Source organism: Dipodomys merriami, unplaced genomic scaffold (genome assembly GCF_024711535.1).
Source record: "Dipodomys merriami isolate MVZ:Mamm:240054 unplaced genomic scaffold, mDipMer1.0.p SCAF_84, whole genome shotgun sequence".
In the NCBI taxonomy this organism is placed as follows: domain Eukaryota; kingdom Metazoa; phylum Chordata; class Mammalia; order Rodentia; family Heteromyidae; genus Dipodomys; species Dipodomys merriami.
Genome location: NW_027206446.1, coordinates 49,571 through 117,254, shown reverse-complemented (window position 1 = coordinate 117,254; position 67,684 = coordinate 49,571). Strand labels below are relative to the sequence as shown.

At 53.9% G+C, this 67,684-nt stretch overlaps 5 protein-coding genes across 8 annotated transcripts in view; 4 read left to right on the top strand and 1 right to left on the bottom strand.

Annotated features, from left to right (window-relative positions):
• Positions 1-944, top strand: part of Rerg (RAS like estrogen regulated growth inhibitor) — a 19,231-nt gene extending 18,287 nt beyond the window's left edge. Inside the window, exon 4 of the mRNA XM_070011859.1 lies at positions 1-944. This exon is cut by the window's left edge and continues 1,222 nt beyond it. The gene's annotated coding sequence lies outside the window, so the exon portion shown is untranslated.
• Positions 945-11,489: 10,545 nt separating this feature from the next.
• On the bottom strand, positions 11,490-17,820 carry Pde6h (phosphodiesterase 6H). The gene is made up of 4 exons (XM_070011849.1): positions 16,716-17,820; positions 14,551-14,698; positions 14,264-14,304; positions 11,490-11,832 (listed from the first exon to the last, which is right to left on the bottom strand). Exons 2-4 carry the CDS (start codon positions 14,682-14,684, stop codon positions 11,756-11,758), a joined length of 252 nt encoding a protein of 83 aa, XP_069867950.1. The 5' UTR covers positions 14,685-14,698; positions 16,716-17,820; the 3' UTR covers positions 11,490-11,755.
• Positions 17,821-17,929: 109 nt separating this feature from the next.
• Positions 17,930-31,449, top strand: Arhgdib (Rho GDP dissociation inhibitor beta). Of its 3 annotated transcripts, XM_070011847.1 has the most exons (7): positions 17,971-18,036; positions 18,434-18,527; positions 24,801-24,984; positions 25,648-25,731; positions 27,080-27,156; positions 30,544-30,607; positions 30,992-31,449. In XM_070011847.1, the coding sequence occupies exons 2-7, from the start codon at positions 18,486-18,488 to the stop codon at positions 31,189-31,191; spliced, it is 651 nt and encodes a 216-aa protein (XP_069867948.1). In that variant the 5' UTR covers positions 17,971-18,036; positions 18,434-18,485; the 3' UTR covers positions 31,192-31,449. The 3 variants fall into 3 exon arrangements, with proteins under 3 accessions (XP_069867947.1, XP_069867948.1, XP_069867949.1); XM_070011846.1 differs by lacking the exon at positions 18,434-18,527 and having other exon boundaries at positions 17,930-18,036; XM_070011848.1 differs by lacking the exon at positions 17,971-18,036 and having other exon boundaries at positions 18,440-18,531.
• Positions 31,450-32,802: 1,353 nt separating this feature from the next.
• On the top strand, positions 32,803-44,142 carry Erp27 (endoplasmic reticulum protein 27). Of its 2 annotated transcripts, XM_070011576.1 has the most exons (7): positions 32,803-33,163; positions 34,226-34,326; positions 36,650-36,787; positions 41,364-41,480; positions 42,185-42,310; positions 43,088-43,285; positions 43,923-44,142. In XM_070011576.1, exons 1-7 carry the CDS (start codon positions 33,064-33,066, stop codon positions 43,968-43,970), a joined length of 828 nt encoding a protein of 275 aa, XP_069867677.1. In that variant the 5' UTR covers positions 32,803-33,063; the 3' UTR covers positions 43,971-44,142. The 2 variants fall into 2 exon arrangements, with proteins under 2 accessions (XP_069867677.1, XP_069867676.1); XM_070011575.1 differs by lacking the exons at positions 32,803-33,163; positions 34,226-34,326; positions 43,088-43,285; positions 43,923-44,142 and adding an exon at positions 36,015-36,071 and having other exon boundaries at positions 41,364-42,299.
• A 13,482-nt stretch (positions 44,143-57,624) lies between these two features.
• On the top strand, positions 57,625-61,890 carry Mgp (matrix Gla protein). Its single transcript, XM_070011563.1, has 4 exons — positions 57,625-57,790; positions 59,096-59,128; positions 60,094-60,169; positions 61,488-61,890. The coding sequence occupies exons 1-4, from the start codon at positions 57,730-57,732 to the stop codon at positions 61,627-61,629; spliced, it is 312 nt and encodes a 103-aa protein (XP_069867664.1). The 5' UTR covers positions 57,625-57,729; the 3' UTR covers positions 61,630-61,890.
• The last annotated feature ends 5,794 nt before the right edge of the window (positions 61,891-67,684 follow it).

The following is a 67,684-nucleotide window of genomic DNA, read 5'->3' as shown; positions in this document are numbered from 1 at the left end:
GGCCAAAAAATTTTTTTTAATGGCAAAGAGAGCAGAAAAAAAAAAAGGAAAAAACCCCAAAGCACCAGGAATGGAAGCGGAAATCTCGTTCCTTTTTTTTTTTTTTTTTTTTTAATGAGGATTTCTGGATAGCTTAAATCACCAAGTTTTTCTTTTACCTTTTATCTTGTCCTTAAATGAAAATCTGTTCTCCCGAAGGCTCCCCCCTCCCCCACCCCCCAAAAAACACACACTGGGAAAGAGAATCGGAGCTCCCGTGGGATTCTAATAATGCTTGCACCCCTAATTCTTCTTCCTAAATGATCTGCAGACAGCTTTGCATCACAACTCACCTCCTGCTAGGGTCCAATGGGTGTGTGTGTGTGTGTGTGTGTGTGTGTGAATTGCTGTCCTATGTGAGCAGAAAGATTAGAGGTCAAGTGACAGGAAAAGGAAGAGAACGGGGCGGCTGACCCTGTGTTCACGAGGGCCGCTGATCTATGGGACTTTCTTCCAGCCTCAGGAAGGAGTTCGTTCGCTTGGAGAAGTTCAGAGGAGATGGAAGGATTAGGGCTCAGTAGATCTGAGATTGAGGGATTAGGGCTCAGTAGATCTAAATAAATGAATGCAATATGGATTCTGAGACGGAGAAAATACAGGCCACAACTCACACCGCTCAAGGATTCTTTTCTCCTCCTTTGTACCACCCCATAGATCAAGATTTAGGCACTTTATCTCAGAATCCATAAATGTGTGTGTGTGTGTGTGTGTGTGTGTGTGTGTGTGTGTGTGTGTGTGTGTACTGTGGTACCTTTGGCATAGGTATGTATTTATATGTACACATATATACGGATCAAATTGGTATTTGCTGGAGGCATCTTTAATTCACCACTGTACCTGGATAACTTGGTGTAATGGATTTTTATTTTCTGTGACTATCATAATAAAAAAAGCTTAATTTTCAACCATGGCCCTACTCAGGTATTCCTTCTGGCGGGCTAGGAAACGTTGATCGGTCTGGGATTTCCTTGTGGGAATGATTTAGTTGCAACATTGATTGACAAATATTTTTGTTTATTTTTATTTATTTTTGTCGGTCATGGGACTTGAACTCTGGGCCTGGGTGCTGTCCCTCAGCTCTTCAGCTCCAGGCTGGCGCTCTACCCCTTGAGCCACAGCACCACTTCCGGTTTTCTGGTGGTTCATTGGAGATCAGAGTCTTATGGACTTTCCTGCTCGGGCTGGCTTTGAACCGTGATCCTCAGATCTCAGCCTCCTGAGTCGCTGGGATGACAGGCGGGAGCCACGGCACCCATCCAAACAAGTCTCTTCTGGCTTGTTCCACTTAATGGACGTATGTAGATCTATCTGGAGGGAGAAAATAGGAGGATTACAGTCCAGCGGCCAAGCCGGAGTTCCCAGCTCGGTCCCCAGCACCGTGTGATCTCCATCCGGGTCACGGGCTGCGGTGGAAGCTGGGGTTCCAGTCCTGATGGCAGCGTTGACTGAGCCGAAGCCACGGGCTTCCACGTAGCTGTCTTTCCATCCCTGAGAGCCGGGACGTCGGCTGCGAGGACAGCCGGGGCTGGCCGCAAATGTGGCGGGAGGCATGGTGCCCAGCTTTGGGGTGGCGGGATCCCCCCCCCCCCCCCCCCGTCCCATCCGTCACGTCCCGTCTGGATTCAGAAAGGAGCAGCTGGGCTGGCGGCCCCTCCCCCTCCCCCCACACACTCCCCCTCTCGCTCTGTCTCTCTGCCTCTGTCTGTCTGTCTCCTTCTCTCTCTGTCTCTCTCTCCTCTTCTCCTTTGTCTTCTCTCTTCCACTCCCCCCTCTCCTCTCCTCTCCTCTCTCTCCTTTCCTCTCTTCTACTCTCTCTCCCTCTTTCTCTCTCTCCTCTGTCTCTGTCTTGTCTCTCTTTCTGTCTGTCTCTGTCTCTCTGTCTGTCTGTCTCTGTCTGTCTGTCTCTATCTCTGTCTCTTTCTCTGTCTCTCTTTCTCTGTCTCTCTATCTGTTTCTGTCTCTGTCTCTGTCTGTCTCTCTCTCTGGCTCTGTCTCTGTCTGTCTCTATCTCTGTCTCGTTCTCTGTCTCTCTGTCTCTGTCTATCTGTCTCTCTATCTCTGTCTTTCTGTCTGTCTGTCTTTCTGTCTCTATCTCTGTCTCTCTGTCTCTATCTGTCTCTCTATCTCTGTCTTTCTGTCTCTCTGTCTGTCTTTCTGTCTCTATCTCTGTCTCTCTGTCTTTCTGTCTCCATCTCTGTCTTTCTGTCTCTCTGTTTGTCTTTCTGTCTCTATCTCTGTCTCTCTGTCTTTTTGTCTCTCTGTCTGTCTTTCTGTCTCTATCTCTGTCTCTTTCTGTCTCCATCTCTGTCTGTCTTTCTGTCTCTCTGTCTTTCTGTCTCTATCTCTGTCTCTCTGTCGTTCTGTCTCTATCTCTGTCTCTCTGTCTTTCTGTCTGTCTGTCTCTCTGTCTTGGTCTCTCTCTCTGTCTCTGTCTCTCTGTCTCTGTCCCTCTCTGTCTTTCTGTCTGTCTGTCTGTCTCTGTCTCTCTGTCTGTCTGTCTCTCTCTCTCTCTTTCTGTCTCTATCTGTCTGTCTCTCTCTCTGTCTCTCTGTCTTTCTGTCTCTCTCTCTGTCTGTCTCTCTGTCTCTATCTCTGTCTCTCTGTCGTTCTGTCTCTATCTCTGTCTCTCTGTCTTTCTGTCTGTCTGTCTCTCTCTGTCTTGGTCTCTCTCTGTCTCTGTCCCTCTCTGTCTTTCTGTCTCTCTGTCTGTCTGTCTCTGTCTCTCTGTCTGTGTCTCTGTCTCAGTCTTTCTGTCTCTCTGTCTGTCTGTCTGTCTCTCTGTCTCTATCTCTGTCTCTTTCTCTCTCATTGCTATGTCATCACAAGCCAGTGTTGTTGTTGAAGTCGTCCCATTTACAGTGATCAGGAATGAAACAACACTAATAACAGCTCTACGTTTGATTATAAGTGACAGAGAAAACGCCGGAACCCTAGCCGTGTGTGAGGAGCAGGGCGGGGCTGCCCCGGCACTGCCCGTCACGCTTCCAACGCCACCGCAGTGAGCCGGCGCCGGCGCTCACGCCTGCCATCCCAGCCACTCAGGAGGCTGAGAGCTGAGGATCGTGGTTCAAAGCCAGCCCGGGCAGGAAAGTCCATGAGACTCTGATCACCAGAAAACCAGAAGTGGAGCAGTGGTTCAAGAGGTAGAGCACCAGCCTTGAGCAAAACAAAGCTTGGGTTCGTGTGTGTGTGTGAGTTGTGTGTGTGAGTGTGAGTGAGAGTGTGTGAGTGTGTGTGAGTATGTGAGTGTTGAGTGTGAGAGTGTGAGTGTGTGTATGTGTGTGTTGTGAGTGTGTGTGTGTGTGTGTGTGGTGTGAGTGTGTGAGTGTGTGTGTGTGTGTTGTGAGTGTGTGAGTGTGAGTGAGTGTGTGAGTGTGTGAGTGTGTTGTGAGTGTGAGTGTGTGTGTTGTGAGTGTGTGTGTGAGTGTTGAGAGTGTGTGAGTGTGTGTGTGAGTGTGTGAGTGTGTGTGAGTGGTGTGAGTGTGTGTGTGTGTGTGTGTGAGAGTGTGTGTGAGAGTGTGTGTGAGAGTGTGTGTGTGAGTGTGTGTGTTGTGTGAGTGTGCGTGAGTGTGTGTGTGTTGTGAGTGTTGTGAGTGTGTGTGTGTGTGTTGTGTGTGTGAGTGTTGTGTGTGTGAGTGTGTGTGTGTGAGTGCGTGTGTGTGTGTGTGAGTGTGTGTGTGTGTGTGTGTTTTCCATCTGGCCAGGTATGGAACAGCCAGACTCCACAGGGCAAACACATGGAATTACTTTGTCCTAGCGCTGAGCGAATCCATTCTAAATCTTTCCTTTGAACTGGAGCCGAGCCGCGCCGTCCTCTTTCTCCTCTGGAGCTGCCCAGGGCCTGGGGGTTTCAGACACAGCGTTTTCATTTGTTCCTTTGTTTGGTTGCCAATCTCAGGCCTCAATAGACAAAAAAAATAAAATACAAAGCAAAACAAGCTTTGAGAAAGATGATTCTCCGCCTCTGTCCCACACAGCTGGGCGCGGAAAAGCAAAGAGCAATCGTGATCATTCCAGATTACCTGATAGCTACATGAATTTTTTTTCTGAGCTTGTATGAGGCCGAAAATGCTCATTCTAGGCCTGGAGCGGCTGGAGCTGCCCTGTGGCCTTGAGCTCACAGCCCTCTTTGCTTTTTGCCTGGACGCCAGGGTGAGAAGCGAACAAAAACCCTTCATGCTAGAACAAAAACCCTTCATCCGCGTCGGCTCGGAGCTGCTCAGCCTGCAACAACCCCATCTCACAGAGGGGTGAGAACCAAAGTTCAGGCTGTAGTCCCTGACCCTGGGTTGCTCTGGGGCTGGGCTTTCTAATTCACACCCTGACTTAGCCGTGAGGCCCGGCTGAACAAAAGCGAACATGGGCCGCAGTCTCACCGCAAACCTGCTGACAACCTATGCTCTCCAGCACGGTTTCGGTTTATTTGTTTGTTTGTGTGCTTTTTGGTGCTGGTCCTGGGGTTTGAACTCGGGGCCCGGGCGCTGTTACTGAGCTTTTCGGCTTCAAGCCCTGGCGCTCTACCACTTGAACCATTTCTGGTTCCATTTTTGGCTTTTTTTTTTTGAAGGGGGTGAGGGAACTTAATGGAAGACTTCCTTGCCAGGGCTGGCCTCCAACCACGATCCTCAGATCTCAGCCTCCTGAGTAGCCGGGATGACAGGCGTGAGCCACCGGCGCCCAGTTGCATGTGTGGTTTTTCATCCGGTCTGAGACCTAGACACAGTTTATCAAGACTCTGGGGCTGGGTACAGTGGCACATGCCTGTAATCTCTGCTCACTGGGAAGTACAGGTAGGAGAACCGGATTTGGATTCAGATAGAGCAAAGCAAAGCACACACGCACCTTTTGCAGGAACGAGAACTTTTGAAAAACAAGCTTTGCGTGCTGGTGTTCATCTGAAGTAAAATAAAACACAAAAACAAGAACAGAAAACCCTTCCTGCGGGCAAGCGTAACTACAGGTGGATTCGTTTCAGCCCAGGGTTTGTGCAGACGGCTCTTCGCACGAAGCTTTCGGTGAACGTTTTCTAGACAGAAAGACAAAGTCCTGGCTTGGAGTCCATTTCCTTTTCCTGGATGGGAGGTTGAATTCTCGCCCGTTCTACAGGAAAAGAAGAAAGAAAACCAAAGACCAGCGGGGTCTCCTCAAGAGAGTCTCGGATAGAGAGTCAAGAGGTTATGGATGGGGCCCGTGGCTCACGCCTGTCACCCCAGCCACGCAGGAGGCTGAGATCTAGAGGATCGTGGTTCAAAGCCAGCCCGGGTAAGGAAAGTCCGTGAGACTCTGATCTCCAAGGAACCACCAGAAAACCCGAAGTGGTGCTGTGGCTCAAGTGGTAGAGCGCCAGCCTTGAGTGAAAGAGCTCAGGGACAGCGCCCAGGCCCCGAGTTCAAGACCCACAACCCCCGCTCCCCCCCCCCACAAACACACAAATATCCAGATGTCTAGGCAAAGAAGAAAAACATCTGTGAGCCAAGTATTTCCCATGAGAAAGTGTCCGGTGCAGTTGGGAAAATGTGTCCTGAAATCATCTTCTGGCCAAAGGCCGCATACTTTGTCCTGTGTTCTGGCAGCCTGGGAGAGGCCGCAGGGAGGGGGAGAGGCTGAGGGAGAGGGCATCCACGGTGCTTTTATTTCTTCTCCAATCTTCTGCCTCCTTCCCACCCCGGCCTCCATTGTGATGGAGCCGACTGGAAATCGCTACCAACCGTCTACAGGACAGCAAGCTCAGAATGGCTTCGTGGCCACGCGTGAGTTCTTAGCTGCTCGGTGCACGCGTGGACCCGACCCTGTGGTGTGGATGAAGCTGGGGGGGGGGGAAGGCAGGGAGGCTGGGCAGGTGGCTTGGTGGTAAAGTGCTCACCTTGCATGCAGGAAGCCCTGGGTTCGATTCCTCAGCACCACTCACACACACAGAAAAAGCCGGAAGTGGCGCTGCGGCTCAAGTGGTAGAGCGCCAGCCTTGAGCCAAAAAGAAGCTCAGGGACGGGACCTGAGTTCAAACTCCGGGACTGACAAAGAAATACATAAATGATTTAAGCAGAAGGTTTCAGATCTGCTTTTCCTATAGACACAAACTTAACCACAGCCATTGCATTTAAAGCATGGTAGGGAGGCCGTGTGTCCGTAGATGGATGGACAGACAGACACACGCCCTGACAAGAATTTCACCTCCATGCTAGTGATTTAGCCAGGGCTCTGAGTTGGACCCTAGATTCCTAGCTAGCTTCATGGAGAGAAGCTTCTAGAAAAAGCCCTTCACATGGCGGAGGGCTGGCTCTCCCCAACGCTGGCCACTTGTGCCTGTCTGGTCAGAACCCGAGACTCGAACCCCTGGCCCTGTGTGGTCTCTCCGCTTCTCAGCTCGTGGCTGGTGCTTTACCACCTGAGCCACACCTCCAGCTGCATGGCCTCCAGGGTTTAAATGCGTTTAAATAATAATAACGGTCTGGTTGGCTGAGCTGGCCCATTGTGCGCATGTGCGAGGATGGTATTGGCGGAAGGAAAGGCCATGCACGTGAGCCGGTCCTTCAGCACGCCCGGGCACAACGCTGCACTAACCGCGCCACACACGCACCATAACGACCACGGAGTTGCTGTGTTTAGGCCATTTCTGGAATGACTTTATGTGAATAATGTTATTTAGAGTTAATATTTTCCCTTCTTCCTTTGTTCTCTGTCCCCCTTTTATCTTTCCTTCCTGTCTTCCCTCCTTCCTCTCTCTCCCTCCTTCCCTTCTTCCCTGTTGCTCTTCTCTCTTAACCTTCCTTCCTCCCTTCTATCTGCCTTCCTTCCCTCCTTCCCCCTCCCTTCCTTCTCTTCTGTCTTCCTTCCTTCCTGTTTTCCTTCCTGTCTTCTTTCCTTCCTCCTTCCTTCTCTCCCTTCTTTCCTGTCTTCCTTCCTCCCTCCCTCCCTTCGTATGTTCCTTCCTTCCTCCCTCCCGTCTTGCTTTCCTTCTTTCCTGCCTAAGTTAAGGTCTGTTGAGCAATTGCAGGTGATAAATACTTTCTCTGAAGAATGCTGTGGACACGTAATAACATATTTCCAGAGGGATGAAAAATGTCCTCTCATATTCCGGTTCCTACTCAACACTGAAATACATACGTGTAACATGTATAAATACATGAATTATAATATAAATATATAACTAAATATGTAGATAGGTAGATAGATAGGTAGATGGATAGATAGATAGATGATAGATAGATAGATAGATAGGTAGGTAGATAGATAGATAGATAGATAGATAGATAGATAGATAGATAGATAGATAAATGGATAGGTAGGTAAGTAGGTAGATGGATAGGTAGAGAGATAGAAAGATAGATAGATGATAGGTAGATAGATATGTAGATAGATAGATAGATGGAGAGGCAGATAGGTAAATGGAAGGGTAGGTAGATAGATAGAGAGAGAGAGAGGTAGGTAGATGGATGGATAGATAGATAGATAGATAGATAGATAGATAGAGAGGCAGATAGGTAAATGGATGGGTAGGTAGATAGACAGATAGAGAGAGAGAGGTAGGTAGATGGATAGACAGACAGACAGACAGACAGACAGACAGAGGTAGATAGGTAGATAGACAAGTAGATAGGTAGAGAGGTAGGTAGGTAGATAGAGACAGACAGATGGACAGAGACAGACAGACAGATAGATAGATAGCATAGATAGAAAGATAGATAGCATAGGTAGAAAGATAGATAGACTGATAGACTGATTGGCAGACAGACAAATCCCTTCTGGAGACTGGTAACAAGGCCCCTTCCCCGCTGGGAGGCGCTGGCGAGGTGCGGGGCTGGGCTCTAGCGCAGCTCCGAGTCGGGCACCAGGCTCACCGACACCTGCTGGGCGGGGGAAACTTTGTAAACCCTGAGCCCCTCCCCAGCCTCCCCCAGCAGCCCGCAAGAGACAGAACATCCACCCAAGTCCAGAATCAAACGCGATGCCGGCGGGGGCCGCAGCTTTCTGAGTCAGAGGAAAGGCCGGGGGGACGGACACGGGGCAGGGCCGGGCAGCGGCTGAGAGAAGCCCTAACGCATGAACAGCTGTGTGCATGGACTGTCAAGTCTAGGTGCCTTTTCACGTGTGTGTGTGTGTGTGTGTGTGTGTGTGTGTGTGTGTGTGTGATGGGTCTTGAACTCAGGGCCTGGGCGCTGTCCCTCAGCTCTTTCACTCAAGGCTGGTGCTGTACCACGTGAGCCACAGCACCATTTCCGGTTTTCTGGTGGTTTATTGGAGATCAGAGTCTCACGGACTTTCCTGCCCAGGCTGGCTTTGAACCACGATCCTCAGATCTCAGCCTCCTGAGCAGCTGGGATGGCAGGCGTGAGCGCCGGTGTCAGGCCTCAGTTTTCCCTTGTCCATTTAAAGAGGACAGCATGATCTCCGGCGTGGTGATGCTCACCTTGACTCCCAGGCCTGGGGAGGCCCAGGCTGGAGGATCACCCCTGCGAGGCTAGCCTGTGCAAAACAAAAAAAGAAAAGCAAGGCGGCCAGGCAGGAGTCAGCCCCGAGGCCATGAGAACCAACACCCACAAGATGGCAGCCTAACCCCGAGGCTTTGAGGGAGTTCTCAGGTCTTGCTGGTGGGAATGATACAGAACTAAGCGGAAAGGGATCTCGGAGAAACTTCAGGACTGTCCCGAGGAATGCTGGGAGAGCAGGTTCTGCTGGCTCTGGCCTCCACGCTCGGCAAAAACCTTCCTGCGGCTGCTCCAGTGCAGTAAACACACTAACAAACTAATGACATCGGGCCTACGTGGCTCCCACCTGTCATCCCAGCCACTCAGGAGGCTGAGATCTGAGGATCGCGGTTCTAAGCCAGCCCCGGCAGGAAAATCCATGAGACTTTTTTGTTGTTGTTGTTACTTGTGGGGCTTGAACTCAGAGTCTAGGTGTGGTCCCTGAGCAATTCAGCTCAAGGTGGGTGCTCTACCACTTGAGCCACAGCTCCACGTCTGGTTTTGTGGTGGTTCATTGGAGATCAGAGTCTCACAGACTTTCCCGCCCAGGCTGGCTTTGAACCGTGATCCTCAGATCTCAGACTCCTGAGTAGCTGGGATGACGGGCGTGAGCCACCAGAGCTTGGCTTCCAGGAAACTTTTAACTGCAATGAACCCCCCACCCCCCAAAAGAAAAGCCAAAAGTGAAGCTGTGGCTCAAGTAGTAGAGTGCCACATTTGAGTGAAAAGGCTAAGGGACAGTGCCCAGGCCCTGAGTTCAAATCCCAGGACTGGGACGTGCACGCACACATGCACGCACACACACACACACACACACACACACAGAGCTTTGTGTTTAGAGAAACCATGGTTAAGCAAAGTGCCCCAGGGTCTCTCCCAGTGGGAGGGGAGTGGAGCCCTCGTTGCCCACAGGTGTGGGGAACTGACCACGGGTATTCCACGGCTGCGGCTACCAGAACAGCAGCAGCCCAATGGTGGTGTGATTACAAGTAGGACTTCCTGCCTGAGGCCCAGGCCCCCTGGGCCTCCTGCTCACCGCACTTCCTCTTCTTGCTTCTTATTTTTCTTTTGTGGGGACTTCCTAATTTTCTTGCCAACGGTGGTGCGGTCAGCCGTGTCTAATAATGAAACATACAGCTTGCAGCAAAGAAGTCTTACAAATAAAACCCCACTCTCCTGCGGGCCAGCGTCCTGATTCTCCTGCGTGTGGAGGAGCAGAGCTGATCACCGCGGCAAGAACCCCGGGTTCACTTTGGCTTTGAATGCAGACAACCTGCGAAGAGGCCAAGGCTGCCCCAGCTTTATCCAGAACTGCAGACTGGTTTATTGGTCAAGGCAAGACTTGACCAATCAGGAGAGAGAACTTGAAGGACTTGACCAATCAAAAAGAGAAAACTTGAAGGACTTGACCAATCAAAGAGAGAGAACTTGAAGGACTTGACCAATCAGGAGAGAGAATTTGAAGCACATCACCAATCAGGAGAGAGAATTTGAAGGACTTGACCAATCAGGAGAGAGAATTTGAAGCACATCACCAATCAGGAGAGAGAATTTAAAGGGCTTGACCAATCAGGAGTAAGAACTTGAAAGGCTCGACCAATCAAGGAGAGAGAACTTAAAGAACTTGACCATTCAGGAGAGAGAATTTGAAGGTCATGACCAATTAGGAGAGAGAACTTGTGACCAACCAGGGGAGAGAACTTGAAGGATGTAACCAATCAGGAGAGAGTATTTAGTAGACGTGACCAATCAGGAGAGAGAACCCAATCTCTTGCTCCTCTCCACCCATTTTCCTTTCTTTTCCTCCTTCCTCTCTCCCTGCACCTCCCTCCACCCTCCTCCCAGAGAATTTGGTCCATTTTTTTAAACCACAGATTGCAAACGTGAGGTGAAGAAAGTCCCACGGTCAGTGGCGTTCGGGTGGATGCAGCGTCTGAATGGCTCAATCGCCAGGAGAGTACTGGCGGGGAAGATTGCTCGGAACCCACAAAATGGCACAACCTCTGGGGTTTGCATGAAGCAAATCCTCAGTGTGTCTCCAGTGCCCGCCCAGCCTCCCTGGGCACCTCTGACTAAATGGGAGCGCATGGAAGCCTTTCCTAGTTGATATCTGTTTGTTTGGTTTTCTGCCAGTCCTGGGACTTGAACCCAGGGCCCGAATGCCATCCCTGAACTTTCGTGCTCAAGGCTGGCGCTCTACCAAGTTGAGCCACAGCTCCACTTCCAGTTTTCTGGTGGTTCATTGGAGATAAGAGTCTCGTGGACTTTCCTGTCCCGGGCTGGCTTTGAACTGCGATCCTCAGATCTCAGCCTCCTGAGTAGCTGGGATGGCAGGCGTGAGCAACGGCGCCCGGCTCAATGGATGATTTTAAAGGGGATTGATCATAGCCACACACACACCAATGGGTACAGTAATATACACAGAAATAATTACAACTCTCTGGTATCTGATGCTCTTGTTCATTGGCTGGTGTTCGACCTCCCGAACCAGGCCTCCAGCCCCAAGCCCTTGATATAAACCCACTCCAAAACAATTTAGACTCAAGAGTGTGTGGTTTACCTACTGGCCCAGCTGTATTATGACTTGACTCTCACTTCTGCGCTCTTTTCTAAGTACCAGGCCCAGCTGTTCATCTGATTCTCAGAATCAGGTCTCTCCTGTAGCACTGGAACTTCCCTTATGGAATGGGAAGGGGAAGAAAGTGTTACCCTAAACGTCTAAGGCCAGCCGGGCGCTGGTGTTCACGCTTGTCATCCCAGCTCCTCAGGAGGCTGAGATCTGAGGATCTCCAGGTAGGAAAGTCCATGAGACTCTTAAAAAAAAATAAGTGGTGCTGTGGCTCACGTGGTAGAGCGCCAGCCTTGAGCACAGAAGTTCAGGGACAGCGCCCAGGCCCTGAATTCAAGCCCCGGGACTGGCACAAAGAAAGAAATATAAAATAGGTCAATCACAGCGAATGCCTTTGCAGGGAGGGATCTGAAGAACTGAGGCACAGACAGATGAAGAGGATACTCCTGTATTATGGCTTCCCGCCGGCTGATGGGGAAGGGAGCGGATCGATGGCCTCCTGGGTGTTTGTTTATTCCCTGAGACAGAGATTCTGACACTAAAGGAATTCTCGCTGGGGAGGGACGGACAGACAAGGGCCCCATCAGACAAAGGACGTGCATTCAGACCGTACAATCCAAACATCTGGCAGATGCCTGGAAAGTGCCAGAAAGTTCTGGAAGGTCTCAGGGTTCCCCAGGGCTTAGATGATCCCGAACTGAGCGAGCTCGTGCAACTCCAAGTGGCTGAAGGCTTCCCAGGGACAGATCACGGTGATGTCTGTGGGGGGGGGGGAGAAAGAGGAAGAGAGAGAGGGAGGGAGAAAGAGAGGGAGGGAGAGAGAGAGAGAGAGAGAGAGAGAGAGAGAGAGAGAGAGAGAGAGAGAGAGAGAGAGAGAGAGAGAGAGAGATATGCTGTGTCAATTGCTTCTGCCTAAAAGATTCCCTGGCTGGGCACCGGTGGCTCCCGCCTGTCATCCCAGCTAATCAGGAGGCTGAGATCTGAGGATCACGGTTCAAAGCCAGCCTGGGCAGGAAAGTCCATGATACTTTGATGTCCATGAACCACCAGAAAACCAGAAGTGGTGCTGTGGCTCAAGTGGTAGAGCACCAGCCTGGAGTGAAAGAGCTCAGGGACAGCGCCCAGCCCTGAGTTCAAGTCCCAGGACTGACTCAATAAATAAATAATAAATGAATAAATAAATAAGTAAAGACTCCCTGATTTAGACTGAGACACCTCTCTCTGCCCCCCACCCCCACCCCAAACCTGGGAGGTGCTGTAGCACATTTGTGTAGCCCAAGACGGACTCCTCCCCCAGAGTCTTCTGCTGATTTTTTTTTTCTTTTGCCCATCCTGGGCCTTGAACTCAGGGCCAGGGCGCTGTCCCTGAGCTCTTTCACTCAAAGCTGGTGCTCGACCACTTGAACCACTGCTCCATGACTGGTTTTCTGGAGATAACAGTCTGTTATTGGAGATCAGAGTCTCAGGGACTTTCCTGCCTGGGCTGGCTTCAAACTTGCGATCCTCAGATCTCAGCCTCCTGAGTAGCTGGGATGCCAGGCGTGAGCCACGGCGCCCGGCTCTGTTACATTTAGGGAAAAGAGATGTCCAGGTATCAGCAGCCATCTCAGATAAAATGTGATTACTCTGTAGCTCCAGAGGGACTAAATAGCTCGTGGAAAATTACAACCATCTGAAGGGAACTGGGACTGAGATCCCAGACCTTTTCCCCCTCTTTGAGTACCCGGATATCACCCGTCTGTCCAGGAGTGCTTGGAAAATTCTATCTGAAATCCTGGGGCCGTGGTAGGTTGGTGGTAGGGGTGGGGGTGCATAGTAGTTGACTATGAAAACCAAACTCGGTAAAGAGACACGGATTGCAGTCAGGGGGGCCACTGGTCAAGTGCACAGGAGAAATCTAAAACGTATGTGTGCACATGCGTGTGTACGTGCACACACACACACACACACACACACACACACACACACACACACACACACCAGCACTCGAATGCCTCTGGCCAGCTGTACCCGATGTTACCAGAGCTTGGAAAAGAACCAAGTTCTCCAACATCCACGGGATGAACTGTGTGCCATTCCCACAACAGACTGTGACCTGCTATTATTATTGTTGCTGTCGCTGTTGTTCATACAACGGAATACTATACAGCATGGGAAAGGTTCAGCCGCTGTGGCTCAGATGGCTCAGTGAAGGGAAGAAAGAAGCCATCATGCAAAAAACCCACCTGTGTGAGTGCGATCTGAATACCACAGCCTTCTAGAAAAGACAAACACGAAGGCGTGGTAAGATCTGTGGTGGTCAGGCTCAGGGTGTGTGTGTAGGGGCAGGTGTGGGGGGGGGTTGCTCAGGAAGCAGATGCGTTCTGAGCGCTGCAGGGGGAAGGGGAGGGGAGAAGGGGTGGTTTGTAGGAAGTCTCTAGAACCTTCTGTTGAATTTTTTTGTCCTGCCAACCTAAGGCTTTCTGAAGAAATAGTTTTAACTTGGACCACGCAACCATCGCAGGTGTTTTGTGATGAATAAAAATGACCTAGCCGGTGGGGGAGGGGGAGGAGGGGTGTTTAGTGTGGGGGTTGGGGTCCGGGGTTGTCCGAGGAGAAAATGGCTGCTAGACTTTCTGGAAGGTCTCCCTCCTGCCACTTGAGTCTCTCTGGGTCTTAACAGCTCTTAATTCAAAAGGGAAGATGGTCTAGAAACTTCTGAGAATCTTCACTGGGCAGGTGTCAGGGGCTCATGCCTTCATCCAAGCTACTCAAGAGGCTGAGATCGGAGGATCTCGGTTCAAAGCCAGCCAGGGCAGGAAAGTCCTTGAGACTCTGATCTCCAAGGAACCAGCAGCAAACTGCAAGTGGAGCTGTGGTTCAAGTGGTAGAGCGCCAGCCTTGAGTGGAAGAGCTCAGGGATGGCGCCCAGGCCCTGAGTTCAAGACCCAGGACTGACCCCCCCAAAAAAAGCCAAGCTGTTAAACAACATGAGTCATGAAACTGTGGGTCTACCCTCATTTCTTTTTTGGAGGGGGGTAGTTAGCATCTGAGCACTCACTTAGAGGGGTAAATTCAGCACCCAGCCCTTTTCTGGAATTCTCTCTCCTTTCCGCCGGCCCTGGCAGCCTGAGTGTCTACCCGGATGGAACCCCAGGGGTTCATGTAGATGGGGGTGGGTTGGGGGTGTGTGTGTGTGGGGGGGTCTTACCTGTTCCCAGGCCCTCCATTCCTGGAATGTCATCTCCAAATCTATGGATTTAAAAGGAAAAACATGTCCCTCAGGTAAGAGTTAGCATGTTCCTAGAAAGTATACCCTTCCCACCCCCCAAATCCAGACACCAGTCAGCCCAGGCCTGCCATCCCCACCGCTCGGGAGGCTGGCGCCTGGAGGACCAGAGACAGAGGCCAGGCCAAGCCGGGAAGGCCGGGGGCCCAAGGTGACCGGAAGGCGTGAAGTCTGACCACCAACGGGGAGGGCGAGGTGGAGGCCCTTACCCTTTGACGCCTTTCTTCGGGGGCTTGCTCTTGAACTGGCGGGTCTGCCTCTGCTTGAATTTGGGGGGCCCCCTGCGAGGGGTGGTGGGCCCCGGGGTGGGCGCCGGAGGGGCCAGAGACGCCTTGTCGCTCATGCTGACGCCGGCCCCTGGGAAGGAAGGAATGAGACTCGTGAGGTCCTGCTAGCTTCCCAGGCCTTGGCTCTAATCCCGGGGTGAATCGGCACTTTAGGGGGTGCAGGGGTAAGCCTTTAATCTCAGCCGATTACTCAAAACCTCCCCCCCAGCGCAGAAGCAGGAGGAGGACAGGTAAGGTGAGGATATGATGGGGACAGGCTTGGGGCTTTCTGATGGTTTGATGTTCTTAGGGACCCCGGGCCCACCACGTGCGATCTGATCTCCATTCCGTCCTTTTGCTTCCCCCGCCCCCCGACTCCTCCCTCTTTTGATGCACACATACGCGTGTGCAATCACACACACACACACACACACACACGGGTGTGTGGCAAGAGTGTACCAGCACGTGCCCGGGCATGTGTTTGACTCCCTCCTTCTCTTTCCCTGAGCTAAGAGCGCAAGATGTTAAGTTCCAGGCTGTGTTCATGGGGGTGTGTGCATCAATCTGTATATTACCTGACATGATTCTGTTTTTTATTCTTTTATGTCAGTCCTGGGGCTTGAACTCGGGGCCTGGGCGCTGTCCCTGAGCTCTTGTGCTCAAGGCTGGCGCTCTACCACTTGAGCCACAGGGCCACTTCTGGTTCTTTTTTGGGGTTCACTGGAGATGAGGCTCATGGAGCCGGGTGCCGGTGGCTCACGCCTGTTACCCCAGCTACTCAGGAGGCTGAGATCTGAGGATCGCGGTTCAAAGCCAGCCTGGGCAGGAAAGTCCGTGAGACTCTGATCTCTAAGGAACCACCAGAAAACCAGAAGTGGCGCTGTGGCTCAAGTGGTAGAGCGCCAGCCTTGAGTGAAAGAGCTCAGGGACGGCACCCAGGCCCTGAGTTCAAGCCCCAGGACTGGCACCACCACCAATAACAGAAAACAAGAGTCTCATGGATTTTCCTGCTTGGGCTGGCTTTGAACCCTGATCCTCAGATCTCAGTCTCCCCAGTAGCTGGAATGACAGGCATGAGCCACCGGCACCGGGCGGGGCAGGTTTATCCTAGAGAAACAGAGTGATTTGTTCAAGACCGCTGGTGAAGGTCAGGGTTGCGGTATGAGACGCGGGACCCGATATGGGAGAGCAGAATCCAGATGCGGGGCCCTCCTCCACCTTTCCCCATGCTACCACCAAGCAGATCCACCTTTCCAGCTGCTTCAGGGCCCTGAGATTATTACAGGGTGTCCCCCCCCCAAAGCACCGCTTGTCAGAGGATGGTGCTCTGCAGAGATTACCCTCAGAGCCCGGCAAAGACTCTTAGCCTGCAGCCCCAAGCAGATTACAGGAAGGAGCAGCCCCACGGCTCAAGAGCGGCTTAGATGCTCCCTCGGGGTCTTTGACAAAATTAGAGCCATTTCCCAAGCAACCAATATAGCGGGCCCAGCCGGCCAGGGATTTTGTCTCTGGCAGTGTTTTTATGACCGAATGACCCCCAGTTTCTTAAGAAATGTATTCTGAGCCGGGCGCTGGTGGCTCACACCTATCATCCCAGCTACTCAGGAGGCTGAGATCTGAGGATTGCGGTTCAAAGCCAGCCCGGGGCAGGAAAGTCTGTGAGACTCTGATCTCCAATGAACCACCAGAAAACTGGAAGTGGCGCTGTGGCTCCAGTGGTGGAGCGCCAGCCTTGAGCTGAAGAGACAGTGCCCAGGCCCTGAGTTCAAGCCCCATGACTGACAAAATTGAGAGAGAGAGAGAGAGAGAGAGAGAGAGAGAGAGAGAGAGAGAGAGAGAGAGAGAGAGATTCTGGATTTCAGCCTTCTGGGTAGCTAAGATAACAAGCATCGACCACAGATGCTCAGCTATCTGGGGGTTTGGGGGATGAAGGGAGCTAGCTTCAAATCTGTGTCCCCTGTCTGTCTCCTGGGGCTGGGATTACAGGTGTGCACCGCCCTGCCCGGCTGTTTTCCTTTTGGTGTTTTCTGTCTGGGGTCTTTGGTATTTCTCCCTTGGATCCCCTGTAGCTAGGGATAGGATAGTTTCCATGGAAGTCACCAGAATACCTGCAGGCCAAGCAGAACATCGCCTCGGTCCTGAGCCCAGGGCCACATGCCATGGCTATCTCTGGCTGAGCGCTGCCCGTGGGATGCGTGCGGTTCACCAGGCCCCAGAGCCGTCAAAGCTCGTGTCCTCTGGGGGTCTTTGCTCCCAGAGAGACCTCTCCAGACGTCTCCTCCAGCGTGGGCCGCGGTCAACGCGAGCGCCCGGGAAGCCAAGGCCCACGGCTGGGTTAGAAGACCGTGAATTCATCAAGTTGTCTGACTCGGTTGGCTGCCCAGGGCCCCTGGGTTGGATGCCAAGGCAGGGGTTTTTAGCTGAAAGAAAAATAGTCACACACACACACACACACACACACACACACACACACACACACACACACACACACACCCCACGAAAAAATGGGGGGGAACCCCACAGCGATATTGTTAGGAGAGGAACACAAAGCCTCTCCACCTCAGATGGTATAAAATAATGAACGCTGCTCCGAATGGACTCCCATCCATGGAAATAGAGGGCTTTTTTCTTCTATGTTGTCTATGTTTTCTTTCCTCTTTGTCTCCTGGGTGGGTTTCTCTGTCTCTGGGAGGGTGAGGGGGCCACAGAAATGGGGGGACAGAGGGGGAAACCAAGGCAGCCATGGTCCTCATTGGACACCGGGTGGAGAATGAACGCTACCACTCGTGGGTGGGGACGGGAGGGAAACACTGGGGGAGAGAGGAGGGAAGGGGGGACAAGGTCCACAGAGACATGCACTCACGACCCGACTGATGCCACTGTCCCCCCTCTGCCTGCCGCCTTTATCATCACCCTAAAAAATTTAAAAAACAATAGTGACAGTGGGTGGATGAAGTCACTTCTTGAAACAATCACCCATTCCACTCCAACCACGTATCCTCAGGGCATGGGTTCGAACTCAGCCCCGAGCCGGCCGGTGAGACCCCCTAGACACAGAAGTGACCGGTGGAGTTGGACCTGGATGTGTCCAGAGCTCCCTGGCAAGCTGGTGATTTTAGACACAGCGCCTGGTCCCATACGGCAGTCACCGGGCGCGAGGTCCCTTCCCTCGGCCACCTGGACACGCAAACCCTGTGTCCACGGCCACCGGGCCCCCAGCAGGCAGGACCGCAGCCAGGGAGTATGGACGCCCAGATAGGCCTCCAGCGAGCAGGAACTGGATTGCAGATCACCCTGCAAGCTTCCTCTTCCACAGGCTTGAAGACATTTTTTTTTTTACCCCTCACTTCCTTCCTGTTCCAACGGCCAGATCTGAGACGTCGGAGCCCACAGACAGGGTGCAGACCGAGGAGCAGCAGCACAGCAAATGTGAGTTGAAATCGTGGGGGACCCGGTGGGACAGGGGGGGCCGGGGAAGGGAGACTTATACTGTCGGTAAAAAAAGAAGGAAAATTGACCCTAGGCTATGACCACCGCCCTCCGGGCTGGAGGAGCAATTCCTGGGTCAGCCAGACCTTAGGATCCAGGGTTAAAGAAAGTGCTAGAATGCTTGTGCGGGGAAGGGGAAGTTGGGGCATAGAATGGTCGCGTTGATCTGGGTGTTGGGGGAGATAGCTGGGGTTGGGGTGTGGGGGGGAGAAGTGTGACTCGGTCCCCTGTGTGTGTGTGTGTCAGAGAGAGAGAGAGAGAGAGAGAGAGAGGGAGGGAGGGAGGGAGGGAGGGAGAGGAGGCCTGCTGACGTTGGGCCTGGTGGGTTTTCCTGCAGGGTTGGAGCTCCCATTTGGTCAAACTGAGGCACAGGGAGACTCGAGACCTCCATGGTTGCAGAAGGCTTCTGCTGTGGCAATGGGTGCTGGCAGGCAGGTGTGGTTTCCTGTTTTGAAGCAGACTGCTGGGGGGGGGGGTCAGAGAGAGAGAGAGAGAGAGAGAGAGAGAGAGAGAGAGAGAGAGAGAGAGATTAAATGGTTCAGAGCTGTCAAAACACTAAACCATGTCCCAGCATGGCCTTGCCCACGGCGGGACAGACGGACAGGGCAGATGCCCTGTTACATTTGGGCGTGGGTGACACCGTTTCTATCAGCATCGAGTTCCCACGGCAGGGTGGCAAAAGGAAAACATGATAGCTGCTCAGTTTTGCCACAGTAATAGTAATAATACTATCAATAACAACAATGGCAACAACAACAATAATAATAATAACCGTCTGCCTCGGAGAAAGCTAAGGGCAAATGGAGAGAGCCAAGGCCCTCTGTGGAGAAGACAGGTTCTGGAAGACTCTTGGGCGGGTGCAGCGAGGTCGTCACCGCGGCCAGGTGTGAAGCCACCTGGACCAGGGCTGGAGGAGAACCCCGCGCGCTCCTCCTCTGAGTTACTGCTGCTGAGGTGGTGGTTGTTTTGGGGGTGCGGGCCTTGAACTCGGGGCCTGGGCGCTGTCCCTGAGCGCTTCAGCTCCAGGCGGGCGCTCCACCACCTGAGCCGCAGCGCCACGTCTGGTTTTCCTGTGGTTCCTGGGAGATCTCAGAGTCTCAGGGACTTTCCTGCCGGGGCTGGCCTTGAACCGCGATCCTCAGATCTCAGCCTCCCGAGTCTCTGGGATGACAGGCGGGAGCCTCCTGGAGAGCTCGGGGCGCAGCCGGCTCCGCAGGGACGACCGGTCCACAGCCTTTGCAGTGCGCATGCGGGTCCGCGCGCTCCATGCACAGTGCGCATGCAGGTCAGCGAGCTCCGTGCACAGTGCGCATGCGGGTCCGCGAGGCCGGGCGCACAGTGCGCATGCGGGTCAGCGAGCTCCGTGCACAGTGCGCATGCGCACACGTGGGTCAGCGAGCTCCGTGCACAGTGCGCATGCGGGTCAGCGTGCTCCATGCACAGTGCGCATGCGGGTCAGCGCGCTCCGTGCACAGTGCGCATGCGGGTCAGCGCGCTCCGTGCACAGTGCGCATGCGGGTCAGCGAGCTCCGTGCACAGTGCGCATGCGGGTCAGCGAGGCCGGGCGCACAGTGCGCACGTGGGTCCGTGAGCTCCGTGCACAGTGCGCATGCGGGTCCGCGAGGCCCGGCGCACAGTGCGCATGCGGGTCAGCGCGCTCTGTGCACAGTGCGCATGCGGGTCCGCGAGGACCGGCGCACAGTGCGCATGCGGGTCCGCGAGGCCCGGCGCACAGTGCGCATGCGGGTCCGCGAGGCCCGGCGCACAGTGCGCATGCGGGTCCGCGAGGCCCGGCGCACAGTGCGCATGCGGGTCCGCGAGGCCCGGCGCACAGTGCGCATGCGGGTCCGCAGCCTTTGCAGTGCGCATGCGGGTCAGCGCGCTCCGTGCACAGTGCGCATGCGGGTCAGCGCGCTCCGTGCACAGTGCGCATGCGGGTCCGCGAGGCCGGGCGCACAGTGCGCATGCGGGTCAGCGCGCTCCGTGCACAGTGCGCATGCGGGTCCGCGAGGCCGGGCGCACAGTGCGCATGCGGGTCCGCGAGCTCCGGGCACAGTGCGCATGCGGGTCCGCGAGGCCGGGCGCACAGTGCGCATGCGGGTCCGCGCCGGTTCCACGCGTGACCCACGGGCAAATACGTGAGTGGAGGCCGCGCCCACGCCGAGCTGCGGGGCCGTGGTGTGGCGGGCTGGGAGGCCGGCCTGCTGGAGGCCAGTGGCCGTCTGTCCGGGTGGCCTTCCGGGTGGCGGGGCCGGGCGCCGGAAGTGCGGTGATAGAGCCGGAAGCGCGGGTGGAGGAGCAGGAAGCGCGATGCTGGAGCCGGGCGGGGCCGCAGGCTCGGGGTCACAGGCTCGTCCTGCCTTGCGTGGAGGACGGAGCCCCCATCACCCTCCAGCGAGCAGGAGGCAGGGAGGAGCCGCCCGGCCCAGAATGTTCCATCCCCCATCCTCAGTTCTGAGAGCACGAGCTCTCAGGCAGGGCCCGCCATGGGGCCCAGAGAGGTCGGCAGCGCCCCAGCCGCAACCCGGCACCGAGCTCCCGCCAAGAGGCAACCGGGCGGGAGTTAGAGTGCCAGGAAGGCTGGGCAGCCCGGAAGCCCCGCCAGGCAGCCCCGCCCCGCCAGGCAGCCCCGCCCCGGCCCCGCCAGATAGCCCCGCCCCCGCCAGACAGCCCCGGCCCCGCCCCCGCCAGACAGCCCGCCCCGGCCCCGCCCCCGCCAGACAGCCCCGGCCCCGCCCCCGCCAGACAGCCCGCCCCGGCCCCGCCCCCGCCAGACAGCCCCGCCCCGCCCCCGCCAGACAGCCCCGCCCCCGCCAGACAGCCCCGCCCCCGCCAGGCAGCCCCGCCCCGCCCCCGCCAGGCAGCCCCGCCCCGGCCCCGCCAGACAGCCCGTCCCGGCCCCGCCCCCGCCAGACAGCCCCGCCCCGGCCCCGCCCCCGCCAGACAGCCCGCCCCGGCCCCGCCCTCACCCCGGCCCCGCCCCTTGCCCAGGCCCCGCCCTCACTCCGGCCCCGCCCCTCGCCCAGGCCCCGCCCTCACTCCGGCCCCGCCCCTCATCCCGGCCCCGCCCTCGCCCCGGCCCCGCCCCTCGCCCAGCTGCCCCGCCCCGGCCCCGCCCTCACCCCGGCCCCGCCCCTCGCCCAGGCCCCGCCCCTTACACAGGCCCCGCCCTCAGCCCGGCCCCCCTCACCCCGGCCCCGCCCCTCGCCCAGGCCCCGCCCTCAACCCGGCCCCGCCCCTCGCCCAGGCCCCGCCCTCACCCGGCCCCGCCCCTCTCCAGGGTCTGCTTGCGCTGAGCAAGGACTCAGCCCGAGTTCGCGTTTCCTGCCTGTGGAAGCCGCGGCCCGGCGCGGTGCCTGCGGGGTCCCTGTTCCCCCAGGGCTGGGGACGGGGAGGGCGGCCGGCCACGGCCAGCGAGCTAATGTGGGCGGCCGGGACAGGATGCAGAGTCCCTGCCTGGCAGGTGCAAAGGCCCTGCGCCCCCTGCGCAGCGCGGGGAGGCCAGGCCAGGCCTGCGGTCGGCAGCCACACCGTGCGACCAGCCACGGAGGAGGCGGAGACCCGGGGGTCAGGGTGCAAAGCCACCCCTCCCCGGGAGCCGCCGCCAGGCCGCAGCCTCCCCGCGGGGCCGGGGCTGGCCTCGCCCCGCCATCCTCCAGGCCGCAGCCTCCCCTCTGCCCGCAGCGCCCGCCCCCTGAGGTCTGTTTTCCAGAAGGTTCGCCCATGTTTCCCCAGAGGGCCCTGTGGAACCTGAGCTGGGCTTGGTCACCCTGTTTTTCCCTCCGGCCCGACGGTTGCCAAGGCAACAAGCCCCCCCCCCCCGTTTCCCCGGGGCTCCAGACATCATCTTTTTTTAAATTCCCCCTGTGGGAGATGACCGTGACACTGAAATTCACAGCCGCAGCCGGGCCAGGCAGCACACGCCGCCATCCCAGCCACCCGGGGAGGCTGAGGCTGGAGGACCGCGGTTCGAGGCCAGCCCGGGCCGGGAAAGTCCGGGAGACTCTGCTCTCCAAGGGGCCACCAGAAAACCAGAAGGGGCGCTGCGGCTCAAGGGGTGGAGCGCCCGCGCAGGAGCGGATAATCCCTGAGGACGGCTGGAGGCTGGGCCCCGGGGCAGAGAAAAGACCCGCGGAGAGATGGCCCCCTGCGCAGATGCGTCCCCAGCTGCTGCCGGCCGGGGCGGGAGCTCCCAGCCAGGTGGACATTCTCTGAACTCCTCATCTGTCTCCTGTGAGGAAGGGAGAGGCGGTGTGTGCGTGCATGCGTGTGTGTGCATGCATGTGTGTGCGTGCGTGCATGCATGTATGTGCGTGCATGCATGTGTGTGCATGTGTGGGTGCGCGTGTGTGCATGTGTGTGCGTGCGTGCATGCGTGTGCATGCGCGTGCATGCGCGTGTGTGCATGGGTGTGCATGCATGGGTGTGCATGTGTTGCATGCATGCCGTGGACCGGGTTCTGTTGGGGCGACGGAGGACACCTAAGGGAGGAACCTGGAATAGGTGGGGAGATGGCAAACAGACAACTCACACACAAGAGGAGTGAATGCTGAGTGCTGAGTGCGATTTAATGCAGAGGATAGCAAACTTTTATAACAGAAGTCTCATGAGAAAGGGCAAAAGGTTACACAATCTTGCTGCATGGCTTCATTCTTGGGTGGTCACCAGCTGGGCACCTGATGGGCATTTGTCTTCGGCTTATCTCTAAGGAATACAATGGGTTTGGGTTTCGATGTTTGTCACCAATTAACCATTACCTATTTTTATAGAGGCCTTAACTTTCCTATAAGATCTTTCCTGTCTCTTCTTTAATAGTAAACTTCAAGGAGACCTGGATCTAGCAATTCTCTAGGTTTAGCAATTCTCTTAGTAAACAGCAGGAAATTCTCTCTCCTAAATAATTATCTCAGCAATTGCCATACATTCTTTCTGTTTTAGCTGAGTCTATAGCTTCTTGTAAATTCCTTACAAACAATTCCTTCTGCTGGAGTGACTTTGTGAAACCCCCAATACTTTTATATTTACTTATAACTTGTCTCCTAGCCTCCATAAGAGGGGTTTCAGGTTAGCACTTAACTCTGGTGAGTTAGTCATATTTTTAAGACACTCATCAGATATTGGAGTCGTCAACATTCTTAAGAAAGAGCTTTGAATAAGGAAACGTTGACAATGAACAAGTACACAAAGAGCAGTAGGAGCAGTAAAAGATTAATAGGCACTCTTATACAGTGAAGAAAGGCAGAGACACATCTTTTCCCAGGGGTTTTTCCAGCCTTTTCCCAGGAGTAGGCCTCTTAGAAGCCCTATTCTCCGAGGTAGACTTCGGTGAAGTCCCAAAACTTGGAGATAGGTTTCTGTAAAGCCCCATTCTCTGAGGTAGACTTCGGTGAAGTCCCAAAACTCAGAGATAGGTCTCGAAGCCCCTATCATGGTCTGATAGATGGTTTCCCATGCTAAGCAGACTCTACTGGGGTCGGCATGGCACATGCATGCGTGTGCGTGTGTGCATGTGTGTGCGTGTGTGCATGCGTGTGCATGCGTGCATGCACGTGTGCATGCATGGGTGTGCACGTGTGCGCGCATGCATGTGTGTGCATGCGTGTGCGTGTATGTGTGTGTGTGTGCATGCATGCGAGTGTTGCCTTCACCGTGGATTTCAGTGATAAACTACACTCCAGGTAGTTTTTCTAGATTTTCCTCCCCCGTTTGAACCCAAGACACGGAAATGTAGGTGATGGTGAAAAATAATGCTGGGGGTGGGAAGCGTGGCTCAGGCGGTAGCGTGCCAGGCGATGCGCAAAAAAAAAGTCAGATATTGAGTTTGGGTCCCAGTCTCAGACAAACTAATAATAGTAATAATAATACCCCAGGGCCATCCACGTAGGGCCTTGGAGTACTCCGAACCCTCGGGAGCCGGGGGGGGGGTGAGGGGCCCCGCAGAAGGGCTCCGTAGGAGGAGCAGGGAAGACGACGGGGAGCAGCCTGGCAGCCGGGCCCTGGCGGCTCAGGCCGGGGTCATCCTGCCTGCTCAGGAGGCTGAGGCTGGAGGATCGGGGTTCGAGGCCCGCCCACCCCCATCATTAGAGTCTTCAGTTAACGACCAAAAGCAACAGCCGGAAGTGGCGCTGTGGCTCAAGTGGTGGAGCACCCGAGCGTTGAAAAGGAAACGAAAGGTGCTCTTGATTTAAAGACTCCCCGCTGTCTGGTGAGAAGAGCTCTGGACAGGGAACCGATGGACCCATCCGCGGGAGCTTCCCCCAGCGCTGGGGAGGGTCCCAGAGGGGTCTAGAACCTGCTAGAACCAGGCATGGAAGAGGTGATTTTGCGGATGGGAACAAACCGAGGCAGGCAGGCAGGGTAGACGCCTCTCCTGCGTCCAGAGTCCACTTTTTTTTTTTTTTTTGGTCGGTCCTGGGGCTTGAACTCAGGGCCTGGGCGCTGTCCCTGAGCTCTTTCACTCCAGGCTGGCGCTCTACCACCTGAGCCACAGCGCCACGTCTGGTTTTCTGGTGGTTCACTGGAGATCAGAGGCTCACGGACTTTCCTGCCCAGGCTGGCCTCGAACCTCGATCCTCAGCGCTCAGCCTCCGAGCAGCTGGGACGGCAGGCGTGAGCGCTGGCGCCCGGCTCAGGACTTCAGGAATCGGGAGGGGGCAGGGGAGGGGGGTGCGGCCATGACGCAGGAGTGACCCCCCCCCCCGCAGACGGCGATGACGGAGAAGGACGCGGGCCCGGCGCCGGAGGACGCGGACGACGAGCTGGACAGCCGGCTGCACTACAAGCCCCCGCCGCAGAAGTCGCTGCGGGAGCTGCAGGAGCTGGACAAGGACGACGAGAGCCTGGCCAAGTACAAGCGGACGCTGCTGGGCGACGCGCCCGTGCTGGCCGGTGAGAGCCCGCCGCGGGGGGCCGGCCGGGGAGGGGCAGGGTCAGCCCCGAGCCCGCCGCGGGGGGCCGGCCAGGGAGGGGCAGGGTCAGCCCCGAGCCCGCCGCCAGGGGCCGGCCGGGGAGGGTCCAGGGAGATACCTCAGGAATAAAGGCGTGAGACGCAGGACAGGTGGAGGCTGGAGGGGGGAGCAGGAAGGGGGACACCTGCACTCACACCTGCACACACCTGCACACATGCACCTGCACACATGCACCTGCACACATGCACCTGCACACACACACCTGCAATGCACCTGTACACACGTGCACTTGCACACATGCACACATGCATACATGGACATGCACCTGTACACAGTGCACTTGCACACATGCGCACACATGCACACATGCACCTGTACACAGGTGTACTTGCACACACGCGCACACATGCACACATGCACCTGTACACAGGTGTACTTGCACACACGCGCACACATGCACACATGCACCTGTACACAGGTGTACTTGAACACATGCGCACGCATGCACACATGGACACGCACATGTACACAGTGCACTTGTACACATGCACACTGCGTGCACACACACACACGCACACACTCGTGCACACACACGCCCCAGGCATGCGTCTCTCTCCGTCCTCACACCCTCTGCGTCCCGCAGACCCCACAGTGCCCAACGTGACGGTGACGCGGCTGAGCCTGGTGTGTGACAGCGCCCCGGGGCCCATCACCATGGACCTCACGGGTGAGTGGGCGCGGGGGGGGGGAGGGGGAGAAAACCGGAAGTGGCGCTGTGGCTCACATGGCAGAGCGCCAGCCCTGAGTGGAAGGGCTCAGGGACAGCACCCAGGCCCCGAGTTCAAATCCCAGCTGGCAAATAACAACAGCAAAAAAACCAAACCAAAAAGCCCTCCCACCCATGATCTAAGCTTACCCATCTCTGGGGGGGTCCCACAGACTCCTCCCCACACATCTGAGCACCCCTCTCCCCCTCCTGTGACCCGGGGCCAAGGCACCCCCAGACCAGCCCGGGCAGGGCGGGGAGGCGCTGGGGAAGGAAAAGCAGGAAAAACAATACGTTGCCAAGTTTGGGGGGAGAGAAGAGGAGACTCGGTGGCAAAGCAGAAGCCAAGCACCGGTCTCGAACCTGAGGCCGGCAGGGAGAACTCTCCGGGGCCCTCCGTGCGGGGGAGGACGTGTGGGCTGCGGGAGACACGCCTTCTGCTCAGCTGAGACCGTCAGAGCGTGTGCACGCACACACACGTGCACACACACGTGCACACACACACACGCACGCGCACTGGAGCGTTCCCGCCATACAGGAGTAAGTACGGCACGAGTATCAGGGCTTGAGGCTCGGCTCACCTGCCCAGAGCCAAGGCCCAGGCTCGAACCCAGGACCACAGATGCCAAAGGAGGATTCACTTAGATGATGCAGAGGAGGGGAGACAAAGCTCAGAGCTGGAAAACCTCACGCGCCCGCCCATCCCTGCCGGATGCCTGGCTCGTATTTCCTTCTGGCCTTTGAGATTCTTGCCCTGTGCGCGCAGATTTCCAACAGACAGGATAGAAGGGTAACACGGATGATTCTGTGATGATGGCGGTGGTGATTACGGTTACCATTGTCTTTAAGTAGTTGTCCAAAGGAGCTGCCATTGGACAAAGTGCATCTTGATCCCCGCCCCTCGTCCTCCCCCCCTCCCCACGCCTACCCTTCCCCCTCCCCCCAACCCGGCCCTCACTCTTCTTGATCTTGTCCAACCCACACTGGAGGGTTGATGAAGGCTATTTTTTTAGTCACTGTTATTGGTGATGAGAAATGTCTTGTCTCTGGCTATGAGGGTCGGGTGTTTTTCACGCCATGGGCACACTCTGGCGTGCGTGTCTCGTGAGTGTGCGGTAGGATCTCAGCGTGGCAGGAATGCTGTGGGGCTGGGAGGTGATGTGTGTGTGTGTGTGTGCGTGCATGTGTGTGCATGTTCTACATGTGTGTGCGTGTACTGACCTCACACACTCTTGAGGGGCTGTCCCCAGGCTGTCCTTCCTCCCCTTCTGGAAGCTTCCAGATGACAGCACCTCGCTCCTCCCCACAGGAGACCTGCAGGAGCTGAAGAAGCAGGTGTTCGTGATGAAGGAGGGCATCGAGTACCGGGTGAAGATCAACTTCAAAGTGAGTGTCTCCCCGCCGGTCCCCCAAGTTTCCCATTTCCCCCCCCCCGTCATAACTGGGGCTCACTTCTCGCTCTCACATTCCTATGTGGTGTGTACTAATAGAAATACGTTATACATTACATATAATTATTATATATAAAAGAAATACCCCGATAAATGATAAACAGGCCTGGGGGCGCGTAGACGAAGTGAGTGAGTGCACTGGTGATATTCTGTGTCGGCCGCTCACTTGGGGTGGGGGTGGGGGTGTGGATCAAGATGCTCTTGTACTTATAAATCTTGTACTTATACATTGTTGTGTTGTGTTGAAACCCCTCTCTACAGCTACTTAAAGGTAATACAAAGAAATAAATAAGAGTTCAGGGTTTAAGGAGGGAGAGGAGCAGGGCCTGGGCCCCACGGGCCGACCCTGGCCCTGAGAGCCCACAAGTGGGAGGCGGGAGCCATGTTTGCCTTGGCAGCTTCCCCCGTCCCCCCCCCCCCCCAGCGCCGCCTTCCAGTCTCTGAGGCCCAGATCGCAGCAGCGCCAGCCTGCACTGGCACACCCACCCTCCCCTGCCGGAGCAGGAAGTGACTCACGACCCACCGACATTCTCTGTATACACATACACACACACAGACGGAAAGCCGGCCCTGCCCATCCTCCCTCCTCCCTCCCGCCCTGAGCGGCCCCTCCCTGGGCTTCCTGTCGCTCTTGTTTATTACTAGAACACCTGGCCTGGCGCAGCAGGCCGGTGTGCACACCCACGCTGCGCACCGTGCGCTGCAAGCCCACCCAGGCCCTCGGCCTGTGTGCTGTGTGGTCCTTCTATAACGTGAATCTCCCCCCATCTATATATATACATGTATATATATATTATCTCTATGTACACTCTCTATGTCTATATCTATATATAAACTCTTTGAGTAGCTGCGGTTTACAAACGCAGTGTATCTTGGCCAGTGTCACCCATCAGAAAGTGAACCTAAGCCGGGTGCCAGTGGCTCCCGCCTGTCATCCCAGCTACTCAGGAGGCTGAGATAGGAGGATCACGGTTCAAAGCCAGCCCGGGCAGGAAAGTCCATGAGACTCTGATCTCCAGTGAACCACCAGAAAACCAGAAGTGGAGCTGTGGCTCAAGTGGTAGAGCACCAGCCTTGAGCAAAGGAGCTCAGGGACAGCGTCCAGGCCCTGAGTTCAAGACCCAAGACTGACAAAAGAAAGAGAGGAAGGAAGGGAGGGAGGGAGGGAGGAAAGGAAGGAAATCTAACCAGGTGAGACCTAGCAGGTAAATTCTGATGTCAATAAGATGCAAAAGGAGTTTCTGCAGACTGCAAAGTTTGGGTCCCTGGGGTCCGAATCACGTCGTAGAAGGGGGTCACCAGTCTGCAGGAGCCTGCAGACCTACAATACAGCTCAGCTCCCCCCGGGCCCCCCTGCTTAGCAGCATCTAGATCCTTCTAGAAAAGCCATGCAAACCTCTCCTGGAGCCTGTCCCTCCACTAAACAAATCTTCCCTGGACCGTGCTCCGGGCTGTGGTCCGTGGAGACGTGGTGCTCCTCACGGCTGCCGTGCCCAGGTCTCCATGAGATAGTCCTGGGCTGGAGTTCAGGCCTCGGGGCAGCCGGGCTGGGGCTCTTACCCCCTGAGCCACATCCCCAGCTCACTCCTATTCTTGGTTTGTTTCTTTCCTGGGGTTTGAACTCAGGGCCTGGGCGCTCTCCCTGAGCTTCTTTTGCCCCAGGCTGGCGCTCTACCACTTGAGCCACGGCGCCACTTCCAGCTTTTTCTGTGTCTGTGGTGCTGAGGACTCGAACCCAGGACTTGACGCGTGCCAGGCGAGCGCTCTATCACCGAGCCGCCTCCCCGGCCCCTGGGCTTCATTTTGGTCCCAGTTCCTGCCGTGAAGCCGAATCTGTGCTGCCTGATTTTTGCTTGCTTTTTTATCCCAAGTGACAGCCTAGAACCTTCCCTGGCCTGCCCCCACCCCCACCCCCCACCAACGGGACAGAAGAACTGAGCAGCAGATGGGTTTCACACTGTGTCGTGGCCATCGGGCACAGTTACCCAAAGCTGTCTCATTGCTCTGCCTCGCCCCGCCCCCCGGCCGTGACTCGACGTCCCCTTTAGTTTGTCTGCATGGTCGGGAGCCGCGTGGGAGAGGGCCGGGGACTCCGGGCCCGTGAGTCACGGCGGAACACGCCGGTGGCCGGGCCGGGCTGTGTTTTGCTCTGTGTTTACCTTCCATGGGATTCTTTGAAAGTCTTGGGCAAAGGAGCGAGACATTTTCCGGCCACGGGTGGGTGTGACATGCCACAGAGCCCTGACACACGCGGGTCACGGCCAGCGTGCAAGGGAGTCGGCGGGACATTTCCCCGGCCTGGTCTCCCACGCGCCGGTCCCACACCCCGCTCCTCCACACCGGTGGTTTTTCCTGGGCTCCGGGGGTCACTTTGGTGGTGATGTTTTCTTTCTAGAAGGATCGAGAGGTTTCCATCTATTTCCATCCTAGTTTCCGTTGGGGTTTGCATAAGCTTTTCCAGAAAACAGCGTCAGGGTGGGGGCCGGGTGAGGGAGGAGGAGGAGGAGGAGGGCAGGGAAGATGGAGATGGTGTTGGGATGCTGTAGGGGTGGTGCTTGTTTTTTTCTTCTTCTTATACTATCGTTTTGATTTTTTAAATTTTATATATGTATATATTTTTGATTACCTTAGTTGTACAAAGGAAGTTTGTTCCTCCCCTCCCTCCCTTCCTTCCTTCCTTCCCTCCTCCCTCCCTTCCTTCCCTCCTTCCTTTCCTCCTTCCTTCCCCCCTCCCTCCCTCCCTCCCTCCCTTCCTTCCTTCCTTCCTTCCATCCTTCCTTCCTTCCTTCCTTCCTTCCTTCCTTCCTTCCTTCCTTCCTTCCTTCCTTCCTTCCTCTCTTTCTCTCTCTCTTTCTCTCTCTCTTTCTTTCTTTCTTCCTGTCTGTCTGTCTTTTCTTCAGCTCAAGGCTAGCGCTCTACCACTTGAGCCACAGCCCCACTTCCGGCTTTTTCTGCTTATGTGGTGCTGAGGAATCGAACCCGGGGCCTCAGGCATGCAAGGCAAGCACTCTACCACTGAGCCACCTGCCCAGCCCCTCAAAGGGGAGCCGCCCCCTCCCACGAACCCCAGGGCTCCCCGCCCTCCACAGTAAAAGCCCCAGGAGCAAGGCGATCAGAGCAGAGCAGAGCAGGCAGCCACGAGATCAGAGGTGTCCTGCCTCTGGGATTGAACCATCCGTGCCCCCCTCTGCAGGGACGCACGAGCCAGGCAGCGTCTGTGGGATGAGCCCATGCGTGCGTGTGCATGTGCGTGTGTGTGCACGCATGCAGAGGAAGAAGGACTCACTCTGATCTCACACACCCGCGTCCCCTCTGCTTACAGGTGAACAAGGACATTGTGTCGGGCCTGAAGTACGTCCAGCACACCTACCGCACCGGCATGAAAGGTACAGGAAGGCATTATCACCCCCACCCCAGCGTGTGTGTGTGTGTGTGTGTGTGTGTGTGTGTGTGTGTGTGTGTGTGCACGTGTGCAGGTCCTGGGGCTTGAACTCAGGGCCTGGGCGCTGTCCCTGAGCTCTTTCACTCCAGGCCGGTGCTCTACCCCTTGAGCCACAGCGCCACTTCTGGTTTTCTGGTGGTTCATGGAGATAAGAGTCTCACGGACTTTCCTGCCCAGGCTGGCTTTGAACCATGATCCTCAGATCTCAGCCTCCTGAGTGGCTGGGATGGCAGGCGTGAGCCACCGCACCTGGCTCTCCTCCTCCCAGTTCGACCCCTGACCCCCCCCCCCGGCCTGGCCCTCATGGATTCCCCCCCCCCCCCCGCAGTGGACAAAGCCACGTTCATGGTGGGCAGCTACGGGCCGCGGCTGGAGGAGTACGAGTTCCTGACCCCGCCGGAGGAGGCGCCCAAGGGCATGCTGGCGCGGGGCACCTACCACAACAAGTCCTTCTTCACCGACGACGACCGGCAGGACCACCTGACCTGGGAGTGGAGCCTGGCCATCAAGAAGGACTGGAACGAATGAATGAACGGGCCGCCCGCCCGCCCTCCCCGCCCATTCCCCCTCGTCCCCTCCCCGTCCCCCCCACCCCGTCATTCCTCCTCCCTCCCGACTCCGCGAGTCCTGGGTGCAAGCCTCTGGCTCCCTGACTTCTGGGCCCTCCCCCCTCCCCCCTACCCCCACCCCCCAGTATTGAGATGCTTCTTCTTTGTTGTGGGAGACATTGTAAACACCCTACAAGGGAGAGAGAATAAAGCAGCAGCCGCCCGTGTCCAGACCCGACCCAGAGCCTCTTTTCCTCCTCTCCAACCAATATGGCAGCCAACAGTTTCCCCTCTGGGCATCTTCCGGAGATGCTGGGGAGGGGGGAGGGAGGGAAGGAGGGGGCGCAAGACACAGCACAGAGGGCGGACTTGGTCAACAGGCTAATCCGGCCCTGGGCAGCAAGTGTTCAGAACACAGTGTACGGGGTTAAAAGATCTGGTGCAGTTTTCCTTTTTGAGGCCTGCATAGTACTCCGACTCTGCTTGGAGCCTCATCCTTTCCCTCCGTGTTTTTGTTGTTGGCATCATTTACTTTATGTTGGGGGGGATTTTCATTTTGACGTCCATATATACACGCATGCCCATGCATACACGCATGCCCATGCATACACACATGCCCATGCATACACACATGCCCATGCATAACACATGTCCACACACATGTCCATGCGCACATACATGCCCATGCATACACATGTACATATATACACATGCCCATGCATACACACATGTCCACACACATGTCCATGCGCACACACATGCCCATGCATACACATGTACATATATACACATGCCCATGCATACACACATGCCCATGCATACACACATGTCCACATATACACATGTCCACACACATGTCCATGCATACACACATGTCCATGTATAAACACATGTACACACATGTACACATATCAATGCACACACATATACACATATACACACATGTATATATACACGCATGCACACATGCACACATGCGCATATATACATGCACATCAACACACATGTTCATACATAAACACATGCCCATATATACACATGTTTGTGTATACACACGTGTCCACATATACATGTACACATATGCACACATATGTGCACATGTACATGTGTGCACATAAACATGCAACATACCTGGTCAGGCTCACCATGTGTCGGTGTTGTCCACTCTCCAGCCTGCTCTTTTCTTCTGGAAGTTTCTCCTAAGCTTGAGACCCCAGTGCCCGCAGCCATCTCATCTTGGATTCATCGGGTCGGCGGGCCAAAGCCAGCCTCCCCGGCCTCCCTCGGCCGGCCTCCCTCCCCTGGCCTCCCTCCCCTGGCCTCCCTCCCCCGGCCTCCCTCCCCCGGCCTCCCTCCCCCGGCCCCCCTCCCCCGGCCTCCCTCCCCCGGCCTCCCTCCGCCGGCCTCCCTCCCCCAGCCTCCCCGGCCTCCCTCCGCTGGCCTCCCTCCCCTGGCCCCCCTCCCCCGGCCTCCCTCCCCCGGCCACCCTCCCCCGGCCAAACTCCTTTCCAGTGGGTTCACTTCCGACCTTGGCTCCTGGGGGAGCCGGGATTAAAGGCAGGAGCCGCCAGCTCCCGCCCGCCCTGCAGCTTTCCTGGCCTTCCCTCTTTCTTTGTCCCCGCTGCGAGTTCTGGTTCCGAACCTTCGGGTCCCAGCACCTCAGTCATCACCCGGCCTCCAGCACCCAGCCCTCTCCTTTTCTTCCGGGCTGTTTACCTTGGGAGGCCCCGAGCCTCAACGCGGCCACCTGCGAGATTTCCCACAGAACTTAAAAACACCACCGCCTCGGGTTTACCAGCCGGCAGCTCGGCCGGGATCCTGCACCCCAGAACCCCAAACCCAGGGCCGGAGCATGGAACCCACAAGCCCCGGATGTGTGCTCCCCCTCCTCCTCCTCCTCCTCACCTGCGGCCCCCGCCCTGGGCTCCCGGCAGAAGTGGAAGAACCCCCAGGTAAAAGGTCTCTCCTTCCCCTGGGGATGGGGGGAGCCCCGGAATTGAACAGAAGCGGGGTGTGGGCTGTGGAGGGGCTCAGCCGCTCTCTGGGTGTTCCTCACCCAAGCCTAGAATGTTCTGGGTGGTGCTGGGTGTCACCAAGCAGAGATGGGGGGGATCTAACCGCGTGCTGTCTGGGGGACAGACAGCCCGATGGCTCACGACGGTAGTAACGATGATGACGATGATGACGATGGTGATGATGATGATAATAGTAATAATAATAGCAATAAAAGTACGTAAAGTCTTAGGGTGGTCACTGCGTTCCTAGAAACAGTGACATGGGGTGCCAGATGCTCAGCACCCCGAAATCTACATTTGCTTTCTGTCTCTTTTTCTGGAGTATTCTCTATCTCTGTCTCTCCCTCTATCTCTCTCTGTCTCGCTCTGTCTCTCTCCATTTATCTCTCTCTCTGACTCTCTCTGTCTCTCTGTCTGTCTCTGTCTCTCTGTCTCTCTGTATGTGTCTCTGTCGATCTCTGTCTGTCTCTGTCTCTCTGTCTCTGTCTCTGTCTCTCTGTCTCTGTCTCTATCTGTCTCTCCGTCTCTGTCTCTGTCTCTCTGTCTCTGTCTCCGTCTCTCTTGCTGTCTCTGTCTCTGTCTGTCTCTCTGTCTGTGTCTCTGTCTCTCTCTATCTCTCTGTCTCTGTCTCTCTGTCTGTGTCTCTGTCTCTCTCCATCTCTCTGTCTCTCTCTGTCTCTGTCTCTATCTCTGTCTCTGTCTCTGTCTCTCTGTCTCTGTCTCTCTGTCTCTGTCTCTCTGTCTGTCTCTCTGTCTCTGTCTGTCTCTCTGTCTCTGTCTGTCTCTCTGTCTCTCTGTCTGTCTCTCTGTCTCTGTCTCTCTGTCTGTCTCTCTGTCTGTCTCTGTCTCTGTCTCTGTCTCTCTGTCTCTGTCTCTGTCTCTGTCTGTCTGTCTCTGTCTCTGTCTCTGTCTGTCTGTCTCTGTCTCTCTCTGTCTCTCTGTCTCTGTCTCTGTCTCTCTCTGTCTCACTTGTTTTCTGTGGTCTTGCTCTCTCTCTAGATGAACCGAGTGTCTCACGGGGTCCTGTGTGGCTGATGGACGTCCTGTCGGCCGTGGACTTTGTCGCGGGGGCTGAGGTGACACTCATAGGCTTTTTCCAGGTTGGTCCCCCTCCCCCGCCCCGCGATCCTTCCCCCATTCTCTACCCCCCGTCCTCCCTGTCCTCCCCCCCCCGTCCTCCCCCTGCCCCCCCCAGGCACACGGCTCCTATGCCAGCCCTGGGATGGCCATGGGATGGAGACGGCTGGTGTCCACGAAGGCCTGTGACTTTCTGGAACATTCCATCTCTGCAGTGCCATCTTTCTCGCACACGCTTGCTTGGGGAGCTCTGGGCTGTGTGCCCGGGTCAGGATCCACAGGAAGAGAGATGTCCTGTGCACCCCAAGACTCTACTCCCCCTCTCACCCCGGGTGTCCGCTCCAGGGCCGGCCCGGCCTCCGCCATCTGAGGAGCACTGTTCTCCTGACTTGTTTTGTTTGGTTGGTCGTGGGGCTCGAACTCAGGGCCTGGGCGCTGTCCCTGAGCTCTTTCACTCCAGGCTGGCGCTCTACCACGTGAGCCACAGCACCACTTCTGCTACTTTCTGGTGGTTTACTGGAGATCAGAGTCTCACAGACTTTCCTGTCCTGGGCTGGCCTTGAACTGTGATCCTCCAGATCTCAGCCTCCTGAGTTGCTGGGATGGCAGGGGGAAGCTGTTAGCTCTCCCTCTGTCCACCGAGGCCTTCTTGTGGGTCTCCATTCACTAACTCCAGCCACGCTGGGGCTTCCGTGCACAGAGCTGGACGAGGGAGGACGATGGAGCCCAGGGCCTGGAGGCCGGGTGGGGAGGCGGGGCCCTGGGCCAGGCCGGGCTGGGCGTGAGCACACATCACTGGCCAGCAGAGGCCAGCAGTGAGTCCCAGTTTGCAAGGATTAGAAAAGAGAAGGCCTCACCCAAGCCACGTCCAGCCCAGCCAGTCACCCCATCCACTCAGGAGGCTGAGATCCGAGGGTCAGGGTTCGAAACCAGCCTGGATGGGCTTGTATCTCCACAGACCCACCAAAAGGCCCGGAGGTGGGGCTGGGGCTCCAGCATGGGGTGAAAAGGCTCAGGGAGGCTGAGCTGGAGCCCCAGGGCAGGTGGTACACACGCACACGCACACGCACGCACACACGCACACACACACACACACACACACACAGCCACTAGACAGCTGCAATCCATTCAACACCTGGCCGGGTCCCCGGGCCCCTCCCAGCGAGAGGCAGATGCAGGAAGGGTTCGATCAATCCACCCACGACCACCCGATGTGGCTGCCGGAGAAGGTTCTGGAAGGGTGGTGGAAACCCCGCCCAGCCCCAGCCCCCCCACCCCAGCGGGGCGGGGCCCAGGGCTGTGTGGATCCTCGAGGCCTCCACCCAGGAGGTCTGGAAGTCGAGGCCCAGCCACCTGGGACCCGGCTCAGGAGAGGAAGGAAGCTTCATCGAGAACACACAGTCGCAAGGGCAGCCGGGGACGTGGGAAAGGGCCAGCTTCCCCGTCCCTCCCTCCCTTCCCCTCCCTCCCTCCCTCCCTCCTTTCCCTCCCTCCCTCCCTTCCCTCCCTCCCCCTTCCCTCCTCCCTCTCTCCTCTCTCTCTGTCTGTTTCTCTGTCTCCCTCTGTCTCTCTGTCTCTCTCTGTCTCTCTCTTTTTAGCTCTCCTTCTCCCCCCCCCCCCAGTATCTAGGATTTACTCCTGGTCCAATTGGCTGAGGGGTGAAGATGCTCCGCAGGGAGTTTTCTGATTGGCTCCCTGACCTTGGAGCTGATTGGCTGAGGGGTGGACATGGTCTGCTGAAGCTCTTCTGATGGGTTCCCTGACCTTGGTGCGTTCCCTGTGATTGGATCCCCATCTCCGCCCACAAGTCCGGAAGGGGCTCGTGATGGGAGGGGGTCTGGGGGCCCTTGCCCTCGGCCAGGGCTGTGAAGGACACATTCATTTTGTTGAGTGGTCCCACCCGCCATATTGTTTTCAAGCCTCTGCTTCCCCTCCACGTGGTTAGGGCTTTCATTCTCCTTTTAAAACATACTTGCTAATGATCATTATTAATGATGATCATTTCCCCATCTGTTTCTTGCATTTGGGGGGGGCTCTCTTCTTCTCCCTTCCACAAAGTGTCCCCCAAAACATCTCTGCTCCAGTGGGTTCCCTCCAGCAGTCCATGCTCTCAGGTCACACACCGCCCCGAGATTTCCCCACCACCCGTGGGCTCCTGACCCCTGGCCTGGTGACCCGTGGATTCCCCTGGCCCGGCGATCCCAACTGTCCACGGAGCTGGCCGTGCACCAGGCCCACGCCCCTGACTCTGCTGACAGAGACCCCATCTCCGCTCTCCCGTCCCCACCAACATAACCTCTGATGCTTGCTCGTTGCTCCTCCTGTGCGTTTGTTTGTTTCCCTCAGGACTTGGAGATGCCAGCCGTGGCGGTGTACCACCGCGTGGCCCTGGAGTTCCAGGACGTGCCCTTTGGCATCACCAACCACTCTGAGGTCCTGAGCCATTACAACATCACCGGCAGCACCGTCTGCCTCTTCCGTCTGGTGAGTGGCGTGGACGGGCCTGGCGGCCTTTCCCAGCATGGCCCCGGGGCCTGGCGGAGCCCCAGGCCTCTGGGGCTGGGAAGGACGCCAGGTGTTTGGCATCTGCGGCTGGGTGGGCTCCAAGTTCAAGTCCAGGGACATGGCTGACCAGCGAGGTGACTCAACGCTGGCTTGTCCAGGACAGGTGCGATGAAGAAGGGGGGGGGGACAGGGGCCTGGGTGGTCAGTCATAAGACTGAGCACCTGGGGAGACTCAAAAGGTACTTAACACTCAGCACCATCAACCCTTTCACCTGTAAAATACAAGGGTTGGAGCGTCTCCTCTCCAGGGGCATTTTGAGCTCCATGATTTTATGGTTTGGGGAGCTGACACTGGCTAGATACTTCCTTTGCCAGACAGTGGAAATAAAAGCCCACAAAACGTGTTCTGTGCACTGCTAGATCTTAAAATCTAAGTATGTACCACGTGGACAGCTTTCCTACGGGTGATAAGGTGGCGATTCTGGAGACGGAGGAGGGAAAAGAAAAAAGATGTGGATGGAGGCGGCCATGGAGCCAGGCTGTCGGTGAGAGAGAACATTTGGACATTGTAAAGGAAAATCCACAGCTCCGGGGAGATTGTTTTGTTTTGAAAGGAGTTTAGTGAGGAATTGGTGAACTGGCCAACTTGGCTAGCACCGAGAAAAATGTCCTGGCAGCCAAGGAGATCTGAGATGGACGGACTTGACGAGAGACATATGTGGGAGACATTAGAAGCCCAAACCGGGCTGGGGTTTTGTTTGATTGGCATTGGAAAGTCCCGCCTCCTTCCTCCCCCCCCCCCAAGCCTTTAGATTAGGAGAGTTGTGGGAACGGGAATGGGAATTTACCAGATGATTCTGGAAACCATGAGGATAGCCGATTACCCAGCAAGCAAGAGCTCGGTGTGACAGGCCAAATAAAGTAAATAAAATACAAACGTAGGTGAACGGCACTGAAGGTCCTTGGTAGAGAGGCAGCCACAGAAATTAACGAAAAGGCAGGGCATAGTGGTTCTCGCCTGTAATGCCAGCTGTCGGGAAGATCGTGAGTTCAAGACCGCTTCCAGAGGTGGGAGGCTATAATGCACTATAATGCGAGCTACCGATTGCAGAACAAAGTAAAAGGCGGATCGAGGATCCATGTGATGGCGTCTAGTAGATGATTGACAAATACTAGATACCAAAATTAGGGGGAAAGGGGGGGTGAAATCTAGAAACCGGGGAGTCTTAACACAGAGGCGGCAGGTGCAGAATTCAGGGTTGCTGGTTCTGTGGTTGGCTGGAGTTTTGGAGGGGACAGTGGAGTATTGGAGGGAAGACTTCGAGAGGGTAGGGAGAGTGGAAGGCCGTGGGAGAGTTTCTGGCTCGTGGAGAAGGCATGCTTCCCTCCCCAGTGTCCCTCTTGGTGTATTCTTCCTGGGCCATTTGTCTTTTGGTCTCCTTCACACCCAGGATCTTAAGCCTCCTTGAAGCTAGGCCCCTGTGATTAGCCGTGATCTTCCACTGAACTGCCCCTCTCCCATCTCTGACATCTTTGTGGGGTTTGTTTTATTGCCAGTCCTGGGGCGTAAACCCAGGGCCTGGATGCTGTCCCTGAGCATCTTTTGCTCCAGGCTGATGCTCTACCTCTTGAGCCACAGGGCCACTCCTGGCTTTTTTTCTGTGTCTGTTGTGGTACTGAGGAATTGAACCCAGGGCTTCGTGCACACTAGGCCAGCACTCTACCACTGAGCCCGAACAATGTCATTCTTGACCTTATTTGACTATCCTGGGCCAGCCCCATTTTGTTGTTGTTGCTGTTGTTGTTGTTAATGGGAGTCAGTCTGTGTTATGTTTGGAGGATGATAACATTCCACAAATACAGCTTTTAGCAGCCTTCCCTGGCTTTTTTCTTCCCCCTGCTGCCTCTTTCCTCAGAGACACAAATAAAATGAACTCTTAAGTAGAAATTCTTTCCAAACACTCAAATATAAATATATACATACATATTAGGGGAAATATAATAATGTTCCCAACTCTCGGTTCCCAGGGTCAGATTTTCTTTCCAGCATATTATACATAATAATTTCTCGCCCCCGTCCGGCAGATTTCCTGTTCCAATGTGGTTTCCAGAATGTATTTGTTTATCATCGGCTGTGTTTCCAGAAGCATAGCATGTTGGAGTGTGTGTGTGTGTGTGTGTGTGTGTGTGTGTGTGAATCACAGCACCCACCCCCCTGCGGTGTGAGGGGAGGGGGTGATTATCTTCTCCCTTTCTTTCCCTCCCTGGGCTGCGTTCCCCAGGCCCCAGACACCTGGCTTAGCGGCTGCTTCCTGTAGTCTAGTTCGGGGAAGTCTGGGCGGTGGGTTGCTGGGAAACGCAGTCCCAGGGCCACGAGGGCTCCTGGCCCACGCAGCGAGGTCAGCCGGGCCGCACAGGCACAAGGCCTAAGAGTTCCTAGAAAAATATAATCAGGAAGCCTTGGGGTATGTGTGATATCAAAAGGGCCCCGATTGTTTGCCGGTCCTGGGGCTTGAACTCAAGGCCTGGGCACTGTCTCTGAGCCTCTTTGTGCTCAGAGCTAACGCTCTACCACTTGAGCCACAGCACGACTTCCGGCTTTTTCTGAGTAGTTTTATTGGAGATAAGAGTCTCATGGATTTTCCTGCCCTGGGCTGGCTTTGAACCGTGATCCTCAGCTCTCAGCCTCCTGAGTAGCTGGGATGACAGGCATGAGCCACCGGTGCCCAGCTTTTCTTTTTGTAAACTTTGGTCCAAGGGTGGGACTCGAACTCAGTACCGATGCTTTCGCCCACTGGCCGGTGCTCTACCAGCTGGACCAGGCCTCCAGCCCCCATCTTCCCTACTCTTGACTCAAGAGTGGAAGCCGGAATCAAAGCCACATGGAAACTCCACCTGGGATCTTTTGTTTTCCTCTTGCTTTTCTAGTTCTTTCCCGAGCTTTCTACCTCGGGACGCTGGGGTTGTGAAGCGTGGGTAGGTAGAGACAGGGACATGGCCTTTTTCCCCCCCTGTTCTGTGCGGGGTTTTGTGTAAGCAGCACCATACTCCCGTGCCTTCCGGCTTGGAAACACACACACACACACACACACACACACACACACACACACACACACACACACACACACTGCCGCCCAACACCATAGCACTCAGAGCAGGTCCCCGGCCAACGGCTCTAGAATGAACAGCCGGCCAGAGGACAGCTGGCTGCGTCCAGATTCATCAGATGAGCCATCAGAGGTGGGCAAATGTCACCTTTAACACACCCAAGGGGAACCAAGATCTTGAATCAAAGTAGAGAGCAGCCCGGGGCCGGTGGCTCACGCCTGTAATCCCAGCTACTCTGGAGGCTGGGATCATCCGAGCTAAAGGAAATACTCACAGGTGTTCTCCCGGCAGAGTGGAGAGACGGTGGAGATCGGGGAGGAGGGTCTAGCCCCCGGGTGCCTGCCTGTAATACCAACTGCATGGGAGGTACAGGAAAGAGAATCATAGTCTCCAGTCCAGCCTGGGGCAAAAGTTCAAGTCCCTGAGTTCAAATCTCAGTTCAAGAAAGAAAGAAAGAAAGAGAGAAAGAAAGAAAGAAAGAAAGAAAGAAAGAAAGAAAGAAAGAAAGAAAGAAAGAAAGAAAGAAAGAAAGAAAGAAGGAGAAGGAAGGAAGGAGAAGGAGGGAAGTAGGGAGGGAAGGAAGATGGAGAGGGAGGGAAGAAAGGAGGGAGGGAGGGAAGGAGGGAAGGAAGGAGAAGGAGGGAGAGAGGGAAGGAAGGAAGGAAGCAAGGAAGGAAGGAAGCAAGGAAGGAAGGAAGGAGAAGGAAGGAGGGAAGGAGGGAGGGAGGGAAGGAAGGAAAGAGGGAGGGAGGGAGGGAGGGAGGAAAAGAGAGGAAGGGAAGAGAGGAGAGATTGCAGGAAGAAATAGAATGGAAGGTAAAATGCAAGCGTGCATGGATGTAAAGGTCCGTTAACTATGCCGCAAGGGTAACAGCAGTACCTTGTGACATTTAGAATTCAGCTACCCCCCAAAAAATAATTTCTCAATTGTGGTGTCAGGGACTGGCTTTGGAGAGCAAACTGATCCAGTGGTTCCAATCGCCGATTGCTATTCATTATTAAAATTGGTCATTATTAACACGGGTCATGAAATCATTATATTATATCCATGGAATGATTCCGTGTTAATTATCGTTGCTCATATGAAATTCGGGTAAGCAAAACATGTGTGATTTGATAACTGCCCATTCCTTTAATTGTTCATTATTAATTAATCATGAAGGGTCATCATTCATTCACAATGATGACTGATAATAAAGCCTTACTAATATTGAGTTCTGGGCAGCCAGACTTGTCCATTTCACAACTCAGTTGTCACTGAATTATTCATTATTAAGTAATCACTGCATATTACTTAATAACCAATGATCATTGATCGTTGTCCGTATTAAATTCTAATGGTGCATTCCGTCGGGGTCCCCCGTGAGCAGGGACAGCGTCTCGCTGGGATTCCTGCGGTCAGTCCGTTCCCGGCCAGTGGCTGACGGAGGCCTGTGTCCCCCCCCAGGTGGACAGCCAGCAGCTGACCTTAGAGGACCAGGCGCTCGCAAGCATGGACGCTGCCACGCTCAGCCGGTTTGTCCACACCAACAACCTACGCCTGGTGACCGAGTACAACGCCATGGTAAGTGTGCGGTCAGCCCATGGCCAGCTCCCGTGGCCAGCACCCAGTGGCCAACACCCAGTGGCCAGCATCTCGTGGCCAGTTCCCGTGGCCAGCATCTTGTGTCAACCTCCGTGGCCAGCATCTCGTGGCCATCATCTCGTGGCCAGTTCCCGTGGCCAGCATCTTGTGTCAACCTCCATGGCCATCATCTCGTGGCCAGTTCCCGTGGCCAGCATCTTGTGTCAACCTCCGTGGCCAGCATCTCGTGGCCAGCTCCTGTGTCCAGTGTCTCGTGGCCAGCTCCTGTGTCCAGTGTCTCGTGGCCAGCTCCTGTGGCCAGCCCTCATTCATCTCCTGTGGTCAGCTGGCCACGGGATGCTGTTCCACTTGGGTGACTGGCTTAAGATCCAGGCTCTCTGTTCACCACATCGTTACCAATGTCTCCTTCTCCCCCCCTCCTCTCGCTCTGCCCCCATCCTTCCCTCCTCCCTACCCTTCTTTCTCCTCTCTGGCTTTCTCTCCTTCCTTCCCTTATTTCTCTTTCCTTCCCACCCCTCTCTCCCTCTCTCTCTTCCTCCTCCCCTTCTCTCTCTTCCTTTCTCTTTTCTCTTTCCCTCTTTCTCTCTGTGTCTCTCTCCTTGCTGTCTCTGTCTGTCTGTCTGTCTGTCTGTCTGTCTGTCTGTCTGTCTGTCTGTCTGTCTCTCTGCATTTCAATTCTCCAGACGGTGCTGGGCCTGTTTAACACCGTGATTCAGATCCACCTCCTCCTGATGATGGACAAGGCATCCCCGGGGTTCGAGGAGAATATGTCCACGTACCGAAGGGCAGCCCAGCTCTTCCAGGGAGAGGTGAGCAGGGTCGGGTCACCCCACGCCGGGCAAAATCACGAGTCAAGACGGTCTTGAACACCCCCTTCGACAACCCGGTAACAATGGCTGCAGCTCAATAATCCTCACAAAGATGGGCCTTGTGCCGAGGGAGGCCTGCGAGGCCCCATCTTCTCATGGTGGTTGAAGTGACTTCATTTTTCTATCTTGGTGAGAGGAGAGGAAAGAAAATAGAGACACAGCCGGGTGCTGGTGGCTCCCGCCTGTCATCCCAGCTGCTCGGGAGGCTGAGATCTGAGGATCCAGGTTCAAAGCCAGCCTGGGCAGAAAAGTCCATGAGATTCTGATCTCCAATGAACCACCAGAAAACTGGAAGCGGCGCTGTGGCTCAAGGGGTAGAGCACCAGCCTTGAGCAAGAAAAACTAAAAGGCAGCGTGCCCTGGCCTGGAGCTCAAGTCCCAACAGCAACACAAAAATGCTTCCTTCCTTCCTTCCTTCCTTCCTTCCTTCCTTCCTTCCTTCCTTCCTTCCTTCCTTCCTTCCTTCCTTCCTTCCTTCCTTCCTTCCTTCCTTCCTTCTGAAAGGAATAAGGTAGCAAAGCCTCCCAAGATAGAACTATTAAAACTCCAGGGAAATGTCAGTCAGGCAGCACAGATGAAACTAACAATCTCGGAGTGTCTGTCCACATTAACTCCTCTTCAATCTACACTTCATTTCTTCACCTGCCATCTTCACTTCATTTCTTCGCCTGCATCTTCATTTCTTCGCCTGCATCATCTTCACATCTTCTCTCGCAGATCCTCTTCGTTCTGGTGGACAGCGGCCAGAAAGACAACCGCAAGGTGGTGTCATACTTCAGGCTGCGGGCGTCCCAGCTGCCGGCCCTGGCGATCTACCGGACGCTGGACGACCAGTGGGACACGCTGCCCATCTCCCAGGTGGACGTGGACCAGGTGAAGGAGTTCTGTGCCGGGTTCCTGGCTGGGGAGGCATCGGTAAGCGTGACAGGAGGCGAGCAGCGGGGCCCGGGCGACGGTTTAGGAAAAATTCGCTGCGCTGGGGTGGGGAGCGGCGGCTCCCGCCTGTAGTCCCGGCTGGGCGGAAGGGAGAGTAGGAGGATCGTCAGCCTGAGGCGAACGCTCAAGACCCTGTCTGAATCGTAACTAAAGCACAATAAATAAATACATGAACACGGTTGGGGCTGGGGCTCTAGCGAAGCTCAAGCCCCTGACTTGTCAGGGTAAGGCCCTGAGTTTTAATCCCAGTATTGACCAAAATTAATTGGTTTAAATAACCCTCTGGGCTCTGAACCTAAAGATGGGCTCTCTAGCCGGGCGCTGGCGCTCACACCTGTCATCCCAGCTGCTCAGGAGGCTGAGATCGGAGGATTGAGGTTTGAGGCCAGCCCGGGGCAGGAAAGTCCATGAGACTCTGATCTCCCATGAACCACCAGAAAACCAGAAGTGGCGCTGTGGCTCAAGTGGTAGAGCACCAGCCTGGAGCAAAAGAGCTCAGGGACAGTGTCCAGGCCCTGAGTTCAAGATCCAGGACATACATGCACACACACAAATAATTAATAATAATAATAATAATAATAGTAAATAAATGTCTGCGTGCTGGTTTTTTTTTCAGAGGGAAGCTGATAAATCGGAAGACGCCACCGCTAAGGAAGAACTGTGATTTCTCCCCCTGCTCCTATTGACCATGCACATCTACTTTGTGCTAAATAAAATGAGCAAGGCTCACCTCTGCTACACCAGACTGGATCACAGGACATCACACCTGTGCACACACACACACATGTCACACACACACACACACACACACACACACACACACGTACAGGGTCCAGGCGATGACCCGATCTCGCTTCCTCTCCCCCTCGATTCCCGCCCGTGGCACTGGGACACACAGTGATCTGCTGTCTGTGGTTAAGATGGGGCCCGCTCTTCCAGCACCTTCTCTGTCTGCTTGCGGTTGTCTGAGGATGGAAGCTCCACCAGCTTCCCCCACCACAGGGCCTTCTCTGATCCAGAGCCGGAAATAAAAGGGTTAAGTGCTGTTCTGCCATGGTTTTAGTTTTGTTGTTGTTGTTTGGGATTTTTTGTGTGTCAAAAGTTAAGTCATGACTCCTGGTTTTGAACTGGAAATGAACCAAGTACATTAGAGAGAAAGGGGGAGGAAGGGAGGAAGGGAAGGAGGAAGGGAGGGAGGGAGGAAGGGAGGGAAGGAAAGAAGGGAGGGAAGGAAGGAAGGAGGGAGGGAGGGAAGGAAGGGAAGGAAGGAGGAAAGGAAGGAAAGAAGGGAGGGAGGGAGGAGGAAAGGGAGGAAGGGAAGAAAGGAAGGGAGGAAGGAAGGAAGGGAGGGAGGGAGGAAGGAAGAAAGGAGGAGAAGGAAAGAAAGGAAGAAAGAAGGGAGAGAGGGAAGGAAGGAAGAAAGGGAAGGGAGGAAGGAAGAAAGGAAAAGAAGGAAAGAGGGAGAGAAAGAAAGAAGAATGGAGGGAGGGAAGGAAGGGAGGGAAGGGAGGAAAGAAGGAAGGAAATGTTGACAGCATTGTGTGAATCAACCACTCAGTTAAATAACTAGCCTATCAAGATGGACGCCAGGAAATGGACACAGGAGGGTTTTTTTCTATGTTGTCTTTGTTTTCTTTTCTCTTTGTCTCCTGGGTGGGTTTCTCTGTCTCTGGGAGAGTGAGGGAGACACAGAAATGGGGGGACAGAGGGGGAACCAAGGCAGCCGTGGTCCTCACTGGACACCAGGTGGAGAATGAACTCTACCTCTCATGGGTGGGGACGGGAGGGAAACACTGGGGGAGAGAGCAAGGAAAGGGAGGACAGGGTCCACAGGGACATGCGCTCATGACCCGACTGATGTCACTGTCGCCCCTCTGCCCGTCACCTTTGTCATCACAGTATAAAAATAAATTTTAAATCAGTAAGAGGCAACCCCATTGCTCCCTGCTTTATGTCCAGCGGGCTGCCCAGGGGAGCCGGGAGCACTTCACACTGAGTCCTGGCTGCTTGGCACTCAGGCCAGGCGCTACAGACCTGGGCCCCTGGGCCGCTGGGTGGCGTGCGGGGTGGGTGGGGGACCGGGCAGCCCAAGCACCAACGCGGGGCGGGGAGCCCATGAGGGAAGAGGTTGAGGGTTGGCCGGGACTAAGCAGGTGTGGTACACAGCCCGCGTGGGAGGCAGGAGGTGGGGGCCGCGTCTGGCTAACATCCCCGGACCACAGGCTCTTACTGTCCACGCACAGATGGCTCCTTGTTCTCAGCAGGCCCTGGGATCAGAAGAAAAGAACCTAAGTGGCAAAATGCTGGCCAGGGAGGGGGGGTAGGGGGGAATAAAACCATGGCTGGGCTGGTGGAGGCTGGGAAGAGAGTGTGAAAGTCAAAGGCCTGCTTGTTCTTCATCCAGGAGAGATGCCACCGCCCTGGGTGTGGATACAGACGCTGGCCTCGACCTGTGTAAACAAGAGTGCAAGTCAGGGTCACCCTGTCCCCCCACCTCCCCCTCCCAGACTCCAGCAGTCTCCAGCTTGAGCCTGGCATGGATGGTTCACGCCTGTCACCCCAGCTGCTCGGGAGACTGAGATCTGAGGATCGCAGTTCAAAGCCAGCCTGGGCAGGAAAATCCATGAGACTCTGATCTCCAAAGAACCGCCCCAAAAAAGCCCCAAGTGGAGCCATGGCTCAAGCGGTAGAGCGTTAGCCTTGAGCACAGAGAGGCTCAGGGACAGAGCCCAGGCCCTGAGTTCAAGACCCAGGACTGGAAAGAAGAAAGGAAATTAGGCCCAATCTCAAAGAGCCGAATTCAGGACATTTCTACCCCTGCCAGCCAATTTCCTGGCCTAGGATGAATGTGGAGTTCAGGGGGAATTTAAGGACGTCTTTCCATTTCCAATGTACTTTCAGATACCTAAATCTTCCAACAAAGCCGGGCGCTGCTGGTGGCTCACGCCTATCATCCCAGCTACTCAGGAGGCTGAGATCTAGAGGATCCCGGTTCAAAACCAGCCCAGGCAGGAAAGCCTGTGAGACTGATCTCCCATCAACCACCAGAAAGCCAGAAGTGGCACTGTGGCTCAAGTGGTAGAGCACCAGCCTTGAGTGAAGAGCTCAGGGACCGCACCCAGGCCCTGAGTTCAAGCCCCAGGATCAACCAAAATAAAAATCTTGGGACAAGGGTCCTGGCCTACTTCACAAAGAGAAGGAAGGCAGAGGCTTGAGTGGGACTCACCAGTGAGCCAGAACCAGTGTGGGATTCAACTCTAGATTCCTCCCCTACCTGACTCTCATTTACACCAATGGTGGAACATCTGGAAAGCCACTGAATGGAGCACAGAACGGAGACGAGTCGAGGGTGGAAGGGTCTCCCTTTTTCTTTAGCATCAAAGCTGTCACACTAACCAGTGGTTCTCTTGTGCCCCCCCACCCCCGATCCCGTGATTCTCTCACTCCCGGTGAACTTCCCCTCTGAGTGGAAAGGAGGGACGAGGGCTTGTCATTTCAGCCCTCAGCCCCGCAGTTTCTTCTGCCCTGACTCACTCGCTCTATTTGCACCCCTCTTCCCCTCAAACTTCCCCCCCAGCACCACTAACAACAGGAAGGAACGAGGTCGTGTTGGTCCACAGAGTGGAAATGAGTGGGTTCCATGGGGGAAAGGAGGGGCCGGTGGTGGTGGACATCCACAGGACCGCAGGATGCGGTGTGGGACGGTGATCGAGGACGTGGTGGCTTCAGGCTGGCCTAGCCCCGGTTCACACCAGGAGTGAATGGACGAGCCACACACCAAGTGTGGAAAAGGTGCTGTGCTCATGGCTGCAGCCGTCTGAGGCTCTAGCCAGCTTTACAGCCCTTCCACCAGCTCATCTGCCAATCTGCCAAGTTATACAAGGTTCCGGTTTCTCAGGGATTCCTGAAGGAAAAAGAAAGAAAAGTCACCATGCCCCCCAAGCTGTGTGATTCTAATTACAACTTTAAGAGTCATTTCCACACTCACACACCACCAAAATAATAATATTAAAGCTCAAATCACAAGATGCAACTTCCACATGACTGACCCTCCCAATGTCTATAGTCAAAGGAGATTTTTTTCTAAATTTCTCAGAAGAGATGGGAATCTGAGAAGGAGACTTAAAAGGGCTCTGTCCTTAGATAACTCATGGTTGAAGAAGGCCAGCCATCTCCATCCCATAGGAAGCTCAGAGAAATATTCCTGGAAAAGGCCGACCGTTACTAATCACCAAAGCAAAAAAACAAAAAACAAAACAAAAACCCACGAAAATCAGATCAGAGCCCAAACCACAGCAAAGACTGGTTTGTGGAATGCATGTCTGCTTCCCACATTCCTTTCCAGCTTCCAGAACATGTTTCTAGAAGGGATGCACCCCTCACATGAAAAAAGAGATGCTTTATCCTTTTGTTTTGTCGGTCCTGGGGCTTGAACTCAGGGCCTAGGCGCTGAGCTCCTTTGCTCAAGGCTGGTACTCTACTACTTGAGCCACAGCTCCACTTCTGGTTTTCTAGTGGTTCATGGGAAATAAGAGTCTCATGGACTTTCCTGCCTAGGGTTGGCTTTGAACCACAATCCTGTGGATCTCAGCTTCCTGAGTAGCTGGGATGACAGGTGTGAGCCGACAGTGCCTGGTAGAACCCCTAAGAGGGGAACAAAGTCATCCTAATTGTACAGAAAATAAATCTTTTGTTGTAATTAGTGACATAGTGAGTTTCACAACTAATGAACTGTTCACAGTGATGAATAGCAGGTGATAGAAACATATTTGGGAGAGGAAGGAGGAGGGTGAGCAAATGCAGTCATTACATGATCTATGTACTTTAAGCAAAAATTGAACTGTGGTGGGGGTGGGGGGAAGTGGCTCCCGCCTGTCATCCCAGCGACTCAGGAGGCTGAGATCTGAGGATCCCGGTTCAAAGCCAGCCCGGACAGGAAAGTCTGTGAGACTCTGATTTCCCATGAACCACCAGAAAACCAGAAGTGGTGCTGTGGCTCACGTGGTAGAGCACCAGCCTTGAGTGAAAGAGCTCAGGGACAGCGCCCAGGCCCCGAGTTCAAGACCCAGACTGAAAAAAAAAGTGAAGAAGAAGGTAAAGAAGAAGGAGAAAGAGCAGCTGACCCATTCGTTCTATTTCCGTCCAGCTAGCCCGTGCCAGGACTCAACCCCCGGTTTATTTGGCTTTTAATAAATGTATTCTTGTTGTTGCAGACATTGTGCAAAATGGAAAAACAAACACACCAGTCTGGGCTGGTTGGAGTTCAGGAAGTGAGGGCAGGGTCGCTATTTAAAAAAAAGAAATCCAGCATCCGCCTTCTGGAACCTTCCCACTCATTTCTCACAGATCTGTTCCCCAAAGCCCCTGAACACGGCCCACATACGATTATCCCTCCATCCATCCACTTCGTGAAATACTATTAAACTATAAAAATTGAGAGACAAAGACACGGGCAAAGAGAGAGAGAGAGGCAGAGAAAGCTACTGACATTACTGGAAGAACAGAGGAAAAAAATGCTTTAACTATTGTAAAAGGTTATGACCTAACACAAGCTACTATACTGACTTGCGTGTTTACAAAGAAATAGATTTCTTTTGGTGGGTCGTGGGGCTTAAACTCGGGGCCTGGGTGCTGTCCCTGAGCTCTTTCGCTCCAGGCTGGTGCTCTACCCCTTGAGCGACAGCGCCACTTCTTTTTCTGGTGGTTCATTGGAGATGAGAGTCTCACAGACTTTCCTGGCCTGGGCTGGCTTTGAACCGGGATCCTCAGATCTCAGCCTCCTGAGTACCTGGGATGACAGGCGGGAGCCACGGCACCCAAATGGCTAAGGCGTTTGACTGTCTTTTCCTTTGCCTGACCTCTGCAGAAGTTCCCAGGGCTCCTCCAACCTCCCAGTCGACCTCGCTGCCCTCCTGTGACAGCCTCAGGCATCCAGCCTGCTTATCTTCCCTGTCCAGGAGGGCTGGCAGCCAGGTGACCTGCACCTGGCCCCCATGGGGGCCTGGTCCAAAGACAGCACCGGATCGAGTTCAGCCATGGGTGTGGCGGGGCTCAGTGAGGCCAGCAGCCAGAATCACCGGGGTCAAAGCTGACCTCCGGCGGTTCCAAGAACTGCTTCTTTTCATTATTATTACTATTCATATTAGTTTCGTACTGTGGTGCATCGGATTTCTTCCTGGCGGTCGAATATTAAAAAAATATGTTCAGATCCTGTCCAGGAGATACAGCACAGCCAACATCGGTATTGTGATTTGTCCCCCAAAACTTTGGGCTCTGAAAAAAAAATACATAAAAAATATATAAATTTATCAATCAATCAATCAATATATATATATATATATAACAAAACCTATAAATATAAGCTATAAATATATATAAATAAATGTATATAAATATATGTAAGATATATATATTACATAAGTGTGTGTATATATGTGTGTATATATGTGTGTGTGTGTGTGTGTGTATGTGTATATATATATCCCAGAGTTCTTCTCAGGGCTCTGGCTTTGACATTGTAAGAAAGTTCACGTGGCAGCCTGGTCTGAGGATTAGCAGGAGGGGCCAGAACTAGTTCCAACAAACACAGCCAGATTCTTGGAAAAGGGGAAGAGAGACACCATTTCCTTCCTCTCCGCTATCCAGTACTTGCTCTGGGCAGGGAAGTTCATGCCTGTAATCCCAGCCCAGTGTCCTCTTGTAAAGATCAAGGAAAGGAAAAGATAATTAAACACCTCAGCAATCTGGCACCGGTGGCTCATGCCTGTCATCCCAGCTACTCAGGAGGCTGAGATCCAAGGATCACGGTTCAAAGCCAGCCAGGGCAGGAAAGTCCATGAGACTCTTATCTCCCATGAACCACCAGAAGTGGCGCTGTGGCTCAAGTGATAGAGCACTAGCCTTGTGCTTAAGAGCTCAGGGACAGCGCCCAGGCCCTGAGTTCAAGCCCAATGACCAACCAGAAAAAAAAAAAAAGAAACATCAGAGAGTCAGACATGATAAACATGAGAGTCAGATAAACATGAATTCAAGGACAGCTTAACCAAAGCCAGAAGGCTGACTGAAAGACATGAATTCAAGGACAGCTTAACCCCATTTCAATGTATTCTTTTATTTGATTTATTGATTGATGGATTGATTGATTGATTGCCAGTCCTGGGTCTTGAACTCAGGGCCTGGACACTGTCCCTGAGCTTGTTTTGCTCAAGGCACTCTACCACTTGAGCCACAGCACCATTTCTGGCTTTTTCTGTGTATGGGGGACTGAGGAATCGAACCCAGGACCTCATACATGCGAGGCGAGCACTCTACCACTGAGCCACCTGCCCAGCCCCAATGTATTCTTTTAAATTAAGTATTTCTTAGTGTTATTAGGAAGGTTGGTGAACAGGAGACCGAGCTAAGGAGGGCCAGGAAAACAAGAGATGGGTTTCACGTCAGATCCCTTGCTCATAAAATAGTAGTGGGAAAAAAAATGCATCTGCAAGAAAGAGTGACGTAAGTCAGGCCGAGAGTCCATTTCTTTCTGAACGGTGTTACCCCTCCCCCATTTTCACCCCCTTCCCCCCAACTCCCTCCCCACCCCCCGTATTTTTCTCTTATTTTCTTGGCCTCTTCTCCTTCCTTTGGTCCGCCCCTAGGTTTTCCTGTGACTCTACTTTTCCCTGATACTTGAACCATACTGCAAGCCCTACATCTTCCTCCTCTGAATTCCATCTCCTCCTGGAGTTGTTTGCAAAATAAGAAAGAGGATGAAACCAGACTGCAAGCCCTCAGATCCATGAGATGTGGTGCTCCTCCATCCAACCCTGGCAGGACAAGTTTCTTCCCCCCAACCCCCAGGATGTTAAATGAGGGGGCAGGGCCTCGGAATGGAGCTTTTTCGCCTCGTGGTGTTCCTGGTTTGCAGGGCTGGGTGTGGACAGGACCATCCCTTTTGCAAAATCGCATCAGCACACGGTGTTCCCTCCACGCTGGCTGGTGTATAATCCCCGCTCCATCTTGTTTATGCATCTCAAGGATGCAATCATTTAAAAGCACAGAGCCACAAGAAACATGCCAGCATTTCAGCTGAAAAACCATCAAATGCTTTGCTCAACAGCCACACACACACAACACACACACACACACACACACACACACACACACACACACATACAGCCACGGAGCAACGTGGCCAACCAAACTGAGCTTTTCCAGATTTCCCTTTTTTGTTGTTCTTTTTGGACAAGAAAGGCCTGGTTAATTCCGTGTGGCTCTCTTTTTTTAAAAAAAGAAAAAGATTATGGCTGCTTTGGTTATCAGTTGTCAACTGAGTTAATCAACTGAACCAAGGTTCTATAAAATTGTGTGTGTGTGTGTGTTACACACCAGCCTGAAGTTGGCAGATGTATGGAGGCTGATTCCATCCATAAAATCGTTTTCTGAGTCAGGGTTTGATGGTCCCTAATTGTGTCATGGACAAATATTAGTAAGCTCAGGAGTTTGCGTGGATCTGTTGGATATCACACACAAAAAGCAAGGGATCCAGGCATCAGTGGCTCCCGCCTGTCATCCCAGCTACTCAGGAGGCAAGATCTGAGGATCGAGGTTCAAAGCCAGCCTGGGCAGGAAAGTCCGTGAGACTCTGATCTCCAAGGAACCACCAGAAAACCGGAAGTAGTGCTGTGGTTCACATGGTAGAGCACCAGCCTTGAGTGAAAGAGCTCAGGGACAGCGCCCAGGCCCTGAGTTCAAGACCCAGGACCAACAACAACAAAAAAAAAAGCAAGGGGGCAAAGCCAGTGTTCAAACCAAGATGTTCTGATTCAAAACCAAACAAAAACAAAATGCCCGATTTCAGAATCAGTCCCGATGCCCCACAATAGACCAGTGGATCCCCAAAATGTGGTAGCTGTACACAATGGAATTTTCCACCACCATCAAGAAGGATAAGGTGATGTCATTCCCGGGAAAATGGATTGTGTGAAGGAGGTCCGCCAAGCTCAGAGAGACCCAGGGCGCCATGTTCTCCCTCATCTGCGGGAGCTGGATCTAAAATACCCCGGGAGACAAGATGGGGGACAGGGGACCGGACGTCCACACACAGCCAGACCCGAGGGGGATGCTGGGAGGGAGCAGCTCAAAGGGCCAGGCCTGTGATCAGAGGAAAGAACAGCGATCCCACGGACTCAGGAAACGGATGCAAGAGGCCTGATCCTTCCATGTGGTTTCTGTTCCTTTCTGTCTCCTGGGTGGGTTTCTCTGTCTCTGGGAGGGTGAGGGGGACACAGAAATGGGGGGACAGAGGGGAAACCGAGGCAGCCGGGGTCCTCACTGGACACCAGGTGGAGAATGAACTCTCCCACGCGTGGGTGGGGACGGGAGGGAAACACTGGGGGAGAGAGGAGGGAAGGGGGGACAGGGTCCACAGAGCAATGCGCTCGTGACCTGACTGATGTCACTGTCACCCCTCTGCACACTGCTGGCCTAGAAGGAACCAGAAGCCAGAGAGATGTAAGTAGGGGTGTGGATCGAGTGCTAGAGCACCAGCCCCAAGACAAAGCTCAGGGACAGTGCACACATCCTGAGTTCAGGCCCCAGGACTGGAACACAGAGCAACAAGAAGTATGAGAAAATGGCTTCCCAGCATTCTCTGCTAATTTGCTTGTTTGTTTGTTTCTTTATGGGTGTTTTTTTTTTTTTTTGCCAGTCCTGGGACTTGAACTCGGGACCTGGGCGCTGTCCCTGAGCTTCTTTTGCTCCAGGCCGGCGCTCTTACCCCTTGAGCCACAGCACCACTAGTGGCTTTTTCTGTGTATGTGGTCCTGAGGAATCGAACCCAGGGCCTCATGCATGGTAGGTGAGCACTGTACCACCGAGCCACCTGCCCAGCCCTCCACTCTGTATTTAGTGGGTGTCTTGAATGTCCTGACTACTTTTCTCCAATTAAAATACTGACTGGGCCACTGTAAGTAATTACCATGCGACAGCTCCAAAATGGCACTTTCTTCCTCAGGCCCAAGAAAGCCCCGGCCCTTCCTCCCCAACGACAGAGCTCACCCAGAGCCAGAAAAGTAAACAGCAACCATCCCTCACCCCAGCCAAGGCCGGAGACATAGAAGCAGGTCTGTCTTTGGCTCTGGAAAACAGTTAAAGGGGCATTATATAAATCGAGGTTAAGGTTTCCTTTTCATTATTATTATTAATTATTAATTATTCACTTGACCTCTTCAGTAAGTAGAAATTGGTGTTATGAAAGGTTTCTTTGGTGACCAGATCCCAGGCAGCAAACACAAGTTCCCAGCCAGGGAGAAGCCTCAGTGATTCCTGAAGCGAGCTAAAGGCTTTCTGGAAAGTTCCATGTTTGCGCTGGCGTGTTATATGCAATCTGATGTGTGCAGAGGGCTGAAGGCAGGAGGGAGGAGAAGGGAGGAGAGGGTGAGTCTGGGCTCCGGCACTGAATTCAGCCTTGTTTTTAGAAGTCTGTTCATGTTCCAGGCTTAATTGGAGTCAGTATCGTTCTGTGTTGTTTTTTAATTAAAGGAATGATCCGTTACATATGTATATCTTTGTCTAATTGTAAGCTTACTCTGAAATTAAGTGCTCGAAGAACCCTAGGGACAGAATCATCAGACCACACAGTGGTGCACCAGCAGGCTGCTGGCTCCTGCCTGTCACCCCAGCTGCTCAGGAGGCTGAGCTCCAGAGGATCACGGTTCAAAGCCAGCCCAGGGCAGGAAAGTCCGTGAGACTCTGATCTCCAATAAACCACACCAGAAAAGGAAGAGTGGAGCTGTGGCTCAAGTGGTAGAGCGCCAGCCTTGAGTGAAAGAGCTCAGGGACAGCGCCCAGGCCCTGAGTTCAAGTCCCACAACGGAACAAATAAATAGATTATTTAATTAATTAATTAAAAAAAATTTAAAGTGTAGAGCCCTGCCCAGTGGCTCACGCCTGTCATCCCAGCTACTCAGGACGCTGAGATCTGAGGATCACCATTTATAGCCAGCCTAGGCAGGGAAGTCCATGGGGATCTTATCTCCAATGAACCAGCAAAAAGAAGTCTAGAAGTGGAGCTGTGGCTCAAGTGGTAGAGCACCAGCCTTGAGTGAAAAAGCTCACAGACAGTGCCCAGGCCCTGGGTTCAAACCCCAGGACTAGCCCAAACACACACACACACACACACACACACACACACACACACACACACACACACACACACACACAGAAATGTGGGCAATTATACTTGGCTTCTGTGATTATTATGAAATGTACAATAACAAAAAAAAAATGATGATGGGTAAACTTGGCTCATACCAGGGCCCCACAGGTGACGCGGTCACGCATACAAGCCTCCATCTCGGAAGCTATTTGCCACCTATGCAAGTCAGTCTTTCCTCACTGGAACAAAATATCCGACATAATCTACTTTCAAAGGAACACAGATCGACTCTGGGTAATCGTTTCAGGGGGGCCTGGCGAGGGGGTGGGGGGCTCCTGGCCTGTGGAGAGTGGAGAAATCAGCAGGTGATGGAGCAAAGACACTCACCTTAGTGAACCTGAGAGGAAAATGGGAATGGGCAAGGCCACGCCCCCAAGGGCCTAGGCCACACCCCCAAAGGCCTACGGCCCTCTCCCTAGGCTCCTCCCCTCAATATGGCCACTGTGAGGATCAAACCAACCCCATCCATCAGCATTCTCCCGCCCGATCATTTTTAAGTCAAAGCCTTTAATAAAGGGGGGAATATCTGTATAGGAAGAAGGGGGGGAAATACCATTGCTTCAACCGGGACTCGGTTGATTTAACCTTTGCAGCCACACCTGCAATTGATAAACACTGAGCTCATCACAAACAAACTAAGAAAAGGGGGAGGGGGCGGGGATATTCTCTGTCTGGAAAACTCAGGTCAGTTAAGAAATTAGAGACTTAGAATCCATTCCAGAAGCTTCCCCAAAGACTACGCTGCTGTCCCATGACATCCAATTTCTACAGTTCCATTCTTACCCCTTCGTGGCCTAGAAAGTGACTTCCGGTTGTTGATTTTTTTGGTGGTTTTTTTTTCCTCTTTTCTTATTTGCCTTTTTTTTTTCTTTTACTGGCAGGGGTAAAGGTTTTAGTGCTGCCAGTACAAATAGATAAGTAAATAAAATAATAATAATATGAACTCAGGAAAACCAACATTCTGTAAATAAATCCCAGGGAACAGAAAAAAAAAAAAAAAAAAAAAACTGGAGCCAGGAAAATTCCTCAAAGAAACCAAGGGCTCTCTGCTAGGAGAGTTTGAGGGAGAAGAAGAGACCAGCAACACAGAGAGAGATGGAGTTGGTACAGAAAATAGATCAGGGGTCACTCTGATGCCATTGCTGGGTCCCAGAAACACAATAGAAAAAGAAGACATCATTAGTTGGTTGGTTGGTTAGTTGGTTGGTTTTTCCCCATCTTCCAACTAACAAGGCTCTTTTTATTCTTTGTCAGTCGTGGGACTTGAACTCAGGGCCTGGGCGCTGTCCCTGAGCTCTTTCACTCAAGGCTGGTGCTCTACCACGTGAACCACAGCACCACTTCTGGTTTTCTGGTGGTTCCTTGGCGATCAGAGTCTCACGGACTTTCCTGCCCAGGCTGGCTTTGAACCGCGATCCTCAGATCTCAGCCTCCTGAGTTGCTGGGATGACAGAGCCACGGCACCCAGACCAACAAGTCTCTTCTGAGCAGTGTCTCCCCATGGTGGACCTCACCCCCCCCCCCGCCCCCTGTCCTCTCCTCCGTCCCTCACAGCAGCTCCAGGCCCAGGCCGGGCTGAGCGCTGCAGCCTGAGGCCAAGGTCAGCACAGGCAGAAACGCAGCATCCGCGCCCCTCGGGGGCTTCGCACGCCCCACGCACAGCCTTACACCTGGGAAACGTCCCGGAGTCTGCGTCCTCAGCACAGGGAGGAGAGGACCGAGGCCTTCCCAGGTCCTCAGTTATAGACCCAGGCCAGAACTGACACAATACACCACAGCCAGGGAGGGAAGGATGGGGAGAGGGAGGGAGGGAGGGAGGGAGGGAGGGAGGGAGGGAGGGAGGGAGGAAGGAGGGAGGGAGGGAAGGAAGGAAGGAAGGAAGGAAGGAAGGAAGGAAGGAGGGTGAGGGAGGGAAGGAAGGAAGGAAAGGAGGGAGAGGAAGGGAAGGGAGGGATAGAAAAAGGGAGGGAGAGGGAGGGAAGGAAGGAAGGAAGGAGGGAGGGAAGGAGAGAGGGAAGGAAGGAATGAGGGAGGGAGGGAAGGAGAGAAGGAAGGAAGGAAGAAAAGAAGGAAGGAAGGAAGGAAGGAGGGAAGGAAGGAAGGGAAAGAAGGAGAGAAGGAAAGAGGGAAGGAAGGAAGGAAGGAAGGAAGGAAGGAAAGAAGGGAGGGAGGGAGGAAGGAAGAAGGAAGGAGGCAGGGAAGGAAGGAAGGAGAGAGGGAGGGAGGGAGGGAAGGAGGGAGGAAGGGAAGGAAGGAGGGAGGGAGGGAAGGAAGGAGGAAGGGATGGAAGGAAGGAAGGAAGGGAAAGAAGGAAGGAAGGAAGGAAAAGAAGGAGGGAGGGAAGGAAGGAGGAAGGGAGGGAAGGAGAGAAGAAAGGAGGGAGGGATGGAAGGAAGAAGGGAGGCAGAGAAGGAAGGAAGGAAGGAAGGAAGGAGGGAAGGAAGGAAGGAGGGAAGGAAGGAAGGAGAGAAGGAAGGAGGGAAGGAAGGAAGAAAGAAAGGAGGGAGGGAGGGAGGGAGGGAAGGAGGGAGGGAGGGCGGGCTGCATGAGCAGGTGAGTTGGATGGAGGGTGGGGAGGGTGGAGATGTGGAGGGCAGGGGGGTGCTGTGACCGGCTGCTGTGGGGTTCAGCCTGTGACCCTCTCAAACTCCACAGCCGCTGACGAAGGTCGGCCGTCAGGCAAGGACCCCGCTGCAGACACCTGACCGTCTCGCTGCACACTCACTCAGCCCTGCCGGGGGCCCTGTCCCACCGTCCATCTGTCCATCTGCTGTTTCCCCACCCAGCCCCCCAGGACAGCCCTTCTCCGCCCCCATCTTCTCAGACCCAGCACCGGTGGCTGTGTGACCAGCCAGGGAGGAAGGAGGTCAGGGGGGAAGGAACTAGAAAGGCCAAGCCCCGGTGTGCAGATCCTGGGGTCACACATCCAACTGCCCCCCCACCCCCCACCCCCGCCTCGGGAAAGGTGCCCACTGCGCGTGGAAGGAAGGAATCTTTGGGAAAGTTCCAGAGGCCAGATGGATGCCAGCCCTCTCCCCTCCCCTTTTCCCTCCCTCCCCCCCCTCCCGGCCCCTCCCCCTGTCAGCTGCTCAAGTTCCTATAAAAAAAACCGGGTTCAGCCTCTGTCTCCACCAGCCCGCAGGAGTCTCTCCCTACCTCGGCAGGAGACGGACGGACAGACAGACAGACGCAGGGGGGAAACCGAGCCACGGGCCCGGCAACCATGAAGCATCTGCTCCTCCTTGCCGTCCTGGCCGCCCTGGCCCTGCTGGCTGTGTGCTATGGTGAGATTTGGCTTGGGTTTACCCCCCCCCCACCCTCCCCTCTGCCCTTCCCTCCTCCTCCTTCCAGCTCAAGGCTGGGCAGGGAACCTTCTCGGATCTCCACGGATACAGAATCCATCCATCAAGCCTGTGGATCTCGGGTCTGCGATCTCCAAATACTTTTAATGAGCAGCTTCTACAGGGGGTCGGGAAGGGGAGGCTTGTCGGGGTGAGTCTGCACCCCAGGACAGACAGCGATTTGCAGAAGAAGCTATCAAATTTGCCAGCCCGGGCGATCTAACATATAATATATATATGCATCTTTATATACATATATATAATTTATGTATATTATTACCTATGCTATGGATCAAAGGCTGTAGCTTGAAGAAAATCAGTTTGTCTCTGAAGTATTTCAGCCCCTACTGGGTAGAGCTTGCTATTATGAATTTTCTGCCCAACAAATTCATTGCAAACGAGAAAGGAAAATCAAGTCCTGAGGTCCGTTATCCCCACCAAGATAAAGAGTAGTGGGCTTTGTTTGTTTGTTTGTTTTCTGGATCTCTAGAGATCAGGGCCTGTGTCTGTCTGTGTCCCAAGAGGAGTTGGAAGGTATTCTGGAAGCCAAGTTATTTAATATCATTCTGCTGCTTCTCTTTCTGTGTGTGTGTGTGTGTGTGTGTGTGTGTGTGTGTGTGTGTGTGTGTGTGTGTGTGTCTGGTTTTTCTTAAGCCTCGATTGCAGTCACAGTCTTGAGGTTTATCCCTGCTCATTCCTGAAGTTCTTCACGAACTTTCTGTGTAAGACAGATTGGCAGAAAGCACCCTGAGCCTCTCCTCCTCCAGTCTCTGGGAGACTGAGAGGATTTAACCCAGGCTTTAGAAAAATGGAGAAAAATGTGCCCTTCAGGCTCCACTGAGCTCTCTCTCTCTCTGCCCAGAGAAATCCCTTCCAGACGTTTCTATTGCTCTCCTTCGGAAGCCAAGGATGCTCAGTCTGCTCATTTTCAGTGCCCAAACCTTGAACGTGTCCCAGGGTGCTGAATTGAGTACCCCCAGGGCCCCGGGGCGGGGGGGGGGGTGTAACTCAAACCAATCACTATTTCCCCAGATATCAGATTAAACCCAAGCGTTTGCCCACGTAGAGACGGAAAAAGAACGGGCAAAGCCCTAGATTCCTGGAGTTTGTAATAACCACATTGCTAAGTATATTCTCAGCATCTTTTGGACTCCCGCTCCTCTCCCATCCCTATACTTAGACCGTTTGAGTGTCTGACAAATAACTAGATGATGAATCTTTGTTATTGTTGTTCTTTCTCAATTCCAGAGTCTCACGAGAGCATGGAGTCCCACGAAGTCAGTAAGTGAATTTTTGACTTCTTGATTTCATGATAGACTCTACCTCCCTCCCTCTTTCCCTCTTTCAATAAACCAAGTGGCTAGACATGTCATTGGGGGGAGTTATTTAAGGAAAAAAAAAAGGGAAAGAAGAAGAGGAGCTTCTTTTGGAAAAATCAAAGTCCATTTAAAAAAATGCAATGATGGTTTTAAAAAAATACAGCCATCAAAAATGAGCAAACCGTTGAGGCTCGGGGAAATATAATATGCCGTTGAAAATGTAATGTGCCATTTTTTCAACTTACTTCAGAGACATGAAATGTCATTTGGAAAATTTTAAGTCAGTGCCACATTAGCCTCAGAAATGGAAAATGAGGGGTGAAAATCATAGCAAAACACAAAATACGCAGTCCCAGGGCCTCCATAGTAAGTTCAAGGCCATTAAGTTTGTGCACAGAAAAGACCCGAGGAGAGGCTGGGCAGGTGGCTCAGGGGTAGAGTGCTCGCCTAGCGTGCATGAAGCCCTGGGTTCGAGTCCTCAGTACCACATACACAGCAAAAGCTAGAAGTGGTGCTGTGGCTCGAGTGGTAGAGCACCATCCTTGAGCAAAAGAAGCTCAGGGACAGCGCCCAGGCCCTGAGTTCAAGCCCCAGGACTGGCACCAAAACAAAAAATAGAACTGCAAGTAGAATATAGCTCTTGCTTTTGAACTGTTCATGATTTTTATATTGTTTTAAAGACTCGGGGCCTGGGGATGAGCATTTCTCCTCAAATAAATTTATTTGAGGGGCTGACTAACACAAGGTGACAGGTGTCTCAGACCTAGCAATGGATGGCTGAGCTTTCTGGGCTAGGATGCATTTCAGGAACGCCTGCTTGGCCGTCCTCTGCTTCTGTCTAACTCTGGGTGGAACGCCGAATCTTCCTGGAAATCTATCCAGCCACCGTGCCCCTAACACGGCCCCCCATTTCTTGTCTGCTTGAAGGCCCGTTCATTAACAGGAGGAATGCAAACACCTTCATGTCCCCACAGCAGAGATGGCGCGCAAAAGCCCAGGAGAGGTGCGTACAAGAACTGGGGGAGGGGGAAATACACAAGTGCACGCACATGCACGCGCGCACACATGCACACCCGTGTACACCCACCCAGGCCACGCGCTGGGGCTCCCATCTGTAATCCTACCTACTCAAGAGGCTCAACTCTGAAAACACAGGTTCAAAGCCAGCCTGGCCAGGAAAAACAAATTCCAAGAGATTCATCTCTAGTTAGCCACAAAAGCCAGGAGTGTAGGCGTGGCTCAAGTGTTAAAGCACCAGCCTTGGAGGGAAAAAAAAAACTAAGCAAAAATGCAAGGTTCTGAGTTCAAGTCCCAGGACTGACCTATATGAATATATAAATAAGCAATATACAAAGACAATTGAATATTTAGAAATCTAAGGCTGGGCGCCGGTGGCTCACACCTGTCATCCCAGCTCCTCAGGAGGCTGAGACCTGAGGATCACAGTTCAAAGCCAGCCCGGGCAGGAAAGTCTTTGAGACTCTGATCTCCCATGAACCACCAGAAAATCAGAAGTGGCGCTGTGGCTCAAGTGGTAGAGCGCCAGCCTTGAGTGAAAGAGCTGAGGGACAGCGCCCAGGCCCTGAGTTCAAGCCTCACAACCAACAACAATAGAAAAAAGGAAGCCAAATTTTTTTTTTTTGAAAGTTACAGGAAGAAACACTCTGAAAGGCAGGAAGAAACACTCTGCTTTCTTTCAAACAACAACAACAAGAAAACTAAAGTGTATTCTACCTTCTCTCCCTGTCCTTCCTCCCTCTATCTATCTATCTATCTATCTATCTATCTATCTATCTATCTATCTGTCTGTCTGTCTGTCTGTCTGTCTGTCTGTCTGTCTGTCTGTCTGTCTGTCTGTCTGTCTGTCTATCTACCTACTTACCTATCCATCCATCTACCCAACTACCCAACTATCCATCTATGTATGTATGTATGTATGTATGTATCTATCTATCTATCTAATCTATCTACATACCTACTACCTACCTACCTTCCATCCATCCATCCATCTATCTGTCTATCTATCTATCTAATACTATACTATTATATGCTATCTATTGTATACCTATTATATTACTATGTATCTATTATATTATTATATACTCTATTATATTATCTATTATATCCTTCTATATCTATTATATCTATATCTATTATTATATTCTGTATCTATTACCTTATATGCCATCTCTCTATATAATTATATTGTTGACATCAATCTCTGATTTTCTGATTTTGTTCCTCTTCCTTTTCGCTTTTGGTTCTGCGTTTCCCCTTGTCTCGGTGCGTCTCAATTCTGGCCTTGGCGCCATTTTCCCCAGGATCCGAGAACGGAACAAGCCGCCCTATGAGATCAACAGAGAAGCCTGTGATGACTACAAGCTCTGTGAGCGCTACGCCCTGGTCTACGGCTACAACGCAGCCTACAACCGCTACTTCAGGAAGCGGCGTGGAGCCAAGTGAGGGGCCAAGGACGGAGCCACAGGCCCGGCCTGGCGTCTTTCGGAAAGCCTGGTTTTGAACCCACAGCGCCCCCCCCCATGCTGTAGCTTGACGACGTATACAGACACACACACAGATGCTTGATTCTTGGGGCTACCTGTCTGGCTGTGTCCCCTACCTTTGTGCCCCTCACCCCCATATTGGAAAAGTAAGGGAGTTCCAGGTTGTCGGCATGTAGGATGAGATCTAATAAACTTCTGGTTTGATACTGCCATTCGTAAATCTTGTCGTTGCTGTGGTTTTATTTCTTCTGGGGGGAACGGGGAGATATGGAAATGGTGGCCCCACCGAAGTCTACGAGAGGAGCTTCTGTGACATCTGTGTCTGGCTGAGGACAGATAGAAGGAGAAAATTTCTTTCTTTGCTGGGGAGCGAGTGGGTGGCTGGCTCCTCTTAGGAATTTTCCAGGGTTTTCAGGTTGTAAGGGGGGCTGTTTCAGGGTTGACTCCGTTTATTTCTCTTCTCTTATGTGTCAAGGTTAAAAGAGACCTCAGGCTGGGGATAGGTAGCTCACGCCTGTCATCCCAGCTACTCAGGAGGCTGAGACAGGAGGATAGGAAAGTAGAGGTTCAAAGCCAGCCCAGACAGGGAAGTCTTGTGAGATTTTTTTTATCTCCAATGGACCAACGCAAAAGCCAGAAGTGGAGCTGTGTGTGTGTGTGGTTCAAGTGGTAGAGCGCCAGCCTTGAGCGAAAAAGCTCAAGAGAGACAGTGCCCAGGTCTTGAGTTCAAGCCTCCAGACAGACACAGAAATAAAATAGCAGGGGCTGGGAAGGTGGCTCAGTGGTAGAGCGCTGGCCTTGCATGCCTGAGGCCCTGGGTTCGATTCCTCAGCACCACATAAGCAAAAAGAAAAAAGCCAGAAGTGGCGCTGTGGCTCAAGTGGTAGAGCGCTAGCCTTGAGCTGAAGAGCTGAGGGACAGCACCCAGGCCCAGAGTTCAGGCCCCACAACCGGACCCCCCCCAAAAAAGAAAAAAAATAGCAGCCTCAAGAAATCTAACAGAAAGGAAAACCAAGGAAGGGAAATATCACAAGCTGACAGACTTTGGTCCAACTGTATCATAATCGCAACAATGCATGAACCATTGCACAACCCAGATATATATAGATATATGCATATATCTATATATATATGTGTGTGTGCGTATATATATAATTTTTGCCTTAGTTAATTCTTACTAGGATTAAATAGTAATAAAAGAGTCAGGGGGCCGAGACGAAGCTAAGGGATGATGTTAAGACACACAGCTTTATCCATGCAAACAGCCTCAGGAAACACAGGAAAGCTGCTATCATGGGTGGGGGAGGGCGGTGGACACCATACCACACTGTGTAGCTAATGCACGCCATTTATTTTTTATTTTTTATTTTTATTTTTGCCAGTCCTGGGGCTTGAACTCAGGGCCTGGGCGTTGTCCCTCAGCTCTTTTGCTGCAGGCTGGCACTCTACCACTGGAGCCACAGCGCCACTTCTGGTTTTCTGGTGGATCACTGGGGATCAGACTTTCCTGCCCTGGGCTGGCTTTGAACCGCGATCCTCAGATCTCAGCCTCCTGAGTAGCTGGGATGACAGCCCAGTGGCTTTGTATATTTTGAGTGTGACATGGTGGGGGGAGGGCTCTCTCTCAATGGTATCAAATTGAAATGGACCCCAATGTTTCTGATATGAAAACAGAGACCCTCCCCCTTCACCCCGCCTGGAGTCAATGGCTGTGCACAGAGCATGCTCTAGGAGACTTCTCTGTTCTTGTCTTCAGAGAAATGAACGGGGTGACCTCCCTGGGGGATGGGGGGAGGCGGGGGTGCGGGGAGGGAGCTTTTTTCCATCTCTCCTGTTCGTCTGAATTCGGGCATTGAAAGCAAACCAGCAAACAGGAAAGCCAGAGACCAGAGTTACCCAGGGTTGTTCAAACATGAGGTTAGGCGCTGAACGCTCACTCACTGTTCAAGAAATGAGATCTTGGCTCGCGGGGCTAAGGCCGGGGATCTGTGTGGCGGCGGAGGTCTAGTAAACCCTTCTGTGCTTGAACAAGGCCTGCTGTGTCTCTACCCCTCCCCCAGCCTCCTGGCACACATAAAAGGGGGAAAGTAATCCACCGAGGCTTAGAGAGGCGTTTTTTAGACATGCTGAGAGAGAATCTTCTTGGGAAGGTGCCCGAGGGATTATGATCTGGGATGAGAGAATGATTCCACAAGAATCCCACCCGTTGTCTTGGCCTCCATTCCTGGGGAGGGAGTTAGGCCTCCAACCTGCGTGCACGCTAAGAAGGAAATTATAGAGCAGAGTGCGAGGAGAGCATTTGTTCATTACTCGGGTAAATGCCCTGGTACGGGAAGGCCGCAGGGGACAGGGAAGCGGGGGCCAAACTACCAAGCTGAGTAGCATTGGAAGAATGTGTGTGTGTGTGTGTGTGTGTGTGTGTGTGTGTGTGTGTGTTGAAGAACGTGTGTGTGTGTGTGTGTGTGTGTGTGTGTGTGTGTGTGTGTGTGTGTGTGTGCATGCTGCTCTTGTATACACAAAAGGGAACTGGGAATCCAAAGGAAATACAGAGCGGACAGGGGCAATCTTTCCTAAGTGAGGGTTTGTTCTATAGTGCCATTTTCCAATCAGGGATCTCCTTAGAAGCTGCTCTGGTCCCTGATGACCAATTCTGTCCCCTTGATACACTCCTCCAATATCTGCACAGAGAGGGAGAGGGAGATCTGTGATAAACAGAGAGAGAGGGGAGAGGTGATCCGTAGATGATTGATAGATGGATGGATGGATGATAGACATAGAAGAGAAATCAATGGACGATGGATACATAGAAGATAGATTAATAGATAGATGAATAGATAGGCAGGAAGGTAGGTAGATGATAGAGAGAGAGAGAGAGATACAGAGATGATGCTAGATAGACAGGTAGATAGATGATAGATAGATAGATAGATGGATACATGAATAGATAGGTAGGTAGATACATACATACATACATATATACATAGGTACATACATAGACAATATATACATACATATATAGATACATAGGCAGATGATAGATAGATAGATAGATAGATAGATAGATAGATAGATAGATAGATAGATAGGCAGGCAGGGACAGACAGACAGACAGACAGATAGATAGATAGGCAGGCAGAGACAGACAGACAGACAGAGAGGCAAGCAGACAGACAGACAGATAGGCAGGCAGGCAGGCAGGCAGGCAGATAGACAGACAGACAGACAGACAGATAGATTGATTGATAGATAGACAGATGAATAGGTAGATAATATGGATGGGTAGGTAGGTAGGTAGGTAGGCAGGTAGGCAGATAGATGATAGATAGATAGATAGATAGATAGATAGATAGATAGATAGATAGATAGATAGATAGATAGATAGATAGATAGATAGATAGATGATAGACAGAAAGACAGTCGCGGGCTGGGAGTTGTGAGGCATTCTGGGACCTGCTCAGTCTGGCCCACACCGGCCTGGTACCACACACTCTCTCTGTCCATAGAACCCTCACCGGTGGACGCGGCCCTCGGAGTCCAGAGGATCCAGAGCCCCGTCCACGCGTGGGGCAGGGGGCAGGGGGCAGGCAAGCAGGGGGCAGGCAGGCAGAGGCTGATGGGAACTAAAGAGAGGGGCTGGCAAGAGGGGGGGGAGCGAGGGAGGGAGGGAAGAGAAGGAAGGGGAAGAGGAGAGGGAGAGAGAAGGAAGGAAGAAAAGAGGGAAGGAGAAAGGGAGAGGGAGAGAAAGGGAGAGAAGGAGGGAAGGAGGAGAGGAGGGAAGGGAGAGAGGGAGGGAGAGAGAAGGAGGGAGGAAGGGGAGGAGAGAAGGAGAGAGGGAGAGAAAAAGGGAAGAGAGGGATGGAGAAGGAAAGGGAGGGAGGGAGGAGAGTGGGAGAAGAGAGGGAGAGAAAGAGATGGAGGGAGAAGGGGAGAGAGGGAGGAGAGGAGGGAGGAAGGGAGAGGGGGAGAGGGACGGGAGAGAGAGAAGGGAGGAGAGAGGAGGAGAAAGGGAGAGAGAAGGAGGGAAAGAGAGGAAGGGAAGAAGAGAGGGATAGAAGGAGGGAAGGAAGGAGGGAGGGACAGAGGGAGGAAGAGAGAAAAGGAAAGAGGGCAGGAGGGAAGGAAGAAGGGAGGGAGGGACAGAGAATGTGTGTGTGTGTGTGTGTGTGTGTGTGTGTGTGTGTGTGTGTGTGTGTGTGTGTGTGTGTGTGTGTGTGGTGTGTCCAGAGTCAGGAAAACGGACACCACCAATCCCAGGCCCAGACATGGGAGACAGCAGCGCCCATCCCTGGTGGGGGGGGGGTGGTTAGAATCACGGGGTGACTGTCCCCCCCCCAGATGACAGGTAAATGAGCATCACCCACTGGTGCCAAGTGGCTAGATGCTCAGCAGAACAGGAAAAGACACGCGCTCTCCCTGGCTAGGGAAGAAGGCCACCCTAGAAACAATCCAGAACAAACCACCAGCCAAAACTCCACTGCTCTGCAAGAGGGACAAATAAACCATCTGTGCTTGAAAAACATTGACCGTTTCCCCCCTCCCCCCATGCACACCCACACACACCCACACTCCATACCACTCTTCTTGCACTTGGAAATAGCATGGAGCCGGCGAATGCTGCCAGCCAGACAGCTTCAAAGTCAAGTTCAAGTCCGGGCCTGCCCCGGGGCCCGCCCGGGGCGCGGGTGCCAGGCCTTGTGTGGCCTGCTTCCTTGCGGAGGCTGGAGGAGAAAACAGGCCGAAGTCTTCCCAGGCTTGTTACCCCGCTGGGCTCTAGGGGCCCCACGGGCCCCCATCCTTGTTCCTGAGTCTCTATGTTTCTAAGCCGCCTTCTGTGATGCTCTGTGGTCCGTTCGCTGGGCTGGGCCGTCCTGAGGCTGGGTTTCTCCACGCACTGACAAAAATGCCCTCTTTGTGGTTCAACTGCAAAGAGACCACAGAGCAGGGAGGGGAGGGAGGGGCGGGGGAGGCAGGACTTTGAAGGCTCTGGGTGGCCTCCGTAGGTGGTTCGTTCTGGGAAGGGTGGGTTAGGAGGCCGAGCCCCTTCCGAAAGGACCTGAGGTACCCAGCCGCTTCACCCCCTTCTGCCGGCCAGGCCAAGCCAGGAGGCCCGCTCAGCATCTCTGCCCTGCATTACCCAAGGGCCGGGAGCCAGTGGCCCACGCCTGTCATCCCAGACACTCAGGAGGCTGAGATCTGAGGATGGAGGTTCAAAGCCAGCCCAGGCAGGAAAGGCTGTGAGACTCTGATCTCCAAGGATCCACCAGAAAACCAGAAGTAGAGCTGTGGCTCACGTGGTAGAGCGCCAGCCTTGAGTGAAAGAGCTCAGGGACAGCGCCCAGGCCCTGAGTTCAAGTCCCAGGAAAGGAATGAAGAAGGAAGAAGGAAGGAAGGAAGGAAGGAAGGAAGGAAGGAAGGAAGGAAGGAAGGGAGGGAGGAGGGAGGGAAGGAGGAAGGGAGAGAGGGAGGGAGGGAGGGAGGGAAGGAGGAAGGAAGGATGGAGGGAAGGGAGAGAGGGAGGGAGAGAGAAGGAGGGAGAAAGGGGGAGGAGAGAAAGGAGAGAGGAAGAGAAAAAAGGGAAGAGAGAGATGGAGAAGGAAAGGGAGGGAGGGAGGAGAGAGAAAGACAGGAAAGTGGGAGAAGAGAGAGAGAGAAAGCAATGGAGGGAGGAAGGGAAGGGGGGAGAAGAAGGGGAGGAAGAGAGAAGGAGAAAGAGAAGGAAGAAGGAAGGAAGGAAGGAAGGAAGGAAAAGGAAGGAAGGAAGGAAGGAAGGAGGGAGGAAGGGAAGGAGGGAGGGAGGGAGGGAGAGAGGGAAGGAGGGAGGAGGGAGGGGGGAGAGGAAAGGAAGAAAGAAGGAAGGAGGGAGGGAAGGAGGGAGGGAAGGAGGGAGGGAAGGAGGGAGGGAAGGAGGAGGGAAGGAGGGAGGGAAGGAGGGAGGGAAGGCAGGCCCTTTGTCCTTGGTGAATGCTCTGCAATCAGCCTCTTGCTCACCCCCCCCCCAGGTGTGAAGGTCATTT

Coding starts and splice junctions, on each gene's coding strand:
- Mgp (XM_070011563.1), top strand. CDS start 57,730: ATGAAGCATCTGCTCCTCCTTGCCGTCCTGGCCGCCCTGGCCCTGCTG. Junction 57,791..59,095: donor CCTGCTGGCTGTGTGCTATG/GTGAGATTTGGC, acceptor TCTCAATTCCAG/AGTCTCACGAGAGCATGGAG. Junction 59,129..60,093: donor CATGGAGTCCCACGAAGTCA/GTAAGTGAATTT, acceptor GTCTGCTTGAAG/GCCCGTTCATTAACAGGAGG.
- Pde6h (XM_070011849.1), bottom strand. CDS start 14,684: ATGAGCGACAAGGCGTCTCTGGCCCCTCCGGCGCCCACCCCGGGGCCC. Junction 14,305..14,550: donor CCGAAGAAAGGCGTCAAAGG/GTAAGGGCCTCC, acceptor TTAAATCCATAG/ATTTGGAGATGACATTCCAG. Junction 11,833..14,263: donor AATGGAGGGCCTGGGAACAG/GTAAGACCCCCC, acceptor CCCCCCCCACAG/ACATCACCGTGATCTGTCCC.
- Erp27 (XM_070011575.1), top strand. Junction 36,788..41,363: donor CCGTCTGCCTCTTCCGTCTG/GTGAGTGGCGTG, acceptor GTCCCCCCCCAG/GTGGACAGCCAGCAGCTGAC.
- Arhgdib (XM_070011847.1), top strand. CDS start 18,486: ATGGTTGCAGAAGGCTTCTGCTGTGGCAATGGGTGCTGGCAG. Junction 18,528..24,800: donor GTGGCAATGGGTGCTGGCAG/GCAGGTGTGGTT, acceptor CCCCCCCCGCAG/ACGGCGATGACGGAGAAGGA. Junction 24,985..25,647: donor CGACGCGCCCGTGCTGGCCG/GTGAGAGCCCGC, acceptor TGCGTCCCGCAG/ACCCCACAGTGCCCAACGTG.